A 71,346-nucleotide genomic window follows, 5' to 3' on the forward strand; every position below is an offset into this window, starting at 1 on the left:
AAGTGGTTCCGAGTTGTGCTGCCTAAACGCCTGGCTCCTCATCTGGCAGTGCCATGCAAAGACACAGAGGTCATGTGCAAACACAATATTTAGAGATAATGGCCCAAACTAATTCCAGCAGTTTTATCCAGCAAATACTATGACCTCCTGCTTTTTGGTGATCTCCTTTTTGATCTTGAAGGCTCCAGCAGCGTAAGAGCAATGCTCTGTGCAGAGCGGGAATCGCTGAGGTGATAAGAAGGAGCACTCATCCTTCAGGCAGGTCACGCTAACCTCTTCCTGGTGCTTGGTGCAATTGAGAAGAGGAAGAAATATCCTATCTCCAGCTAAACCAAGGCAGTTCATGGAGGGAAAAAAAAAAAAGGCAGTTTTCCACACTGATATCTGTAAGGAATTGAAACTGCCACCTGATTTGTAGAAATATGATTAGGGGTTCAATTTTGGTTAAAAGCAACAGATCCAGTTTACTGCTGTGTTCAAGGCAATTGCTGCCTTCTGTCCTGGAGTGTATCTAGTCTTATAGCTGAGTTGGTTTCCCTTCCTGCTGCATATATTAGGGCCACCAGTGAGAGTATAAAGGATTTCCCTGAATAAAGAAGTGGAGCAGTCAATGGGCATGAGAGAAGAGGTTGGGGGGGGGGGGGGAGTGATAGGAACAATCTGCCCTATTGTCATGGAAGACAAACATTTCTTAGACTTCTTTCTTCTAGTTTCTGTGACTTCATAATTAACCACAGATGGATATATAGGACAGGCTTTGAGCTAGGAATGGGTCCCAAAGTAAGTGAACCACTCTCCCACTGTTTCTTCCTTTGCATCTCCTGCCCTCTCTGGAGGAAGAGTAATACAGCTGTCCACAGTGGGAGTGATAAGGCTGTTAGCTCAGGGATGAGTCAGTAGGGTGGAGCAGCACAAAGAAGCAGCCAGAACTCTCTTTGTTGTTCTTGCAGAGGTCTGTAAATGCTCCTCCCACTTATCCGCATGTTTATCAGTGATAAACTCATTGGATTCAAGGGAAGAACACTGGGTTAAAGCCAGTATGGGAAGAGAAGCCAAACAAAAGGCCGCTACACCAGCTTTAAATTCATTCCTAAAAGAAGCAAGATCCAGTCTGAACCTTAATCTAAAATCCGAGGTGAATATGAATGTTTTCTGAGTCCCTACAGGGTTTTTCCTAGAGAGTTTGAATCACAATTTGGTACTTTTTCAGGTGTTCTTTACTCAGTGAAGAATAAAATGCTACATTAAATGTACTTGACCTCTTATCACGTGCTCAACACAGCTATGAGCAAATCAATACATACATAAAGCTTGCCGGTTTCTAGAATCCAAATAAAACTGTTCTTCCTGTTGGAGCCAGAAGCCGTGCTAGCAAAACACAGTGGCTTTCAATGGCATTTTCAGCCTGAGTCAGTAGGTTCAAGCAGTATAAATACAATCATAGAATCATAGACAAATTTAGATCAGAAGGCACCTCTGGGGCTCATCTAGTCTGTCTGCTCAAAGAAGGCCCAACTTCGACATTAGATCAGGTTACTCAAGGTCTCATCCAAGGAAGTTCTGAAAATCTCCAGGGATGGATATTCCAAGTTATCTTTTGTCAGCTTGTTCCAATATTTAACTGCTCTCCCAGTAATGGATGTTTTCCATACATCCAGTTGGAGTTATCCTTTTTGCAACCTGTTTCCATTGTGGCTTGTCCTTTTGCTGTGCACCTCTGAAGAGTCTGGTTCTATCTTCACTACAAGACCCTCCAAAAAGTAGAAAATGCAATCAGTTCCTCCCCTCTCTAGCCTTCTGTTCCCCAGGTTAGAAAACCCCAGTTCCTTCAGGCTCTCCTCCTATTTCATGTGCTCTAGACTCTTGTCTGTCTCAGCAGTGTTTCTTGGGACTCTCTATGGGTTGTCAGTATCGCTTTCACATAGGGTGGCACAAAAATAAACTTCAATGTATTTCAGATCAGATTTGATCCAGACCAAATGACATCTAAATTTTGTAAAGTTCACCCATCACTTGCTGCATAAGGAAGTCTGCCAGACTGCCGTCTTCCTTGCCTTATTTTGCCTTATGTTCTTCTGATAATAAAATGTTGAGGAAACCTAAAAAAGCTAGATCCATGTGATTTTTAAGCTACTGATGACCTCTGCACTGATAGCATCACTATCTTGCATATCTCGACTCAGTCTGGATGAGGATGAACCCTGGTGTTGCCCTGAGATAAGCAAGAAGAGTATCAGATCCATAAACTGCATGGGAGACCAGGAAGCTGTTTGGTCCAGGCATTCCTCTTCCCCCCGGGCTACTTCGTTCTGGAGGAAGCCATTGATCTTTGGCAAGCGGACGCAGTTGGGCATTCAGTCAATCTATCAGTGACAGGCTAACATAAAACAGTGGTAAACAGCCTCCAGTGATCTTGGGGAAGGGCTCCCTGGCTGGAGAAGCACAGATTCAGATTCATTCAAACTAGCTTTTGAGGAATTTTTTTATTACAGGAAACAACAATGATAGTAATAATCTGGGGAATCTCTGTCAAGAAAGAGCCTTTGGATAATCTCAAGGCAAAAGCATCCAGGCAGGAAGTCCCTCTTGTTAAATGAACAAAACCAAGATCTTACAGGTCTCCAGAAATATCTCTTCATTTTATTCCAAATGGAATTTATGGTGGAATACACAGCAGTAGACAAATATTATTTAATTCAACTTTGCATAAATTTTAATGAGCATGCCCAGGAGAGCCTGAGTTTCAGAGAAACCTGGAGATGATAGACAGCAGTCTTCCTGGGATCTCTCTCACTGCATCCTCAGAAGCTGAGTCTAGTTTGCTTTTTATACTGTATATTTTTCCAGTGTTTTTTACAGTCTAGTTTTATGTATTTGAAGCAGGGAGGAGATTATTCCTCTGAGTAATATCAGCAAATTCCTCCCGATAGCCATGCTGTTTTGTTAATTTCCTTTCTCTATCCCGTTTTATCTGTCCTTCTGACACCCCAGTGAATTTGTCTGTCCTCCGTGGTACTTGCACACAGGCTTTCAATATCTGTAACTGCCGTGTCTCCACATTTTCCCTGGATCACTTTGTCAAGCTCAGCAGTTCCAACCCCAAGAGAACACTACTACACATCAACATTGCAGCTCCACCAAAGCCACCCCTGAAGGGTTACAAGATGAGTGGCTCTACTAGTTAATGTGTACTGTTTCCTTCGCTTCTTGATTGCTTTTATTGAAGTCCAAGTCCATACTTCGGAGGAAAACATTGTTCAGGTGTATTGTGCTGTTTGTGGCCATACACTGTCCCCTGCTCCCACAGCAGTGAACAGACTGCATGCGAAGAGACAACTATGCTTTTAGGGACTTGCGTCTAAGTCTGGGCTGCCAGGGTGAGGTTATGTCTTGTGCTTCTAGTTGATGGAGCACATGACTCCCATCCCTGGGAAGGGATGTGGGACAGTGGCTTTAAACCACTTTTGTGCCTTCCCAGTCTCAGCCTGCTCCAGGAGCTGGAAAGAACTGTGCTGCAGCTGAGGCCAAAGTTAAGGTAGCCTGGATGAACATCTTTTGGACTAATGTGTAGCTTAAACTCCTTAATGTTGTAGATGGATTTTGCGCACCAGAATATGTGAGTCCCCAACACAAAACCCTCCAGAGCAGATCCTGGGAGGCAGCAGGTGTCCTGGGAATGGTCCCACTTCTGGGAGTTTTGTTGTCCCAGTCACATCACTGTGATCCTTTGTGTAGAGGTTATCACAGGAAGAAAGATCTTGCTCAGAGTTACTCCCAGTTTGGACAGATGCTGGAAAATATCGGTATGGACCGCACTATCCTGTAACCTGGCTAAAAATCATAGAATCATAGAATCATAGAATCAGTGAGGTTGGAAGGGACCTTTAAGATCATCAAGTCCAACCATTAACCTACCCTGATAAAAACACCACCACTCCTAAACCATGTCCCTAAGCACCTCATCTACCCTTTTCTTAAACACCTCCAGGGATGGTGAATCCACCACCTCTCTGGGCAGCTTATTCCAATGTTTAATAACCCTTTCAGTGAAAAAATGCTTCCTAACATCTAATCTAAACCTGCCCTGACATAACTTGAACCCATTTCCTCTTGTCCTATCACTTGTCGCCAGGGAGAAGAGGTCAGCTCCCATCTCTCTAAAACCTCCTTTCAGGTAGTTGTAGAGGGCGATAAGGTCTCCCCTCAGCCTCCTCTTCTCCAGGCTAAACAACCCCAGATCCCTCAGTCGTTCCTCATAAGGTTTGTCCTCCAGACCCTTCACCAGCTTTGTAGCCCTTCTCTGGACACGCTCCAACACCTCAATGTCCTTCTTGTAGTGAGGGGCCCAAAACTATTATTTAACATGATCTCCCATCTTCCCCCATGAGAAGGTTTGCTACTTTATTCCATTAAACTCTCATTAGCTCTTCTGATTAGGAGAAAAACCCATAAGCATTGTAAAGATAGGGTGAGCCAAGGACATCTGAGGAATTATCAGTGCCCAGTACGCGTTGCTAATGTCATCAAACTTATCTGGGAGGTCTCTGTTGCAGGAGCAATGTATTTTGGGGCTTAGCCTGGCTGTATGAGCAAGAACATAACAGAGCTGTGTGTCTGGTAGGACTTTCTGGGCTGGAAAGCGGCTGGGTTCTTGTGAATAGCTGAAGGGACTGTAATACAGCCCATATGGCATGGGATGAGGGAAGCTGTCAGAATTCCAGCATGTTGTATGAGCAGCACCAGCTCTTCCCTCAGCAAGCAAGGGCAGGGGATCAGCAGGATGAAGGCTGAGTGGTGCCCAGGGTTCCCTCAGCCCAGCTCGTTTAATTTGTGAACAGGATAGAGACATTGCTTGTTGAACTGGTGTGTGGAGGGGCCCTTTTTTTTTTTTTTTTTTTTTTCGTTTTTGAGGAATGGACTAAACAGGAGCAAAATTGCTAATAACAAGCAAAGTCCTACATTCATAGACAGTTTCACCTGACGATGCTGGTAGGTGGTCATTTTATGCCTTTGCGTTTTTTCAGCTTTTAACTGATATTGTCACAGTCTGGTCTGTGTATATGGACACACATGTACATGTTGATTATGCAGAGCACGTGCCTGATGACTCTTCCCCATCAGTTCAGAGGTCAGTCAATTGCCTGTGATCTAACATCAGAAAGAAAATGATATCGTGTTCTCAGTGCATATTTGCAGGGGAGAAGCTGGTTACATTACACAGACCTATGGGATCAGACTCCTTGGAACATGAGATGTGTGTGGGTGAACTTGGCCAATGAGGCAGCCAAGAAGACAATTTACTAGCCCACCCCTGAAGAACGTGATGGGACTCCAGAGGATGGAATCGGGGGCCCGTACAAATACTTAGAGAAGTTAATAACTTTTTTGTATTTTGGTGCTAGAATTTTAAGCCCCGTATCAATTATCCTTCAGCAAAGCCTGTTTTACTATGGAAAAACAATTACACACATAGTGGGAGCTCTCCCGACTCTAAATTGAAGCAGCAAGGGTGTTGAAATTTTAATGAAGACCTTCTTTTCATGCAGGGTTTCTCAGGTGTTGAGTTAAATCACTGCTAATAAAAAGCAAACAAAACCAAACACAAAATAAAAATATATGCCAAAACCTAAGTCCAGCCTAATTTCAGTGTGTCTAAAGGTCGGTGTCTTTAGATATCATAAGGCCAGCAGTTCTGAAAGTATCTGTGAAATTCTAAGATGGAAAAGGAGCAACATTTGAAAGGCAGTAGAACAGGGATACCTTTTATTTAACTAGGCAGGTAACAGCCAAGCTCCTACGGATCTGGTTGTCTTAATCCTCACAGTCGATGTAGAGGGAGACTGACAGGGCCAAAGGGCAACCTAAGTCAGGTGAAATAAATCACCTTTACAGCAGCGTAAGCCTCCATCAGCTGCCACCAAGCAGATGCAGGCAGCTTAGGAAAACATGCTTCTACTGGATGCCTCATTTTTAGACATCTAAATTTTGAATCTCAAGCTAAGTGTGGTGTTGGTCTTTCATTCACCAACAGTTAACTTGTATTGGAGCTTTGACTCCATGTGTTTTCAGCAGAGTTTAGGAAATGTTGACTGCCCACATTACCTCAGTACGACTTGGGATCTAGGACTGTAGCACTTGCAAAAACATGCATTAGGTCCTACAGTGTCTAGTGGATTCTTTCAACATCTGGGCTGGTGCTCCCTGCTTGCGTAGTCTTGAAATTCTTATCCAGAATCCATATTTCTGGCGTGCAATCCTGGTCCTCTTGGTGAAAAGAGAAATTTTCCCTTTAGCTCCGGCGAGGTGTGTATGTCATTCTGTACACAGAAACAAAATGAAGAAATATCTTTTTGAGTCAGGAAAACTTTCAGGTCTACTGTGTCCATAATAAATAACAAATATATATATGTATCATATGGGTTTTCTTCCTCAGGTTATTCCTGAACAATGGGCTTCACTGTCATGCTTTAAAGATGTTACCTGCTTCTGATAGAAAATTGGGGTTCCAGGACACAGAAAGCTGGTGCACTTTTATAATGGATTCTCAGGCATCAGATCACTGGAGTGACAAGGGAAAGAGTAGCTGCTTTTTAAAAGGGTAATGAAGAAATAACTCATGGAAATCAGTGCTGAACTCGCATACTTCAGTGGGATTCAGACAGAGCATTTCCCTTTCTCTTTCCCCTCTAATCCTAAATGATGATTCATGTAAAAGAGAGGCTAGGGCTGATGGTGGTATTTGTCAAACAAATCTCTGCGCTCTTCTCCAGCCACTGTGTGCTCAATATTTTTAAGTTTTGCCATATCCAAAGAATATTGGGCCATTAAATCTAATTATGCACCTCTGGGAAATAGTCTATACCTTGAGGCTTTTGAGGAAGGAAAATTCCACAGTTGCACCTGGTCAAATGGTTACACGTGAAGGAAGTGACCCCTTGACCCTTTTAGGTGCTCTGAACATAAAACTTGTTTAACCCTCTCTTACCTGTACAGCTATAAACAGTATTACTGCTCACAAATCTATGCAGCCCGTTAAAACAAAATTAAAAAAAAAAAAAAGACACACCAAAAAAAGACGATATTTGACTGACCTTCAGCAGCGGGGATTCTTCTGGGTGGCATGAGAAAGAGTTACAGAAATTAAAGTTGACTTAATCCTGAAAGTCCTATAGAGTTAGGAACTGCCTACTCTGTGTGTGGGTTCAGACCTTAGTGTAGCAGTGTCCAGGTCCATTTTTGGAGTCTCTGGGTTGAATGCAATGTAAATAGTGCAAAATCAACAATGCTACAGCCATGCTAGTTGTCACGAGGAGAGGGCTGTCTTACTACTTTTTCCTAAATGTTGATGCTTTATTGTCGGGGTATTTTGTCTTTATGTGACTGAAGGCAGCAAATCAAATGATTATTCCATTCTGAATAATTTCATCAACAGTTTATGGCAGGAGTATAACTATTGTACAGCCTTTGTATGAGAAAGTATTGTCTTACTTTGTCTGTTGAGCAGTTTTACAAAGATACATTGGTAAAGAAAGGTCATAGAGGGAGTTTAGATTTGTACGTGTCGCACCTTCCTCCAGGCTCCTGGTAGCACGTGATGTGGGAGTGTGTTGCTCCGGACTCTTCCATTATTACTTCCACTTTGACTCCTTTGTATCACCTCTGAATTTAGCCTGAATTATCTGTGAAGTTAAGAGTAAGAGGGGTATCATTTGTACCTTGCTGTAATTCATCACCTGGGTAGCTCAGAGAAGTAAAAAGTGGTGGGGGGAAGCATGCAAAGAGATGCCAATGAGAGGCAAGTTTTCTAATTGAAATGATGCTTGTTTCTGCCCCAGGTATGTAACTAGCGTGTTTTGCGTATCTGCTTGGGGCCATAGATTGGTAATAAGAAAGCATAAGATGTCCATCTTACACTGCCTTGTACATCAGTCTTTGAATTTGGCCTGCAGGAGAAATGGGAACTCTGATCACTCTCTAGAAAGAAAAAAACTGTAAAGAAAAAAACATATTCTCCCACCCAGCCAAAACATATACCTCAGAATAAACATGAATAATGAGGTATGAAAGCGCAGCAGTCAGGAGAGAAGCTGTGAAGATGTGTCCGCCCGTCACAACCCGTTCGTAAGGCCGGGCACTCGCACGTCAGGGTTACGGGTCTGCAGTTTCCCGTGAGACGCGCCGTGTTCTCATGCTGCACGGGAAGAGCCCGCCGCTCCGGCAGTGTCAGTCCTGCCTCTAGACGAAGGCACTGTCACTCTTTCCATTACTTCTATTTCAGGGTACTTTCTGTCTGCTGAGGTGACTTGTCCAGGCACAGGGGATCTTGAGCCAAAGGCAAAACTTCCTTTCCAGGGGAGTCTTTCGTAGAACGGCTTTTTAAAGAAAGCAGCATCCATTCCCGCTGCATGGTTCTCCCCCTCCAACCCGCGGTGACGCTGGTTGCCGTATCGGAGAAGAGCCCTGGCATACAAAAAGAGCATCAAAACTGATGGGGACCAAAGGGGCCTTTTTTGAATGTGGCACCTGCTGAGAGCCCGAGGCTTTAGCAGGTAATTACCAAATGCCTTTGGTGCTCTCTGCCAGCTGGGTGGGAGCTTGCCGAGTGAAGCTGGAGCTGCCACCATGTTATGGGCACAATGACACAGGCTGCTGCTGAGCACCAGGGGGGCTGTGACCTGGCTGATCCTGACCGAGTAGAGTCTTCTCGATGCTGTAAAGAGGTGTAGCGCTTTTCGTCTTGAATCACCAACGTGAATAAGAGCTACTTTCTTGGATCTTGGATATGTACATAGCTTTCCGTTGCATCAGGACAGTCCAGGCAGAGCACGAGGGAATATGTGGACAGTGCGAACGTAGTAGAGTTTGTTGCATCTGTCAGGTGAGAACCAGCACCTTCACCTTTCCCAGGGCTGAACAGCGTCAAATGGTTTGACGAGATCCTTCTGTGCACATTAAACACTATGTAAGAGAGTCCACAAAGACAACCAGTTAGCCAGGGAAATCAAGAGCTATGCCGTGAAGTGAGTACCTTTATGGAGTGGTAACTTCGTGGGTGCCTTCATGGGTCTCCAGTTAGACCAAAGGCTCCCCTTCGTTACTAGAGGCAGCTGGAGATCGCTGCCAGGACCACTTCAGACACATGCACTAATTATCAGGCAGCAGAGAAACAGTGTGAGCTAAATTGATTGAGGTGCAGTGACAGCGTTGAGAACCCAGGCTCTGCACAGCCCTCGTCTCTACCACATTTCTAAGTCCAATATTGCAGATTTGGAGGGCTTTGGAAAGCTCTGTGAGGTACTTTCCCAAAATTCATTCCTCGCTTGTTGGGAGGGAGGAAGCTTGAACTCCGTCTCCTGTTTGCTATTATTATATGCCTCTTCCCTTTGATACGCAGTTTCATTTTCAGAGATGAGGTAGTATCTTTCTTATTATAGTAAAAAAAGAGCACAAAGAGAGAAACCTGAAGATTGTCATTTTGTGCGTAAGTGAGCCCAGAGTATCTCAGCACTCATGATCCTCTCTCTTAGTGCAAGAAAAGGAAGCAGCAGAATGTTACATCCCTCAAACCCGTGCCGGATTTTGCTGTCATTAAAGCAACATTTAGAAGCGAACCCTCACATTTTCACCAGGAGACGGTCTCTGAAGGAAACAGCCCGGCTTCTTCACAGCCCCAGTTCCAGTATCATCATCTTTTGCTGTCCAGGGATCTTTCCCAGGCTGGATATCAGCCTAGCACACAGCCACACCAGCTGGCTGGACTACCACCGTGAGTAAATACATTTGGAAATGACTGCGCTATTGCGACGCCTTACAAATACATCAAAGTGTGCTACATGCGCAGCTGGGGTTTGTCTCCCTGCCTGCTGCCAGGAGGGTGTAAAGCTTCCAGCTTCTTCCCTGCAGTCTCTTCATCCGTATCTTCTCAGTCCTTCCTCCACCCTTCAAAAACAAGCTAAATGGTGTATTATTAATGATCTTTTAGTTTAATAGCCACGGTATTACAGCAAGTCTGAAAAGAAATCATTCCACATGCCAATAATCTGTCCACCAATTCTTCTCTCTTACTGTCAGATGAACATGCAAAGTATCTTTATTACTATTTCGGTTAAATTTAGTTCTCAGGCAAATAAGAGGCCCTGACTAGAGCTGAGGGATAGCGCTGGCAAGCAAAATGAGAAAGAGCAAGGCATTTCAATGCCAAACTTCATACTTAGCAAGTGATATCACCTTGGGCTGCTGGCTGTGTTAGGATTGGTCCAACAGCCAGGCCTGGGGAGGAGCAGGATAGCCGAGCATCAAGGGATTCTGTTCTGGACCAGGCATGGAAATTTTCAGGTCTCCTGTAAAAAATGTTAATGCTGTGTCGCAGATGACTTCCTGTAATCTTTGTGACACGGTTTGTGCACCAGCCCCTGGAGAATCTTTGTGTCCAAAAAGCTTCCCTTGGTGTATTTCCAATGATGCAGCTGGGAGGCAAAATGGGTCCATCTCATTTGTAGCAAGGATTACTGCAGTCTCTGTTAATTCTTGTTTCCTGTGTTAATGATTTCTTTCCGACAAAGTGCTCCGAGAATTTTTTCTTGCAGCATAAAGGGATAAAAACCACCCCCCACTGCCTTGGATCTGCTTCCCATTTCTGCCGAGCCAGAGTGAAGATGGAAGCAGAAGGTTTTTGTCATTCTGAATTTCTTGGACAGTGGGGTGGGGTTTTTGGTTTTGTTTTGCTTTCCTCCGTATGGTTTTCGGATACCTTTTACCCATTTGGAATTCAAGCCTCCCTATTTCATATGCTGGTGATCCCGCTCCCTCCAGCTGGGATTCTGCAACACAAAGTACTTACAGAATTAAGTGCTGGAACCAGGAGTCTTTAACTGCCTCCAGAAGCATCTTCACCCACTCAGCAGTGTTAGATAAATACCCGAACTATGGAAGCTGGTGCAAACTCTGGATTCGTCTTAGGTGCCCTCGCAGACTTCCTTGACACTCATTGTTGGCTGGTTTCAAAATAACGAGAATCGCTTTCTGCCTTCAGGCACCCCCTCTCGCATCAGCCGTGGAGAATTCTGGCGCAGGTGAGCCCTGGAGCAGAGGAGCATTTCTTAGGAACTAGAGGGGGGAGGCGCCCTCCCCAGCATACACAGCTGTTTTGACACTTATAAGCGGCATTTGCCATCAATGACCAGGGGCCATTCTGGCCCAGATCAGGTTGTCTTATAAGTTGGATTATAACCACAGTCATTAAGAGAAGTGCTCGTAAGTTTCCTATCCTTTTCCTTTGGCGTAGACTGGCATCTATGCAAAAGCCCCAGGGCTTCCAGGTCAGGGCTGCTTTCGGAGCGCTCTGGGAGTCAATAAAGAGATGTCAGCACTGGACGTGCTGCAGGAACTTTGCTGTGGGGTGCTCATAAAGTTCGTATTTCCCAATCATTAGCCTCAGCAGTGCCCATCTGTTAAGCCCTGGTAACAATTGAACTGTTTCATAGCAGATGTTCTCCTCCCTGAACAAGTGCCCGCACAGGGTTTGCTGATTTCCTGGATCACAACTGTTTATCCCAACTAACTCTGCAAATAATTGCCTAAGGTCAGTTCGGAGTGAATGCTCCGTCTTCTGGATTTACAGTGGTATGAGCAGTGCAGAATCGCACCCGCTATGCTTTAGCCCTGTTCTCAGACGCTGGTACAAATCAAGAGGGGAGTCAGCGGAGTGTAAAACAGATGGAAGGGAGATCAAAATAAATCCTTCCACTTTTTCCTTGTAACACTTCAGATCACAGATGGGAGAGCTGGGATGCGGACAAAATGTGACAGGAGGTTACTTGAACATCTGGAGTCCAAACAAATGCTTCTTTATATAAAATAACGTTTAGCAAAGAATGCTTAGGAAATGTGAAAACTGGACCCAATCCTGGTCCCATGGAAGTTGCTGCCAACACTCTTGTTCGCGTCAGCAGTCCTTCTCTGATGACATTACAAATGTCGTGTCTGAGTTACATCCGATGGTAAATGGAATTTCAAAAGCTTTCTCTGAATCTTTCTGGCACAATCGGCTTTGCCAAAAAAAAAAAACGTAGCAAGGATATTTCAGGCAAAACCCAAATGAGCAGTATTTGGATTCACTCTTCAAAGCCACAAATATCTATGAGGTGTCCCACTCCTCATGAGAGGCACTGAGAAACAGGCACTTAATTCTGCTTTGTGCCTTTAGAAATGTCCCATCTGATTTAGATTTTGACATAGCTGTTAAAATGGCGTGGCAATATAAGATAACACTGTTGTCCAACCATTTGTCATTGAACCTCTTTCAGTAAGAAGAGATTATCTCACAGCCATCCAGCTGTGAAACAGACTTAGATGAGCACTCTTCATGTCCTTCGGTGCAATACCAAGCTGCTGCTCAGAGGTGGCATAATTGAATCTGGCTGGCTTTGTGCTGGAGCTGATGAGGAGCATTCACGTGGGCTGTTTTAGCAGTGGAGTAGAAGGCAATTTCACAGAATCGAGCCCACTGAATGTTAAAATCTCTGTAAGTGACTCTGTTGTACTTATCCACATGAGAATGACTACATGGAGCCTCAAACCCAGCTTCCTTGAGAACCTGATCTTCTCAGTTCAGCTGGAAAAAGGTGGAGAAGAGGATGAGAACAGAAGTTAGTTTGTATACATTTTTAGGAAAGGATGTGATATTAAAGAAGGTCTTTGGATTGCAGGGAAGGAATCTGGAATTCTTGCTAGATGATTAGAGTGAATGAGCTCTGCGTATTTGAGTGTGTGTTTATGGTTTATATAACGAAGGACAATAGGCAGTCCAGCCTCTACCCAGTTGGAAATCTGTGTGTGATTAAGGAAGGGAGATGTGCTCCCTTCACTACCATTAAGCGGGGTTCTCCCTTACATCGCTGTCATGGACGAGGATCTGATTTAAACCACGTGCTGCAGCCAGTAACCTCCGATAAATCAATGCTTTGTGCCTTTCTGAGGTATTGTCTGTCATTATAGGACACTTAACAAACTGCCTGTGTGGGAATTGCCTGTTTAATCTAAAGCAGAAATACAACCACCTTGGGGTGGGAAGGCAGAAGCAAGAGCAACTGGACTCGTAACAAATATGTGGAAAGCACTAAAGTGGCTGAGACCCTCCGCTGCAGGTGGCGTTCTGCGTGCGTGTGGAGGAGGGAAGTCCTCTGCACTGAAGGTCAGATATGCAGTGCAGATACACACAGCCAAATAACATCAGCAGAGCCCAGTCCTTCCTGCTGGATAAGAGGCATGGTGACAGAGCTTCCCCTGGTTTTACACCGCTGCGTGGCACCTTGCTGAGCCAGCTGGAAACCAGAGCCCAACCAGAGCTACCCCAGCTGCGATGCTAGTCCCAGTGCTCTTCTGGGAGTCCTGCTATGGTAGTAAGACGTTGCTGATCTTGTAGATCTCTTAGGCTTCGGTGGTTGGTTCATCTTCTGGCAGGATTGTCTGTGGGTTTATATGCTTACAATATGCAGATCTCCTCCTTGTTTAGCTTCAGATTTTAAATGAGGAAATTAGATGAGATACAGATTTTGGGCAGCTCTGGATGGTCAGTATTCCCAGCCGGGATGCTCATTCAAGTCCTGAGGGGGGTAGGTACGGAGAATCAGTTTGGAGAACTTTTTTTTTTTTTTTGCCTGATGTCCCTTCAAATGTAAAATCCTCAGCTGTGATCCAAGGGGAGTTGCTGCTTTATGTTCAGATGCAGCACGGGGGAGACGTGCCTGCCCCTCGGGTAGGTCCTGGGTTGATCGTTCATACGCAGATATAACTGTGTCTGTATTTTGCATTTCAGCTGCTGACTATTTAAAGCAACCAAACTTCAAATGTGCCAAAGCCAAAGGGGGTGTCACTGGAATAGACACGTTATGTACAGTGTGAGCCTGTTGTTAAATGCTGTTAATTGCCTTGGCTGGGCAGCCTGCTGTTCCCTGGTTGGTTTCTGCTGCTATCCCAGCTTTTGTTTCTCTTCTGCAATGGAAACATTTCTCCCTTATTTATTTTTGCGTGAGAAAACATGTTTCCATTCTGAGCCTCTAGATACCACTCGGGTGCCCCCCTGACCTCTCCTCGTGGGCCCGGCCCGCGTAAATGACCAGACCAAGGAATGTGGACGAAGGAAGTGCCATAAAGTAGAAATATTGCTGGCTCGTAAATTCCCTCCGCCACAGCAAGATTTCAAAATAAACAGAGCTACAGTCACATAGGACAGCATAACTCAGCAGCGCAAAATTCATCACCGGCTCTTGCAAAGGAGAGCAGCCTGACATCAAAACGAAACTCCTCCAAGAATCCCATCTGCCTCAAAGCCCTGGCACAGCACCTGCATTACGGTTCCGTACAGACTTCACCTGGCTTTGTTCTCCAGGTTATTCCTCTCTTCATAACCTGTACCAAACTGAATCCAGGGTGGGAAGCTGAACAACAGTTCTTACTCAAGTCACTGGGATTTGGTGGCCCTCGTATCCTCTGGGTGGCTTTTATAAAAATACCCAGCTTTTGATTTAACTGTGCTCCTCCAGGCTGCAGCATGAATGTGTCTGTATCTCCAGTGTCTGGGAGTCCAGCCATGAGTACTGGCAGCTGCTGGATGCCAGCATTGCTTAGGCAGCCTCAAGCACCTTCTTGCTGCTGGGTCTGCTCAGCTGCAGATCGCTCTTGCTTCTGCTCTGGCGACAATTCTGTCTGTTTATAAAGGCTTAAGGCCTCTTATTTCTGAAAGCGGATTATCCAGACACCAGATAATTCCCAAGTGCTCGGAGAAGAGGCAGGCTTGTGCCCCACACAGGCTCTCAGCTTCTGGGTGCAATATTCTGCTGTCAGCCATCCATGAGAAGAGGGAGGTTTCTCCTTGGATTGGGAGCTTTTTGAAGAGAAGGGAACTTTCTCCTAGTATTGCATGTGCCCTCTCTGATAGGTAATGGGCAAATGGCCATTGACCATTTGGCAAAACCCCATACGATGTCAAGAAGTGGGATCAGATTGGGATTCCTTGAAACAGAATTTTAACTCTGGAACACAGGTAAAAACATGTATCTCAACTTCAGACACAGGCCCAGGTCCCCACTCAGAAGCCCATCTTACGACTAAGAGCAATGGAGTCAACAGACTGGCAAGCAGACACCAAATGTTATTTTTCAACACTTTTGGGGGTTGACATTGGAGATTTTCAGAAGTTGAAATTAAGGAACATTTGATGAGCTTGTACAGCTTGTTGAAAAATATTCCATTTTGACACAAAACATACTGCCTTTCCACTGAGACCCAATATCCTCCTGCTCTTCTCCCCTGACTCTGCTGTTCTTATCTAAAAATAATTTGGTTTGTTTACTCAGTGAAAAATTGAATGTTTCCAAGGGCACCGAGCCCTTTTTTCTCTTCATCAAGAGCTCAAATGTCCACTGAAAAAGCTTTGATGAGAAATTTTCAATCGGATCCAATGAAAAAAGAGAAGAGATGGGGGAGGAAACCATGACTCTCTTTTTGTTGAAGCACACAACAGAGTTCGTTAACATCGGTTGTGGGAATGAAGAAGAAAATGTCTGCCTTTGATCTGAAAGGAATCCTACAGTTTTTTTTCTGAATTCTGCCAGCTGCTCCAATTCTGCGCTTCCACTCAGACAAAACCCTACATTATGATTGAGCCTGAAACCAACGTAAACAATCCTGCGCCCTTTTAGCCCTGCCATCGGAAGATGGAGTATCAGTGGAGCTGAGAATTTACTCGATACATCTAAATGAAGTGTAACCTTCCAGAGTTAGATGGCACCAGCTAGATAACCCCATTCAAGTGGAAATAGATGAAGGATGACACTGAAGGTTGCATGATGGGGGCGTAGCTGATAGTCCTGCTTGTCGCTGGACATACAAGCGCCAAAAATTTTGTCATCGCTAAATCTGCAAAAGCTCCCCCAAAAGCCTCGCTAAAAGTTTTGTCTGTAAGTGAGGGAGAAGAGATTTCATTACGCCAGAGACTGTATCGTGCAAGAACAAATTAGGGATAAATGGGTGAAGAATAAACTGAGGCAGCAATTAGGTGAAAATCTTTAACTATTTAGGCAGCCAGGTTTTGGAAGAGTCTGCCAGCAGACTGGATGAAAGAGATGCAGAATCAAAGGGTTATTTGTGTGATAACGGGCTCTGGGTTCAGCCCAGAAGATCCTTCCCTGTACTGTGTAACCTTAGAGTCCACAAACCTTGATGTACTTTTTAACCTCAACAACTTCATAGCTCTTATAAATTACTTGTTTTCTAAGAGAATGTTAAGAGAGGAGCAAGTATTGTCCGAAGGTCATGCAGGGATGCTGAAAGAACTGTCTGATGGGACAGAGACACTCCCACAGAGCAGAGGATGCGGATGGCGAATATTTCTGAGCCCTCCTTCTTGAATGCAGGGCCATCACCTCATGGATGTCTTGGGCAGAACCTGCACCCCTACAAGATGCTATGTGCCTAAGGACAGTGCCAGTGCCTCTAAAGGGCCACGTGAGACCTGCTTTTCTAGTAGGTGCTTCCAATGGAGTGGAGGACATGGGAAGGGCTACAGATGAGAAAAAGGAAAGGCAGAACAGAGGCAAAGTGGGACAAAAAAAGAAAAAAGGAGAGAAAAGGCAGGGGGAAGTAGAGAGCTGGAGGAGCAAAACTAAAAAAAAAAAAAATACAGAAATCAACAAAGTATGAATGTGTGAGGCAGGGTGAGGGGTGGTAAGGGGGATAGAGGGTGACAGAAATAAGCAACGGAGGAGACTGGATGGAAAAGCCAGCTGCTGCCCATGCCCTAAGCAACCTCTGGGCTTGCTGGCAGTAGAAATGAAGGAAGCTGACATGTCTGAGTCAGGTCCCAGTGCAAGTACCAGGTAGCTCTTGTTCACCTGTCTGTGCCCCTGCTACACAGCAGGGTCCTACCTTGCTGCTCTGGGCTGTTTTCCCTGATGAGCTTGAGCGTCCCCCTCTCTCTTCCAGCTTCACAACCCTGGTAGAGTAAATGTTTGGGGAATTCCTGTTCCTCTGGTTTTGTAGCATCTGGAGTTAGGGCTGAATAAAGCCCTTCAGGCTGGGAGGTTTTGGAAGGAAGCCCCACGTTCACTGGGCCCTTTGCCAGCGAGTTAATCCTTTCTGTATTGACCCTTCTGGAGGCAGCAGTCCCAGGCCACCAAGGATCTGATAGCCTTGAACTCTCCATGCCTGGAACTGTGCTTGCTGCTTTTTAGTGCTGATCTCTTCCCAGCAATTTCTTCCTGGGGCCCCAGGTGGCAAAGCAGGGGCAATACAGATCAGCCAAATCATTCCTTAATTTCTCAGTCAATGCTCCGATGCAACTGTCATTGTGTCAGTCAAGACAGAAGACCCTATGCCACGTGCTTGAGCTGCTTTTGTTTATGTTGCCTCTGCCTTGCATATGTACATGCCAGAAATTCTAGGCTTCCCCATAGACACCCAAGATGCTTTCCCAGAGCCCTTGGCTGTAAGCTGCATAGATCATGGCGAAATCCCTTACCCACCTGCCCCAAGCATGGAACTGAAATTGAGTTGGGCTTAGGCAGAGCTGAAGGTACAGAGCGGTTAAACGGTGCTTGCTGTGCTGCATGTGTAATGTGTGTGTTCACGGGGGTTAAAGGCAGCACAGCCACGTCCAGGGCAATTCAGCGCAGGGTGCAAGAACTGGCATGTGCTGTATGGATGTTTGCCCCGTGTCCCATGGGGAGCTTGGGGTCAGTCCCATGACTTGGAGTAGGTAAACGGGAGACAGAGAATATTAATTAGCTCTGGCAACGTCTGCAAGTCCCTCAGCTTTCACAAGGAGCCATTGTAGCTGAGGATCTATAGCTATGGCAGTAAACTGCACCGCTTAAGAGCCCAGGCTTAGCCTTGTCTTTAATACAGACTTTCTGTGTCATCCCAAATTCCATAAATAGCTCTCAGTGCCATCGCGCTCCTTCAGCAGCTGTTTTCCAAAGGCCGGAACATTCACACCAGGCACTGAGGTCAGCTGGAGCTGGTAGCACTCAGCATCTTCTCAAGCAAGGTTTGGCCTCCCAGACACTGCTTCATGCAGAACGAGAGGATGCTCTTGCAGCCATTGCCCAGAATAACACTCCACCTTGGTTCCTCCATCCTTAAAATAGGAATAAAAAGCCAGGGCAGAATCCTTTGGGTGGGGTTTGGGCGCCTAGATATAGGCTTCTAGTGCTGTTTGGAACAGCTTAGATATGCAGCTTGCCTGCCAGGTGATGATAAGAAGCTTATAGACCCGTGTATTTTGGAGATGGCAGCTGGAAGCCAGGCAGGTACCCCACAGACCTACAATGACCAGATGTCTACATTCAGGGAACTGACCCCCCTTTCTTAAGGTCTATGAGGTGCTAAGACATCCCCAGAAAAAACTCCACAGCAATGTCTACATAAAGATATATTTTATGTAGCCAACCCAGCTGATTTCTTCTTCACCTGTGTTGTAGACAACTCTCAAGCAGGTTCACTCTCACTGGCACATGTTAGGAGGAGTGCAGGGAAGCATCTGCCACCTGGGTTTTTCTTCCACAAATAAAAGCTAAGCCCAAGGGGTTTTATGACCTTTTAACAACTTACTCTTGCTCCTGCATCCCAGCTGCAGGCGGTCCACCTGGTCAGGAGGAAAAAGCTACCTTCTGTGGGAGATCTGAAAGGCTTTTGTTTCCACATCAGATCTCCTGTTGGAGGGCACATGCAACACCTCCATGAAATCTAAAAGGGAAAACTATGGCCCCTGTGGAACTGACGAGGCTGTAAATCCAGAGAAAATCTTCCTGTGTCATTTAGGAGCCAGCACATCAGACACTGGCCTCTTGTGCAAAGTGGCGTGGTCCAGGCGCATTCCTTCTGCTCCTTCGCAGTTACGGGAGTGGGGGACATTTGCTGTGGTGTTGTTCTGGGAAAGGGGATTGCGAGAAACGTTTATGTCCTTAGATGGGCAGGCTACAGAAATTCATTTTCTTCTTCCTCACAAGAAAAACTGGTTAGCTATAATCTGCCAGCTGGACACAGGAAGAAACTCCATTATAACCTCCTGGATTTAGCATTCTAGGACCAATCCTGCAAGCCTAAAGCCTCTCTTTACTCTGAATTCCCTGGCTTTCTGGTGCATGCTGTCCTAGCAACTCTACCGTTTTGACTTTTCTCATGAGGTTGTTGGTAGGTATTTTATTACACAGGGATACTGCAGTCAGCTCCTGCGGGAAGCGGAAGGTTCAATATTACTCTTGTTTCCAGGTATTCTTGACTTTATCTTCAGGGCAGACATTTACTATTCTGTAAATTCCATCTGCAGTTTTTCAGATATTGCAGGAGCTGGAAAAACCTGTTTATAATCAGGGGTGGGGTGAGGAATGAAGCTGTTTTTCAGGCAGTGGTGCAAAATTTTTAAAAAGTAGAGTCTATGTCCTACAGTTCTTTATTTCTACTGAAGCTTCTGTTTCCCTGCTAAAATCAAATTGTGTGAGATGTGCTTGGAACTGCTGAAATCAGTGGGAAGTTGGGAGCTCCACATCCTTGTTGGAGCTGAGCCCAGACTCTTGGCCACGTGCCGAGAGGGCATGCTGTAGGAAGTCTCAACCATGCTTGCCCTCCACCCTTGAGCAGCTGCTCTTGACCGTGGATGGAGAGATGGTTCTGGGTTACGTAGACCTTTGATCTGAAACAGTGCGGCCTTTGTGCTGCTCTCATGCATCTTCCTCTGGATTCTTTGGATCTGTAAATGTCATAGTGCCTGTTAGCTGGTTATGCTCTGTCAGTGAAGTCCTCCCCTTCTGTAACACACCAAGCTCAGGTCCAACACCAGTCCTGTCCCTGAACACCACCAAGGGAGCTGCACCAGGGCAGGACGAGATCTAATGCATTGGGTAGACCTGTGTTGGGCACTTCATCGCACGTGGGGAATTTCCAGCTGCAAAGCTCTAACAAACGTCGGCAACTCTGTGCTGTGTTTGCTCTAAGGAGTGGGAGCAGGGCCAAGGATTGGGCCCTCCGCCTGGAATATGCTGTCAGAGCTTCACGTACACGCTAAATTAACACACACCAAAAAAAGCTGTAAGTTAACTGTGCTACAGATGTTGGGGAGTTGATTGTGCGCACGTGTGAAGGGGGTGACTATGCCAAATTCAAACACCTATCTTATTCCTTTGTGGGAGGCTGATGCTCTTAGAGCTTAGCTTAATATATATGTCATGAAACAAGACAACTCTCACATTTCTCATGAGAGAGAAGGTGCAGGGTGTTTACATGCATACAAGCATTTTGAGCTAGGTCTCTTTCCTGAAAACGTGAGCAGTCAGTGTCAATGAGGAGAAATGCAAAACCGTCTGACAAATTTTCTTCGAAATTGCGTTGTTTAGATCTCAGGAATTTTTTTACTGAAAGAAGCAAGTCTTGAGGAACCAATTCCTGCAGTCATATAGTTATGAATATACTAATTTTTCTGACGTCAGTAACTTTTGAGCAACTCCGAAAATTGAGATTACAAGCCCTTCTCTCATGGTCTTGTCAATGTTTACTGTTTGCACATCTGTGTTCCAGTCTGATCAATTAAAATCACGGCTGAACTTCTTGACATGAAGTTCAGTCTGGATGAGTCCCTTGCCTGTAAGCTCTTTGCCAGGTTGAAAATAGCATGCCAAACTGCCTTTGGTGAGCTAACAAAGCCACAAATGCTTAAAAATGTAAACCCACCTGCACATCAGCAAATGTCAGTCCCTATTTGGGAACTGAGATACAAGAAGAGCAACGTTTTTGGGACTCATAACATAGGACAGTGAATTAACATGGGCATTTATCATTTGGTTGTGTGGGTCAACAAGGAAACAGAAACCATCTCCAGAGAGGAATACTGTTAAGTAGTAAATGGGTGTAAGTAGAATTTTTGCACTCCAGAAGGCAGGAGTTAAAAATAGAGACATTAAGAAAAAAATATTTCTGATGGTAAGATGTATTGGACTATAGAAAGGCCTCTTGAGGGAATAAATAGAAGCTGAACCTCTAAAAACTTTTAAGCACAGATTGAACACAATGGCAATAAATCTTCGATCAGAAACGGCCCTGCACTGTGAGAAAAAAGGGCTTAGATGGCTTTACTGTACTTCTGCAGGTCTTGCAACTGAATGACTCTCTGATGCTCTTTGTGGATGGTTGAAGTTTTATAAGCAGCTGGGGATCCATTAGGTTGAAAGACACTGTGAGAGCACCAACTGGTCTCATTCTCTCCGCATTTCAGTACGTATGGTGATAATCTCCTGAAACATATACTTACACCCAAATCCTGAAGTAGGTGTTAGGAAGAGTAGCTACAGCCACAAGACCAGAACTACTCAAAAGAGGAGAAATGAGGAACTGATATTTCTGCTAACATACTGGGAGAGCGGCATGTCATGGGTGTGTACTTCAGGGACTCATTTATGGCCGAATATTTCCCTCCGAGTGAGCACAGTCTTAGAAGCTGGCTTTGAAAACCTTGGTTTACGCAATCAGCTATTGATTATAAGATCCAGTAAGGCGCTGAGTAAAACACAGCTCCAGCAAGTAAGCAAATGATAGGATCTGGCATGTCCCAATCTCCCCTATCCCAGTTAGGGCTGGTCCTGTAAGACACATGTCCTTGTCGTGTGACTGACATGTATGCTAAGTGATGTTAATGATTGTTTATTGCAAACTAAACATTTTTACCATCTGGCAACTTCTGATGACGAATGTCAGAACAGTTCCAGCAAATGAAATGTTTCCATCACCATAAACAAGCTGTTTGCTGGATCTCGCGTCAATGTGAGATGAATACAGCTGCCTGTTGCCCAGAGAACAAATCTGTAAATACAAACTAGGTTTAGTTTCCATTGTCTGCCTCCTCAGCCCTCTATGTGTTCCATGTACATGGTGCCCAGGCACTAATGCCTGGTCTGGGCACATGGCATCCTATCCTTTCCTTCCCCCAGACAAAGCCTCCCACCTGATAGTTTTGGGGATTTTGTGCTCATTTTTATCTTACCTCTTACTCTGGGTTTTTATGTGATCTAACTCTGTGGTTACTCTTTTCTAAAAGGGCTGTATTCATGGTTTTAATTGACATTAGGACTTTTCAAAACATCACTAAAATAATGGAATCCTTAAAGTAAAAAAAACGCATTAAAAAGAAAAATACAATCTTCAGAAACTTCTTGAATATTAACAGAAAGTTAAAAAAGAAAAAGAAAAAAAAAAAAAAAGACTTTTCAAAACCAAAAGCCGAAATACAAAGAAGGTTTGAGGAAAGGCTTTTCATGGTATTTGATTTTTCAGCCGATGCCCAGTCTCCAGTCACTAGAGGGCCCCCCAATACACCGAAACCGGCTGCTGCCTCCACCGGCGCCTCCAGCCCGGGGAGCTGCGGGCGGGTGCCCCGGGTTGCGGGGGGGTTACGGACCTGGCTTTGGTGTCTCTGAGGTTGCAGCTACGTTAGGGTTTTAATCGGATCAGGGATGTGCTTTTGGAGTGGGCTTCTTGAAGCCTTATCCCTATTTACTTTGCATCGCAGAGCTGTCTCTGAATGTGTGAATTAATTAGATTGCTTTGGGATGAAACAAAGTCATAAAATGAGCTCCAGAAAGGCATGTACTCCAGTTGCTAAATAGGAATTCAGTCCTTAGACCAAGAATACAGCTAGACTAAAGGAAAACCCTGAAATGGGATGCTTTGCTCTATAGATCTGTTCTTACTGCACCACGCAGGTCGTTACTATAGACAAAACCATGAGGCCCCTAGACTTTGTGGAGGGAGAAGGCAGCTGGAAAGTTTGTTTCAGAGCCTGTAAATCCCCAAAGTGTATAGATATTTGGGTTATGGTGCTTCATTCATGACTATCTTAAATTAAAAGCAAATAATAAAAAAAAAATCCCAAGAGACATGGGACTCGTATTCAATTAGTCAAAGGTAAGCCTGAAAGAAATGACATGGGTGCTGTAAGGACCTCTGACCATTTTAACCTGGCCGTCAGGTTAGATCTTTTCCCTGCAGACTCAAGTCCGTTCAGTTCTGGTGCTCTGGTCTTCTGTGCCTCAGTTTCCCATGGAGAGAGTACAAAGGCAGAGCTGAGCTCGGCCCTGGCCCAGCCTCCCAGGTGCCTCTTCTTGCTGGGAATACCGAACCTTTGTTGTTGAGGTCTAGATTCCTCGAAGCGGCCTGCAAGCTCAATGAACCTGAACGCTCCAAGCGAAACCGAAGCAAAGATGCACAGTTTTAAACGCTCCTGGAATAAAATCCCCTCCACGGCGTCAGCTTGGTGCTCAGGGGGAGAGGCAGAACACGCCAAACTTGGCTCTGCTTTACCCCAAGCTTTCAGGAAACTCCTCACACTGAGGCCAAGAGCTATGTTCATAACAAAATTTAAACCCAAGCAAAATTTATCACGTTTTGAGTTTCTTCATGAAAGGTTAGACCAACTTGGGATGTGCTCTGCTGGGATAAGAAGAGAGATGGATTCTGCCCTTAAGGGCCAATTTCACATCCATTGAAATCACATGCAAAACTCCCAGGGAAGCAAGCTTAAAATCTTTAAACACTGTTAGGAAAGCAGCTACCACAGTTCTCTGTCAGTCTAGTTAACCATCTATAAACAGTTACTCACTTGACCTCTATTTGATCTCTCCCTCTGCCCTCCAAGGAATCTTTCGGGGCCAACACACATTATGGATATCTCTGTGTACATGAACGTTTGAGGCTATTTTACTCTAACAAGAACAGACCTCTTGCAACTCTGTCTGTAACCTGCTTATTTGGGGAGATTATTTTTTTCCTTCATCAGTCTGTAACCTGCTTATTTGGGGAGATTATTTTTTTCCTTCATCAGAACAGACAAATCCAACAAGTCACTTCTCTGGGTTTATACTGCTTTGTTGCAAATACTTAATACCAAAAGTCCTGTTCACTACACATGTAAAGGACAAGCTTGGAACCCTGTTGTGGCAATAAGGAGGGAAAATAGTCTTAGCACTTGAAACAAGAAGGTCAAAGACAGGAGTCAAGAATGATCTTCAAACTGCTCTAGGGTTGTCCTCCTCTAGCTGCTGCTTGGATGCACAGCAGGACTGCAAAGCCTTCAAGCTTTCACCTGATCAATAGCCTTGGCCAAAAAAAAAAAAAATAATGTAGGAATGTCGCAAGAATAAGACTACTATTAAAAAAGATTTCTTAAACAAAACAAGAATCACAGTAAGGTGGGGGGAGATCTAAGGGCATATAGTCAGTAACTGAAGAAATAAGAAATTTATATAGATGCCTTGATTTATTTTTTTTAATTATCATATATCAGAGAATTTCAGAGTTAAGTTACAAAAGAATACATAAAAATACTGGAGCACTCAAAATCTCTTAAAATCTTTCTTAACTCTGCACCCTTATAAGGATACCATGCAATAGTTAATGTCGATTTTAACATTTTAGCTTCTTTCATTTCCTTCCCATCACAGCATCGTACTGTGTGGAAATAAGCAGTTTAAACATGCTTTAAAAAACTTTGTGCAGTCCAACAGCCTAATATATATAGATTTCTAAATCTAACTGTCCTTAACTCTAGATCACTTAATTTCCTGGTATTAACATGCTTGGTTTGTAATGTATTTTACTTCAGATTGCTGAGATGCACTGTGAATCTTAACTCTATGTCAACATAGATTCTGTGTGAACACTATGGCCATCCAAAAAATGATGCATTGTTACAGATAAGTAGTCCAGGAAATATTAAGGAAGATCACAGTCAAATAGTATTAGTGAGAACAAGATTGAATAGGGGTACTATTTTCCCAAGCTGAGGACATTTAGTTTAATACTTAACTCACAAAAAAAGTTTCTTAATAATAGCGAGTTGTGTTGTACTGGCGAGAAATGGCTTACTTTAGTCATAATCTGTGGGGATTTAAAACAACTTCAGATAATAATGATTTCATTGCTGGGTTATGCCAGTCTAAATTTCTAAGCAACAGAAATGTTGCCATCTCCCCATTTAAGAGGAAATGTTATTTGATACAAACACACTAAAAATTTGGAATATTGTATTATTAAAAAAGGCTGTCTCAAGCTGTGTCGAAATCAACAGTAAGTCTGTTTAAGGTTTCTGAATTCATCCTTTCTTTGTTAGCATTCAGATAAAAGATTAAATGTACTGGCTATTAAGGAGTTCTGGCTGCAGCTGGTTGCCGGGGGAGGGGATCAGCCACCCAGCTCATCGAGGGGTGCAGGCTGGATTTTTTGAGCATTCAGATAAACACTGGTCAATTCTGTGGGAGTTAACATTAAGCTGAAACGAACTTTTCAGGGAATTTAACACTTGCCCAGTCATTCGACTTTCCTTTAGATGTGTAAGTAGTTCAGATTTCCATGAGTTCGTAATTCTAGGTTTGGGGGGGTCAAACCATAAGACCCCCCGTTGAGGGTTTTCTCCGTGTTTTGATTTGCTTTGTTGTTTTGTTGCTGTTTAAATCTTAAGCTTAGAATCGTTGTGTTGGAGGCAGCAATTCGTTCTTCGCGAGGGGGGGGGGAATAAATCTCAGTTCATAAAAATTGCTCGGTGTTCAGATGAAGATATCGTCTTCATCCCAGTAGCGGGAACATGCCAGGGAAATCGGGAAGGCAGCCTCACGGTACAGGGCTGTATGTCGGTCAGGTCTCCCCGCAGTCCCTCTCGGCGCTTGGGTTTGTTCTGACCCGAAACAAAACTCCTCCGTTTGAGGATACCCACTGGGGGAGATTCCGGGCACGGAGCAGGCTGGGCTGGTCCGGTAAAATTGCCCTAGCAAAATCACCCTGTAGCTTGCTTTGATTTCACTGGCTTCTATGCAGTAGAGAACATACCTATGGAGGTGTGCAGGTCGTGTGTGTGCGTGGGGAGGAGGGAAGCGGAACGCAAAACACAAGCGGTTCATCCGGCAGCCGTCGAAGCGAGGCGGTCCAGCACCGCGGGGTCGCCTTTTCCCCCATGCGAAGCTCCCCGGGGACTTTGCCCAGCAGCCAGGCGGTGGTGGCGGTGGCACCCCGCCGCCAGCCGGACCCCGGAACCCCCCCCACCCCAGCGGGCTCCCCCTGCCCGGGCCGGGAGGCAGCTCCGCGCCGCCGCACCGCGCTGCTGTTGGGACTCAGCCGTCCCCGGTGCTCGCTGTTGGGGAGGGTCGGGGAGGCGATAAAGGGAATGCTGCCGGGTGCGGTGTCCCGCGTACTCCTACTCCCGTCTCCGCGGGAGACTCGGGCTCCCACGCAGAAGCGGCTCTGGCAGAGGGGAAGGAGGGGCGAGGCGGACGGGGAGCAGAGGCACCCTCCTGCCGTGAGGAGGAGAGGGGTGCCAGCCCCGTTTGACGCCGGCTGCGCTCAGTTATCCAAAGGTGTAGGGAGAGCCCTTGTATCTGCGTGCTGCATCTCTTCGCGCCAGCTCTGAAGGTCTGTCCAGGCGTTTCCTGGGATCCGACCAGTTTTCCCCTTCAGTTACAACACGTGTGCTTGCCTGAGGATGCCGAGGGGGAGACTGCTACTCAGGTTTAACTCTGATCTCATTCTGCATCCATCCAGTCTCTTTGATTAGATCCTTGGACTGTTTTTCTCGGTGCTTGTAGCAACAGAAAGACACACTATTACTCTTTTATGTGAAGGGCGGTGCAGACATCCCCATGTGCCATCCAGAGCACTCGTAGCAGCGCTCCTAGCAGTGTTTGCAGTGGGATTAAGATTCACTTCTCCCATCCCTGCAGGATGTCACAACTGTCACAGCAGTTGTAGCCGGGCTCACAGCGCTGGTTACAATTATTTGCCCTTTCGGTGCATCGCGTTCCTGTGCTACTGTGCTACTGTGCTAGCTCACCCAAAAGAAAGGGGGGAGAGCAAAATCAGCCTAAACAAATTAGTAAGCAGGGACAAAGAACCACAGATAAGTATATTTAGAGGAGATGGATGTGAGAGTCAACATTGCCTCTGTGTGTCAAGGAGGGAGCCAGTTCGTGGCCCAGTGTTGGTGTGTTTCCCCCACCGTCAGACATGAGCTCCCCTAAGTGAAACAGCCATAGGTGCAGGATTTGGGCCCCTGTTTCCAATCTCATGAGCTGTGGCTGGGAGAGTTTGAAGTGTAAACGGACCGTGCTGTTGTCTTTGGTGGCATCGTGGACCTGTCCTGTAAACACCTCCAGACCAGGATTAGCTTTACCCGCTCGCCCCCCTCTCTGCCCCAGCCTTACCGCGGGCGCCTGTTTTAAATGCAGCCGAGGGGTCCAAATTCAATCAAAGCCTCGATGTTTATTTAAAGTATTGAATGGCAACAAACAGGGCCCCGTGGGCTTGGACGGCAGACAGCGAGGACATGCTTAAGTCAATTACACTTGACAATGCTGTAATAGCTGAGGGTAAGCGGCACCCCTTAGACCTCCCGGCTCTGCAGCGCCATCGGGGCTTTCAGCCGAGGTGCCAGGGAGCCCAGCGGCATCTGCAATACAAAGGAAGCGAAATGTGGCAGCAAATGTACAACTGGGTTCAGCTAATACGGGGGAAAGGTGGTGTTTCGAGCTAAGCCTGCGGAGGCAAAACCGGAAAGCCTCCCTCTCTCGCTTTCCTCCCTCAAAATCCCGCAGATAGACGTCTGGGAAGATGCTTCGTATGAGGCGCTGGATTTGATGCCCAGGGCGCCAGTGTAAATCTACATTCGCGCCCACGGGAGTGAAGGGGCATTTTTCTCCTCTTCCCGGTGGGAATGCTGAGACGCTACTGGACGCGTCCCCGCAGCTGTCCCAGCTCTAGCAGCTCTGGTTCAAGAGCAGTGGGGCCCGGGTGCCCAGAAGGGACCAGGGCTGGCATAGTTTGGTGAGGAAACTTTCTCCTCCCGGTCCGGGCTGGATGGAGTGACCGTGATCCCGGCTCCCCGCTGCAGCCCCGAGCCGCGATGCGGGGGGGACCCCCGGGGGGAGCGCACGGCCGCTGCCGCCCCTAGGGCGGGGGGGGGGCTGGGGTCGCGGGGCTGCTGGGGCAAGCGGTCTGCCTGGGGGAAGGCTGCCGGGCTGACGGAGCGAAGAGAGGAGCCCTCGCTCTTTTGGTTCCTTTCCAAGCATTTTTAACAGAGGAAGGATGTAATAACATGCCACGGGCAATAAATCATAGGCTAGCTACTCCCCCTGGCTCCCCTCCCCCAGCCCCGGCGGTCCCGGCCCCTCTATAGAGGGAGGGGAGGAGGGGACTCCAGCAGAGAGCCGCAGCCACCGGGACGAGCAGTCCAGCGCCTGCCCCGCGCCCCACCAGTCGCCCCAGCATGGACCTCCGAGCCCTGGCTCTCCTCGCCTTCGCCCTGGCCATCATCTCCCTCTCGGAGGGTAAGTGAGCTTTGCCTGCTCGCCGCCGCTCTCCCCGCCTGCTCGCCGCTTGCACCGCTGCTGCTGCGGGCGCCGGGGAGCCCGGCCGGGAGTTACGCTCCCGCGGAAACCCCCGCTCATCCCCCCTTCTCCCCGCAGCTCGCCCGGCTGTGGCTACTGCCGCGGCTCAGATGTGCGCGTCTGGCGAGCCCCGAGCGATAGCTGGGTGAGCTGGCAGCGGGCAGCCTCGCCCCCCCCCCTCCTTCCTTCCCTCCCTCGCTTTTTTTCAAAAGAAGGCTGGTCGAAGCGGTCCTCGTTGCCAAACTTATCCCAGATTGAAATCGGCTGGGGGAAGACTTTCAGCAGCGCTCGGTCTGCAGGGAGGCGGTTTGGTTGCAAAATACGCGTATCGATTTCCCCTTTAAAAAAAAAAAAAAACAACCCTAAAAGTTAGGAGAAATGAGAAACAGGCGGTTGTTCGGTTCCTTTTCTGTCCTCTGTCGTGATCTATCTTCCCTCGATCAGGGCAGAGCCGAGCCAACGTGGTCACTCGGCAGGAATTCACCGCACCCCCGGCGAGGGTGCACGGAGAGGTTTCGGGGGGGCGCGGGGAGGTGCACTGAGGAGAGGACCGGGGAAGCGCGGGCTGGCAGCCGGCGAGCCCCCCAGCCGCGGCATTTGTCGCCAAGGCAGCCACACGGCGGCTGTCCTCCCCGCAGCGCCGCCTCACAGCCCGCCCGCCCCACGCCGGGCACCGCGGTCCCGCGTGTCACCCCCGGTGCCCGGCCGCAGCGGCAGCTGGCCGGCTTGCTCGCCGGCTGTCCGCCGTGGGAGCCGCCGGGTGCGGACAGCCCCGGAGACCGCGGCAACCTGCGCCTCTTGCCCCGCGTCCCGCGGGCGGCGGGGGAGCCCGGTGCCGCGGGGGAGCGGCGACGGCGCGGGGAAAGCCGCATTCCCCACGCGTGGCGGGGCGAGGGTCCTGCCCGCAGCCTCTGGGCATCTCCCGGGAGCTCCTCCTGCGGCTGGCTTCTCGCCTGGCAGGGATTTGTCACCTTTTGTCCCCTCATCGAAAGCTCTCTGGCTAGGTAACGAGCGCCCTTTCAATCCTCCGCTCCCGTCTTATTCTCCCATTCTGGCGACCGAAACTTGGGTGTTCTCCACCCAGGGCGGCAGAGGATGCCCTCCGGTGCCCTCTTTGTTTCGCCTGAGAGAGTTAATTGCTCCCGATAATTTCGCCGGTGCCTTTCCACAGCACTGTTCCAGCAGCAACCCCGGTCCCGGTGAAGGGCACGAAAAGCCCGCACGGGGCGAGCACTGTCCCAGAGGGACTCCAGCAGGGAGACCCGCCCGGGTGGGCTCTGGCCCCCGCCGCGCTGGGGCTGCGGGCTGCGAAGCGAGCGCGCCGGTTGCGAAGGCAAACATAGGGAGTCGCGGGTGGCGGGGCCAGCGCCGGCCCCTCGCCCCTCGCCAGCCCCGCGGAGCGCACAGCGCCCGGGGACCGGACCCGGCCGATGCACGGCTACCCAGAGCGGGCTCCCCTCGCCCTCCAGTGTGGGTCTGGAGCGAGCTGGGGCAGCGCTGCCGGCCCGCACCGGGGCTGCGACCTGGACCAGGAGGAGCGGGAGTCGGGGACCGGGGACTCCCGGGGGCTCCCCGTCTCCTCGCCTTCCTGCCGGCAGCGCTGAGCACAGGGCCGGGGGGGTGGCAGAGCTGCCCGGCTGCACCTCGCTTTGCTCCCTGCCCGGCAGCGCTCCTTAGCAAACGGCAGTGGGTATCTTTATGGCAGGGTAACCGTGTCCAGGACCTGGCTACTTGTGTAAGGAAATGGCTTAAAAGGGTTGGAGACAACCTAGTGTAAGGAGAGAGACTCCACCGGCTTACAGTGAGAAGAGTGAAGTTTTTTGCCTACTTTTTTGCACGTCATGTAGTGCTCTCAGGGCAGGTCAGCTGTGAATTCTTCCGAGCCACCCCTGTAAAGCTGTGTCTGCCTATCACAGCCTCGCTCCCCAAGGAAATTGAGCTGTTCTAGGCTTAAAAGGTTGCTATCCCTCAATGCACCTTTGCACGAACAAGAGTAAAATGCTTCTATCAAACATTTTGTCTGTTCATGACCAGCCTGCTTGCCTGGGTATAGCTTCCCTCGCTATTCAAAAGCGCAGAGCTTCCCAGCCCACACAGCAAGTTACTGATGGTAACTTTGCAGCAGAACTGGCAATTCACTTGTTCCCTTACTGTCCGGTTCCAGTGTGGGTGAGGCAAGGCAGATCCCTGCGGGGTGAAATAGGTACTGTCCAGCCTTGCAAAGTCACCACTCTGTGAGGGAGATTTTTGTGAGCACTTTGTCTCTAGAGAGATTTTGCCAGCAGAAGTGGGTGTTCAGAGCCAGCAAAACTCAGCTTTGAGTTAGAAAACAGTAAAACTACTTATTAAAAAAAAAAAACCAAACAAACAACAAACCCAAAAAACCAACACCCAAACCCAAGAACCCTTCTAGCTGAGACCAAAAGAAACGTTTTCTTTTTCTTTTTGTCTAAAGAAATAAGGCAGAAGGAATGACATTGAGATGTCTGAATAGTGTCTGGCTCTTCTGTAACTTTTGACTATATTCAACCATTTTAACCAAATGTGCCAGACAGATAAGGGTCTCAAAAGCTTTATGTACCATCAGCTTCATGAAAACTGGTGTTTTCATGTAACAGTTCAATTAACAGACCGTACTAATTTGTCCTACTGAGAGAATGGCTTCAGCTTGTGCTCGGTGTTTATTAGACATCAGAGAACCCACAAAGCATTCACTTCTACAGTGCAAACCTGTAGAATAATTGGCTGAATCAGCTGTACTGTGCATGGAACAATTTGTTTCAAATTTTGAAATAAGATAAGGAAGAAGTGTTTGTCAGCCTCGGGGTGAGACCAGCAATCTTCCCTTCCCAGATTATGTCCCATTCCCCCTCCTACTTTAGGATGATAAGGGTTCATGTGTTGGGAAATGCCACACGTACTATTTTTCCCTGGTTTTCAGCCTTGTGGAGAGCAGAGTGAACCCCAGCCAAGCTCTCGGAGTCAGAGCGCTGGAAGGGCAATGACAGGAGATGTTGCTTCCCTGTTAGTGATGCTGAGAGCTCACCCGGTGTCTGTCCTGCCGCTGCCTGGTGCTCAGTGCCTGTTGCAGATCACCAAGCAAGGGGGACAGAAACGCCAAAGGGATTCTTGTGCTGGGAGGGGAGTCGTCATTCCATCTTGCATTGGGGTGACAGAAGAACACTGAATGCTGGGGCTTCCCCTCTTCCTTGCTGTGCTGGATCCCCTTTCTTGGGCAGGAAACAATTTTGGGACTCACAGACATGTTTAGTCATGGTTAAACATTCTCTGCTCCTGATTTCAGGTGGGATGGGATTGAAAGTCCTTCTCCCAGTCTCAGAGAGGACAGGATTGCATTCTCGAATCATAGATCTGAACAGTTCGTCTCTTGCGTGTTGTTTAGGGTAAAGCTTGCTTAAACTTTGGTACAACCTTGCAGAGACACTTCCACCGCAGCTGTGCTGAGTGTTGTTGTATGACGGCATTCAATTTCAGCCTCCCTTTCCAGTACAAACTCACCAATGTGTAGCTGTCAGGCACAGATTTGCAGTGGGAAATCCTTGCACCTTTCTCCTTCCCTTCCACATTAGCACTAGCCAGTCTGGTGTATGTTCACAAGGCTCACCCTGCAGCCCTCCTTCCTCCTCCCCCTGCACATGGGAGTTTCTCCTCCCATTTATTAACTCATAGATGATATCACTGTTTGGACTGGCATAAAACTGATAGAAAGCGTCCTCCAATTTTGTTAACTTACAGTCCAGATCCTGGTGTGAATCCGGAGGAACTCTGCTCTTATGAATTCCTCTCTGCCCATCAGCCTGTGGGATCTGATTCTGGCTCATCTCTTGGTAGAGGCACTTGGCAAAAAGGGTTTTCCCTCCTGAGGACAGGGTAATTTCACCGTGTTGTCTGTGGTTATATGTGCTAGAGACAGGCATTGGTAAATTTGCAATATATGCAGATCAGCTGCACTTTGAAAAGCTGACTCTTTTCTCACCTTCCTAGATGGCAGTTCAGGGATTCCAAGCCTTTCCCTGCTCTTTAGCTCTCCATCTGCCTTTAAGGGAACTGGGTTTGGATGCTGCTAGTGCTCCTGTGTAGCTAAATAAACAGGGCATCAGATTGCCATGTGGCATCTAAAGCCCTGTCAGATACAGATCTGACCATCTACAGCATGAGCCAGACCTTATGGGTTAGGTGTATGAATTTAATTCCTCCCAGAGGGTAGAAACCACTCCACTGGGAAATTGTTTAAAATCTTAAGCAGCTCTTTCTCGACTTCCAGGCGAGGCTTCTGTGTTTGTATTTTATGGTGCACGGGGCTTTGAAGCTTACATTGAGAGTCAGGACCTTATTTATGTGCACTTGGTTGCCTGTAATTAAGTTCTTCCGTGGAGACATCGGGTGGCAGAAGGACTGCACCAGAGGCTGTGGGGAGAGCCAGGCTGCTTTTCTCAGCTCTGCATGCATATTCATTGCTGATTTTTTAGCCTGGGGGGCTAAACTTAATTCTGTCCCTCGCGATGCCAGTGACAAGAGTCTCATCCAGTCTCGTTGTCCCCGATTAGTATATGGGGAGCACACTGATAACTGTCTCCTGGCTTGCCGTTACTTTGCCACAGGCTGGGAGTTGAAAAGATTCCAAATCTCTCCCGCAAAACCGCTGTGATCTCGCGTCTCCGAGTCGCATGTCCTCCTGCGAATATCTCGGCTGGGAGTAAAGGTTGGCTGCAGTGGGAAAGGTCAGCTGCTGGGCCCTGGGAAAGCCCGAAAGACTCGGGGCTTTTCTCTGGCCAGTAAGTCCCCCGTGAAAAGCTTGCACCTGAGCCGAGCCGTTTTGATCTGAACTCTTTGGAATTCATCGCTTTCTTCTGGCTACCTTCTAATTTGGCCCCGGGTCAAAATCATTTGGCAAGAACAACACTGAGGACAAGTGCCTCCTTTTTTGGCCTTTATCTTGTCTAATTACCAGGAGCATCCCTGCACAATGGAGCGGCTCCTTATTCTAATCTCTTCTTCTTTACTTATCTCCATTTTCTCTCCCTCTTCTTTTGTCTTCCAAAATCCCACGCACCGGGATTGAAAGGCTGGGTACTGGGGTAAAAGGATTGTGCCGTGAGCTGTGGGCAAATGCTCTGCCAAAGCTACAGCTTTGCTATTGCTTTTTTTTCGCCTGCATATTTGGAGGGAGTTTCTGTCAGCCCTGCTCCGTGTAGCTGTGCTGCTGACCGGGAGCCAGAGGGAGTAACGTGTCCTTTCTCTCCCTGTGTCCCGCAGAGAAACCCGTCAGCCTGACTTACCGATGCCCCTGTCGATTCTACGAGAGCAACGTGGCAAGAGCCAACATTAAGCACCTCAAAATCCTCTCCACACCCAACTGCTCACTTCAGATTGTGTAAGTCTCTTACTCTTTTCAGCGGGGTACAAATCTCAGGTGTCAAAAAGAAGAGTCACAGAGCTGGTTCGTGCTTTGGTGGCTGCAGTTTGGTCTGTGTTTCATGAGGTGATTTCCAATTCATCTCTTCACCCCATGCGTCAGCTGGACCCTGCCTTACTCCACACAAAGGAGCCCAGCTAGATGTTTCCCAGCTGTGTTCTACCTCTGTGATCTCCCTGTGACTATGTCATCCCATGTCCTGTTCCCCCGTGGGTATGTGAGCAGGAATGTCAGACAGGCTGTCCGTTGCCTTGGATGTGGAGCTTCACACCCTGGGGAAAAGATTTTAAAATGTTCTGAGTCTTCTAATGCTCCACTTCTCCATAGAGAGGAGCCAAACAAGCAAAAGGAATTCCTGGATTTCGTGTAGCCTTCACAGGAGGTACAGATCCTGAACATGTGCTGGCCTGATCTAGGGACACACCAGGCAGTGACTGACTTCAGTAAATCACAGATCACAGCAGGACAGACATGATGGGTTCCCAATGGAAAATAACCCCTTCATTTTTTTTGCTGAAAAAGAAACACCGTTTTTCAGGAAAAATGGGGTTGTAGATTTGTGTGTGTGTGGAGGGGGTTTAGGAAGGTCTTTTTGGTTCATTTGTTCATGGGTGACCCGCTCCCTCCTCTCCCAAAATTCAAAGCCTTCAGAAGAAAAAAAATACCATCCGTCTTCATAGCAAGGGAGCCCTACTACCATCAACATCTGTTGACCTCTGTAATAAGGTCCCAGTGACTAAACAGGGTTTCTGTGCAGTGCTCCCATCAGTAGTTCTGTCTTCCATCCGTGTCAGGCTCTTCCCGTTGCAACTTAAATGCTGTGGAAGTCCATTCTTTGTCATCCAAAACACTTCTGCACTCAGAAAATTGATGTGGTTTCACAAGATTTCTCAGGAACATACAGATATATTGAAGAGTGTGTATCCATTCATGAACTAGGTTTTACTCATATGATTTTTTATTTTTTAAACCGCTCTGGGTAGACCGTACTCATTTCCTCATGTGTGCTTCTGTCTTAGGATTTGGTGCAGGACAGTGAGAAAAATGTAAGATTCAGCTGAGAAATTATTTTCTTTCACAAAAATGGCAAAACCAGCTGTGACTAACTGATCTCTACCTATAAACTATTTTGGAGGCAAGCATCCAAAGTGCAATAGTGTACGGATTTGTGCTCTGGGACTGTCAGTGGATGTCAGAAAGGTCCCAGCATTAAGGCTTTGTGGAGGATTTAGAATTTTCTGGAGTAGTTTCAAGAAAATGACAGGCATTTAAGACAGGATAGAGTATACATCTATCTCTTAATTAACGTGGGATCATAGTCGTTAGAGGGAGATAAGAGCATGAAATGCAGAAATGCAAACAGCTCATGTTCTTGTCCATTCTTGGCCCAAATGTGTTTGTTTGCAACGTGATTTAGTGGTACCCAGAACACATGAACCTATAGTTCCCCATGTTTCTGTTACTTTAAAAAGTAAGGTACTTAAAAAGTTACTTAGGTGTAAGTAACTTAAAAGCTACCATTTTCAGGAATAGAGAATTTCAGTGAAATCATAGTTTCAAGGAAAGATCTTGTTTGTTTTTTTTTTTTTTTTTCAGAAGTACATTCCCCTTCATGGTTGAGGGGAATTGTAGCTGAACAAAAATCCTAAGAGCAGGCTTTTGTCTTTGGTTGTATGGGAAGTAATCTCTCCAAATCCAGAAATCTCCTCTGTCAATGTCTACTTCTACAAAGCCCATCCTAAATTCCCTGCTTTTCAGTACAGGGAAATAGGCATTTTTAGCATGCAAATAATTTCATCCTAAAGTAGACACCCGAACCAGTTCAGATTAAGACTCCATACAATTGCCTGGATCTCTGCTGTGGCTATACAAGGAGTAGGGGCTGACAGGCTCAGAAATAAATGTCTAAAAAAACCAACGTCTTAATATTAGGTGAGAGGAATTGCATTGCATGTGGCTGGAGGATGGGTATGTGTGTTTGTGGTTCTGTACCCTGCGAGGCCAGCTCAAGAGTTCCCAGGCGTTGCTAACATCAGCAAATCCATTCTTATTCTCTGTTGGTATCACTTCCCTGGAAATACTCCAGCTTGGCACCGCTATAAGGAAAATATGAATTAGGCCCATTCATCTCTCTATTGGCGCAGGGCACGCAAGGCTGGATCTTCGATGTGTTTATGTTACAACTATGTTGTTGCATAACATCAGACCGAGGAGCATTTTTTGACCTGTTATTTCTTACGCCATAGTTTTATATCCTGCAGATTTCATTTTATAAAGCAGGGGACACTTTGGCTTCCATCCAGCAAAATGCTTAAACGAGTACTGAACTTATTCCTACGGGCATTTCCATGAAATTGCTGTTCTTGGCACTTTTGCACGGCAGGCAGGCTGTTTAAGGGGAAATTTCCGAGCAGCTGGGGCAGAGGCAGGGGGCTTTGGGGAACCCGGGAGATCACAGCACTCTCAAGAGGCCCTGAGATCCCTGGAGGGTGAGACCTGCTGATGCGGGTGCAAAGTTTTTTATCCTGCTTTTGTATGAAAGACGCAGATAGCCCAAATGCCAAATTCGCAGGGAATTCAGATTAGCTGAACAGTCTGGTTTGAAAAGCACAGCTTGGACATCCAGGAGAAACCCCTCAGGGGGTTTCTACTTTTGTTTCCAGTGCTGAGTGAACACATGAGGGAAAACTTGCCCCTGGCGCTATGGTACTTCCAGTTGTCTCCCTGCACCGACCTGTTTGTTTGGTCTTGTATAAAACAAAAAAAGTGACCGGACCCTTTCAGAGCATCCAAGAGGTATGGTTTGGTGGCTGTCCTCAAAACACATGCAACTTCAGTTTTGCATTGAATCTGAAAGTTGTTCTTAAGTAATTCCTTGCAAAAAATAACCTATATTTAGCAAATTTCCACTTACCAAATTTACCCTTATTTCCAAATGAAAATTAGCTGTTCCCAGCACTGAAGTCATAACAGCCCAGGTATGAGCTGGAAAACTCAGATTTAAATTCTGTATCTGTCCCACCCCCATGTGCGTACAAGTACAGATGACAAGAATTGGCATCAAAGGGCACAAATTGTACCAGTGCTTTGAACCCAGGGATATTTATGATAGCTGCCTTGAGGATGGCAGGGATAACCCATCCTCTTCATGGGTGAACTGAGAGCAGCACTGACACCCAAGGTACCCTCCCTAGTGGAATCGCAAATCTCTGTGCAAAATAAGGCATCTGGGGGTGGGGGTGGGCTGAGGAGCATCGCACACTAGACTCACTCTGACTTTTCTCCTTTGGCAGTGCAAGGCTCAAGAGCAACAGCAAGCAAGTGTGCATTGATCCCAAGTTAAAGTGGATCCAGGAATATCTGGAGAAAGCTTTAAACAAGTAAGGCAAGAGACAAATGGACTTAACAGCTAACATCCCGAGTTATTAAAGGGTAGAACATTAAGGGCTGGCTTTTACCGTGTGGACAAAGTACTCGTGGAATCAGATACTGTTTTGAAGATGGGTTTGGAGTTGACCTAGTCTGTATTAAAGCGACAGCTTCTAGTATATCCTAAATGTTAAACAAAGAGTTTTGCCAGGGTTTGAGGCAAAATCTATCCTAACAAATCTGTTCTGGGGTCCCCAACTCATCCTTTTTTTAAAAAAAGCCGTTCTCCCAAGGAAAATGCTTCCTTTATGCCACCCCTTCCCCAAGTCAAACTACAGTTACTTCAAAATCTGTATTGTTCCAGTTTCTTTAGAGCCCCTTTTCCATGTTACACTGGGGTCTGTTTGCACAGGCAGCTGAGGCTTTAGGAGGTCTTAGTGCTAAAAATTGTTTCTCTGCTGGCCAGTGCGGAGTGCTATTAATATCGGCCAAGGCAAGATGCGCTGCCATGAATAAGGCTCTTCCACAAGGGCGGGGGAAAACCAGCCATACGTGGCAAATTCAGACTTGTGGCAAGTTCAGACTTTTAAAATCTATTTTTATTCCCCTTGAAAGCGGGTGATCATGGCTACCCTGAGGTGGACACAGCGTATCTCAGTTCAATTTTATGGCGAGCAAGAGCAGCACAGAGAATATACCTGTGTAAGGGAGGGCTCCAGCCTTCCTGGGATGGAAGATGAGACGAGTGATGGTACAAAGCCTTTCCTTGCTTGCCCAGGCCTCTGCGATTGATCCAGATTGATCCATGAGTGGCATTTTGGCCAGCAAGCCTACCTGTGCACTCAGTATCCCTCCCACCCTTGCCACCACATTCCCACCCCTCAGTAACTGCGCTGTAACCGTACTGAACCTTGCCCCCCCCTGCATCTGTAGGGTGAAAGCAGGGCTGGAATCCAGTCATTCGCAGAAACAATACATTCTTGGAGAAACGTGGGGAAGGGTATGGCCCCGGGGCAGATGCGAGGCAGTACAGGTAGCTGAATGCCCTCCGCTGTTCCGCTTTGCAAATGCATCTGCCAAACAAGGGCTGGAGTTAAAAAAGAAAAAGTCTTTGTTCCCCTGTATTTTTACAACAAACAAGGGGAGAAATGCTACCAGAGGCAGAGAGATTTCTCCATGTGGCCCTTTTGGGACCACACTGGGGCAAAATTGAGGAGGAGGAGGAGAGAAGGAAGCTAACAAACTGACTGTGATTCCAGCCCTGATACCTCTTCCCATCTCATCCGATGCTCAGTGCCTTCTTTGCTGCCACCACTCAGCCCTCTTGTCCTTTGGGCAAATTCTCTGCAGAGGTAATCCAGGTTAATGCTGCCAGGATGGCTTTGGATTTAGGCACAACTGAACCTAAGAGTGGGATGTGGCCCATGCTGGCTATCCTAGGGCCTTGGGCTACTTTGTTTTCCAACTTGGGAAAATTTTCAAGCCCCTGCCTAAGTTTCTGTTTGTTGTCATCCCCAGTGAAGCCCTCGGTGCTGTTCATAAGACCTGAAACTTGGGAGGCACTTAAAAAATTTGTGGGGTTGGGCAAATGTGATTATGTGCACACATCCTGCCCGCCTGACTTAGGGGAACAACTCAGCTGGAACACGTTCTGCTCTCACTTCCACCGGTGAAGATCCGGGCCCAGCTCTACTGAAACCAGTAAGCTCGTGCCTGATCTCCAGCCAGATTCTGGGTTTTGTTTACCTAACGCTAATCCAGAAGGATTTCTGCTAATTGGGTGGATTTCATCCTGGTTTACGTTGAGTAACAGAAGAGAATTTGGTCCCAGCTCTATGAAATAAGATGACAGAAAGCATGTATCTCCATCACCTAATCCTGTAATCATGGCATTATTTTCATTTTCCAACTAGTAATGCTAGCACCAGTGGCATTTTCATGCTCCACAGACAGTCAGGGCTCTGTCTCTAGCATTTTCACAAGGCATGTTTTTGATATATTTTAGTGCACAGCTTTGACTTCTTCAATGAAATGTACTTTGGAATATATTTATAGCGCATCAAACAATTCATATATTTGAATTGGAGCCATATGAATGTTGGTAGTTTAAAACACCGATATCCCTCTAAACTACTAACAGCTTGTAAAATAAATCTATATAGATCTATAAATGTTAATGTAGCTATCAATTTCAATCAGCCATATATTATATTTTTTCACTTGTACTGAAATTGTATGAAATGTGACATTACCCTATATGCACTAGCAATAAAATGGCTAATTGTTTCATGTTATGAAAACCCAATTGTACATGGGAATTTATTTTTCTGGAATAAAATCAATACGTTTTGTAGAAAGGGCTCTTGTAATTGCTTAAGTAAAATCCAAAGTGTCAAGACATCTTAATCTATACCAGTGCTTCCTGTAAGAGTATCTTCTGTATTATAATCTGCAGCTAAGGGCAAAGAAAAATTCATAGAATATAGGAGTCCAATGCAGTTGATTGTGAAACCAGAGATGGTTTTTAGTAGGGAATTATTTTGCTCGCTAATTCTGCTTAGCCTTTATTATTGCTTTGTATTCATCACATCTCCATGTAATATATACACTTACGAGACATCAGTAAAATACATTCAGGCTGTCAGGAAACCAAATTCCTTAACTGGCTTTAAAAATCATTGTGCAGCTGCTGTGGCCAACATCATGCAACATTCATCCATTTTATAGACAAGGGGCAAATCAGTCCTTTCTTGAAATAGCTAACAAATCCTTTATCACTTCCAGGCAATCCCAGTCATCATTTACAGTACATTGACTGCCTTTCCCTCTCCCTTCACGCAAGGATATGCAAAATCAGTCCCTTGCAGAGTAAGCAGAAAGCAGAGAATGATCCTTGCTTGTCCGTCGTCACGTTAATATAGTCCCACCTCAGAACGTCCCCTCAGCTCGAGGTGCTGGAGTCCATTAGGCTCAGCGGCTACTGCTGGCATAGACGAGAGAGCTGATGGATCTGGAGAAGAGAACAAAGTCAAATAGGAAAAACCTTTCCCTTGAGCCCGCTGGGAGAAAGGAAAGGAAACTCCCAACTTTTAGGGGCTGGCTGTGATATGAGCCAAGCCCTGCTGCCGCCTTTCCTCCATAGTGCTTGTAAACCCCGGTGTGGCAGCTCTTCCGAATTTCTGACCTCATCTGTAAATAAGGGCTGAATTGCAAGATGCCAAAACAACTGGCTCCCGGTACTCCACTGAGTGTGCGCTGGGTGAATATCCCACATGGTGGTGGACAATGTAGGCGAACATCTTCACAACCTCATTTTAAGGCACCGAATGACCACAAATCCCATAGGTCCCTGTTAATGTCAGTGGGAATACTGGGTGGGAAGCCAGAAATCCAGCCGCCCCCCTGCTTTCCTTGTACCTCGGGGGGGCTGTGCAGATGGTGAGGCTCCTGGATGACAAGCTCCGGCGGGCATTTGGGGAGGCTTCGGTGTTTTGGGGAAAAGAGTTGTTAAGGCCTCAGAATTTGCAAATATCCTGTCACCAGGGCACTTTCATTTGCCTAGCGTTCCTCTGAGGCAGAGGGTATATGAAAGGGGATGTTATCATCATTTGCACCCTGCAGGCAAGATGTGAAGGGGCCATAGGATAAATGTGAAAAAGGCCTTTGTATGTGGATAATTTATGGCAGTCTTTTTGTATTTTTCTTTTAATTTAGACCACGTCATCGCACTCATAAAAAAAAGCAACAGAAGAAACGGGGCCCACTCTGCCCTTCCCGTGCAACACCACTAAAGTCTCCAGGGAGAAAGAATGGTAGGAGGCATTAGTTTCTGAGCTGGGATACCTCAGGTTCAAGTCCCTGCTCTTCCACTGACCATCCTATGTGACCTTGGGCAAATATATTAGCCTGTACAGACCTCCATTTTTCCCCATATTTGTTGAGCGTAACATCTGTACCCTCCCTGAAAAGGGGTTTTACATAGATAAAACTCTTAAAACAGGGGAAAAGTTCAGCCACAGCAGAGGTGGGAAATTTTTCCCATTTTACAGATGGGAAAATGGACATCCAAAGAGGCCAAAATAACCCCGAAGCAAAGCCAAAGTCAAAGCAGGGTAAAGATTTGGAAGCCCTATTTCTTTTAGCTGCCCATTTCCCTCCAATACCAAACTGACAGAGTTAAACTATAAATAACAACTGTGAATTTGTCACTGGTGTTTTTTAATGACGAATGCAGCACTGGGTGGTCACAACATGATTTGGTGCATTGGTGACTGGTTGACACCTCTCCTATGGGAGAAGCTAGGCAAGTCCCAGAGAACGGTGTTCCATATGCCAATGCTCTTGATGTCCCAGTTGTTTTTTTCCTATCAGAGCAGTGTGTCCCTTCTTTCTGCACCAAAAGAAGTAGGATTACTGGTGCGGGATACTGGAAAAGACGTCTTCAAAGAGAAGAATTTTGCTCATGGCTTAGTCATCCTCTTTATGCCTGGATGAGCTTGCTGAGGCTACCTTCACTGAGAGTAGCCACAACTGTCCCTGGCTGTGGTCACTCAGTATTAGTTGTCCAGCAGGCACTGAAAGGGATGTTTGTTCTCATCCTGTAGGCTAGACAAGACATGCTGGGACATCAAGGTTTTTGAATACCTGGTGTTTACCTGCTGACACTTGTAACTCAGCCTTAGTGACCTCATCTAGATTGCAAAAGGACGGTCAGCCTGGAGCAGGAGTAGGGCTCACCAGACAGAACGTGGAGGCCACCAGCACAGACTGGCTTCTTGTTCTGAGTGAACCCTGCACACAATGTCCTTGCACTTTGCTGTGGTGCCTAACCCACCGCGCCTCCAGGGTACCATGCTCACATTGAGCACGGGAGACTCGACTCGTCTGTCTCCTACCCTGAGCTCCCTACCTCTGCACTTAACACATTTACCGTGAAGCACGTGGCTGCTCACCCTCCCTGTCACCTCACCTTCACTGGGCAGCTGGTCACCACGAGCTGTAACGTGCTGCCCAGCTGCTCACAGCAGGTTCGGTCCCAGAGCAGGGAAGCCATGGGGATGGTTCCTGGCTGGGCAGCATGCTCGGGGGCCTCTGCTCTCCAGCCACCCCATGGTGAGAGCTGTACACCGACAAGAGCAGAGCATCAGCTGCCCTCTGTGCTCCTCCATCCCCACAGAGACCTGGCACCCTGTGGAGCTGCAGTCCATGATCTCTGTGGGGTAGGGGCAGGTAGAGGAGGCATTCCCAGTGCCACTTGCCCCACTATGGGGGCTGCTCACAAATGATTAATCCCTCCTTTCCCTGCTGTTGTTTTTTTTTGTTTGTTTTGTTTTGTTTTTGCCAAGTCTCTTTGCCCACCAATAATTCTTTTCTCTGGCTTTCAAGTCCAGAATAAGCTTCCTAGCCAACCTTCCTCCTGTGTTAGGTCTGAACACCTTACTAACTGTGATGAGCACAACCTGCCCAAAATAACTCCCATTGCTGGGTTTGCCCTTCTGGGTCCCAGTAGCTCCTTGTGGAGAACTTCCCCCCAAATGTTTGGGAAATACTGGTTGGAGGGGCTGCGAAAGAAATGCCTTTGGGTTAGTCCGGATACACATTTGCTGTTTGACTAGGCCTGATATCAAAGCTTTTGCAACTGAAATAAACCTTAATAGTGTTTCACTCTGTTCTTCATCAACAGGAGGTTCAAGATGTAAGAGGCAAGCATTGTAAGCCGTCTACAGGATTTCTTACTGTAGGAGCCAGAGAGCAGATAACCAGTATTAGGGAATGAATACATTTCACTGTTATCATGCAGCACAAAAGCAACGCTTCATGCATTCCCAAAGGGTTTTTTTTCGGTCGGGGTTTTTTTGTGTTTTGTTTTTGTTTTTGTTTTTTTTTTTCCACAGATTGGCTTGCTTTCACAGTGCTATTTTTATATAATAAGATGTAACTATTTGAGAAAAATATGTTTTTATACAGGTTGGTTTATTACCTAGCACTGAGGCCAGATATGAATTTAAACTAACCCTATGTTATTATAAAATATTTTATTTCCTTTGCTATGTAGAGGTCTTGCTTTATTTAACTTTCTTTTGGTTCATGCAAGTCTCCTGGAGTTTTAAACCTAGAAGGACATGAACTGTACAGTGCAATGATGTTGTGTAAGTAGTGGAGGAACGCCTTGCCTCCAGAAGTCGTTGAGGCCAAGAACATAGGAAGGCTAAAAAGCATCAGACATTGATGAAAGCAAACAGCGTTAGCATGGGTGGCATTTATAGGTATTTTGGGTGAGGGATTAAACTCGGGGCTACAGGGCTAAAGCCCTTCTCTCAAGATCAGAGACCTTGGTGACAGCTATGAGTGGCTGGGTCAATGCACATCTGGTGTTGCAAGGTTCTAGTACTTGGTTTGTAGTAGTTGTTTGTATTAGGAGCCACAACACTGATCTGATGTCACCTGGCATTTCCTATGTTCCTGTGTTTCTGATGACAAATTTTAGCACAAAAACCAATGAGTTATTAAAGGTCTAACTACGTGATCAGGTCGCAAGTTGCTGAAGGAGTCAGACACGCTGCCACGCACCAGGTGTCTCTTCCCACCCATCAACAGGAGGTGGCTTCAGCTCACCTGGCTAGCTTTGCAGGGAAGGAGGAGAAGATGCATTCATGTGACCAACGATGCTGTAGCCTCAGCTACTGAACAGTCACAGGTACCTGAGGGCGGTAACACCTTTGATTGCTTTGGAGGTACCTAGAAAAGGATGTCTGGCCATGTCTTTGGAGAAAAGAGATGCCTGGGGCAAGAGAGGGTCTGTCCAGTTTGTGGAAGGAGTGGTGTTTCTTGGGTGTGGAAATGAAAGCCAACACTCACTGTTCACCAGTGGTCATGGCCCTGTTTGCTGGTGAACAGGATAGCCTCTGGAATTCCCTTTGCAAAGTCCACCCAGAGATGGGTACCACTTCCTGCATCAATCCTCTCTCTCAGCCAGAAATTTCTTTCTCCCGATTCCCACCTGTATACGCAATATCTTTGCTATATAGTATAGAAAGATGCCTAGAGTATTGCGATAACCACGTTATGGTGCGCACTGGGATCCGGGGGGAAGCACGTTTGTGCAGCACAGAGCTTGTGTTTGTATGTATCTGTATGTGTATTGTAAACAAAAACATGTTGTAAGATTGTATTTTTTTTTTTTTTTTGAGCGGGTTGTTTCAAAAGGAATCTTCCCTCTTCCCTGCGGCCTGTGTCGGGAACACCGAGAGGGGTGTTTCAGTAAGCACTCCTTTTTGTGGCAGGCATCTTTCAGTGCCAAAGAGGCACTTTGGCTAGCCAGGGATTACCTTATTTCCGTGTGGATTCAGGTAAAAATCTTTTAAGTATTTTCCTCTCTGCAAAACAATGCTATTACAGAGAGTGCTTCAGCTGGGACCACATCACCTCATTTGCTTTAAAGTAGAAACCAACTGCTGTGCCTAAAATGTATGTGTGTGTGATTTTGACATTCCTTCTATTGTTATTATTACCAACTTGGTGCTTTAAGTATATTGTATTTCCATTTTGAAAGGTCTGGTACCACTGTACTTGATGAGAATTGGAGTGTTGATTTCAATGTGAGTAGGATCGGATCCTCTGTTGTAATGGTAAAGACAGAAAGAACTTTTATGAGAAAACTAGAGTTTCTTGTATCTTCCCCAGCCAGAATTTTATATCCTAGGATCCATCTCCTGTCCCCACACATCTGCAATTGCTAGTGGTTTGTCAGGGGCAGACATGTGAGTGTCAAAGCCAAGAATGACTTCGGGGAAAGTGTGGAAGAATCTTGGTTCTGACACAGACATGGAGCTTGTCCTTCCTGCCCAGGAAGGTGCATTCTTCACACATGCTTCCCATCCAAGGACGGCTTGAGGTCTGATCCGTGCCCATTGGAGTAAATGGAGAATGAAATAATCCTCTGGTTTTGACTCAACAGCATACCATGCTAATGACGATAGGGGCCATGAAGATTTTGTTTCTAGGGGTAACATTGGCTTTCCAGTGAAAAGATGGGGTGGGGAGATGCGACTGTACAGCCTTGCCAGTGCTCTGCTGCAGTCCTCGTTAACAGGGAGTGCATCTGGGGTCAGCACCAGCAGGGAAAGGTCTCTGGGCACAAGCCAGCCTCACGTTGCCGCCCGGGCTTTGACAGAAGCATTGAGATGGGCAGTGCTGGGGTACCCTGGCCAAAGCCCGGGGTCCCAGCCCTGGACAGTATAGCCAGGTAGTGGAGATAATGCAGGAAACAGGGTCACCTGCCAACCTTCCCTTCTGAGGGCAAACCGGGCTAAAGGATGTTGCAGGGGCAGACTGGGCTAAAGGAAGGGCATTTACTTCTAGGAGAAATGCATGAGTAGCAGCAGGAAGGAAGGGGACTCCCTGCAAGGCTGGGGAACATCTACAGCCGGGTGGGGGGTTGTCTGGGCGCCTTGTGGGCCATCTGCCTCTGGCATTTCCCGAGACTCGCACTGTGACACTGCGCTGGTGACGATTCACTACTCGTGTCGCTGAGAGCACTCAGGGCACGGGCTGCTCTCGGGGGCCGGCACCGTGTCCCTCCCTCGCCTGGGCAAGGTTGAGCACAGCGCGAATGCAGACCTGGCCAGGAGCAACAGAAGACTTAAGTGAGAACCTGATAAAAGCTTTCTCTTGCTTTAGACCAAAATTCAACCTTGAGTGGGAAGCATTGCCCTTTGCCTGGCGTTATTTGCATGATGCCTCAGGAAGAGCAGCCGTGCCCTTCGCACTAGAGAAATCAATCGCTCGGCTGCCCCGAGCTCTCTGCGCTGTCCTGTGCATCGCACGCCGTTCCTCCTGCGCACACCACGGTTTTGGTAGGCTGAGAAGCAGCACGAGCAGAAACCCGCTCGGGGAGAGCACTTGGTTTTCCTTTCTGCCTTTAACTGTCGACCAAAGACCGGATCAGGGAAAGGAAGCGTGGGGAGATGGGAGTGATGTAGGGACCACACGTGAAGAGAAGGAGGGAAAAGAGATAACACTGAACTGGTGCTGAAAAAGCAGCTTCCGTAAATGTGAAATCGTCACGTGTGGTATTTTCAATGTGCAGCTGTGGAATCCTAAGGTTGGATTTTCTTTTTTTTTTTTTTTAAGAATAGATGGTATTTATTGCTGTGCCAATTTTTTATTTATGCTAGCTTTATACTTGTACGTATGAATATCTTATCTGAATTCTGCCTGAGGAAGGATGAAGGATGACTTTATGATGTGTTTTTAACTAAGGTGTTTGAGCAAAGGTGACTGTTCATTTTGCAATGAAGGCTGTATTCGAAGTTAAATATACACATTTCGTTGATAATGCAGTTCCTATAGAAGTTTTTGTTGCTATTTTCCCTTTGTTAGCATCTAGAGGGTCCTTCTTTTCTCTGGCAACTTAGAGTGATGTGATTTATAGTAGCCAGGGGTTGCTAAGAACTCATCACCTAAAATCTGAATTTTTTCCTTTGCCAACATCCCACCAAGACAAGCCTTGTCTGCAAGCATGAGACTCTGGTGGCCACAGAGAAGAAAATGCATCATCGTGAAAGGGCTGCATGAACCTCCCATCTTCCACTCCTTACGAACTCAGTATTGTCGAATGTGGTAAATACTGTACTTTATATTTTTATTAAGTAAAATGAACTATCTTCCCAAATAATGTGAAAAGGGTTTTGTATTTGTGTTCCTGTAAGGCAGCTTTTATGGAGGAGTTATATTATGCTTTTGAAATTACTCCTTTCATAGAATATTTTGAAAAGAAACACTTTTATATTGTTGTAATTTCTCCCATAAATGTGTATGCACTTAAAATTTTCTTAATAAAAATGTCTATCTAAATGAAATGATTACTTGCTTCTAATTTATTTTCCTCACATGCAAACAGCTAAAAGCTTCACATCAGAAAAAAAAACAAAAAACATTCAGATGTAGTTTAAGTGTCCAGTTTCAAGAATGCTTCCGTGTAGCCCCATGGGTTCAGACTCTGCAGGGAGGCTGAGGCAAAGTGCCCACAGCGGCGTTTGGCAGGGAACAGCAGCCTAGCAGGTTGAACTGTGCCATCTTCAAAGGAAAAGCTTAATGGTTTGCTCCCTAAACAGAAGCCCAGACTTTTTTTTTTTTTATTGTTTTTCCCCCCTCCAACTTGTCTCCTCCTGCAGCAGGTTGACTTCAGTGGAACTGAAAACTGTGAGCTGTTTTTGCTCCGGCAGCAGGGATGCCATCATCATCTGTGCTGGGGAAGGGATGGGGGTTCCTCTGAAGAGCCTGGGGGCGTCAGGGGATGCCTTTGACAAAAAAGCAGATGTTGTGAACAACACCCTCCTTGGGGCTGGTTTTCCCAGGGCACAGCAGGGTCCGCCTTCGGTTTGGAGGTGGGGAGTGGTTTTAGAGGCTTGCGGGACTGGCCTGAGACCTGGAGGTATAATCCTAAATTCGATGATGCTGTAGGAAGTTTGATGAGTTTTAAAACCGTGAGTTGCAAACTAGCTTTTCTCAGTGCCTTTCCCCATCTCTGAGTCCCCATTGGCAGCGGGAAAGTGTTTCCTCAGGTCACCCTCCGCAGCTGCCCTGCTCCGGCGTGCCGGTCCTCCTCCGTTCATCCACTGCCACAACACAAGTGAATCCCAGCGCCATGCACAGGTCTGGCTGAGGCAAAGATTGGGGATAGTTTAATATAGCAAAGAAACAGTGCTTGAGCCTTACTGAGCTTCTTATTCAATAAATATGTCTTGGCCAAATTGACGCAAGGCAAAAGACATGCAAAAAAGGAAACTCGGTTGACTGATGATCCCTTTGCAAATCCAGCAATGATTTACTAAGAGATTATGAAAAACTGAGCAGGTAATTGTGAGTGCAGATGGTCAGTGAGAGATTCCCAGGCCACTGGGAAAGGCATTGGGAGTAATTAGCTACAAAATTACACATTAATATTAAGGAAAGGCCCCACCTTCTGTGGAGCACTTTGCTGTGCCTTTCATCAGGTCTTTTCTCTTGAATACGAAAGTTTTGGTTCTTACTTCCTCAGCAAAGCATCATGACAACATATCCACGAACTGCCTAGGAATTAGCGGTGAACCCACCTTATTAGCACATCTGGCTCTCTTCATAGGCAGCTTTCCAATATTAGCAAGCTAAAGGAAATCAGCTGCATTCATGGCCTCAATCATCCTGACACTGATTATGGGCTGGATTTATTAGGCCCTGGCATGGTACAGGTCAGAAGGCAGCATGGGAAATGCCCCTGCTTCTTGGGACCAGCTAGGGATGTTACCACTGAGGGCGTTACCCAGGAGCTGCTGTGACGCTGCACGACGAAGGTCAGTTCTAGCTTCTGGTGAGCATCTCCCTGTTTTATAAAGCTACTTGCTCTCAAGTCAGCCCGACAGTCCCTCAGACAAAACAAGTATGTAGCTTTGAGACTAGCAAAGGCAAAATGAAAAGACAAAAAAAAAAAATACCCCAAAACAAGGTCTAGAAGCTGAAGCCAGAGAAATTAAAACTGAAAACAGATTTCTAAGTGTGGAACTGATTAGCCTTTGGAGCATGTTCCCCAAGAGAGGGGGGGAAAGCCCTGATCCTTCCTGTGTCTTCAGATAGGGGCTGAAGGCTGCGGTGTTAGCCCCATACAGCTCGCTGGGCTCTCAGGGGACGCGGGGTGAAGTTCTCTTGCCTCTGTTACCAATAGGGTCAGACAAGATGAGCTAATGATCCCTCTGGCTTCAGAAATCCATATGCAGAAAGCCCTGGTTCCAAGGGAGCAGTCCTCAGCCTGTCTGTGATTAATAACACCAGTACATCATCAGCCATCCCAGCTCCTCTTGGACCAAGGCTGAGTGTGGCTCCTGCTATTACACAGGAGACAGATTTGGGGTAAAAGGCCTCTATTTCTGGTCATGAAGGTTGCCCTCCAGCTGGAGGGGCAGAGGCATGGCAGTGAGAGAAGGCTGCAGCCCTGTCCCTGGTCCATGCACCCCCTTGACTCTGGGAGGGGGGATCTGCTCACACAGGCCTCCTCTGGCCAGGAGTGCTCGCACTGGTGATCTTTTCTTGTACGAACTCCCTGAGTGGCTTCCTTTGTCCCTTTTTGTCCCAGCCCTTATTTGTTCTTCGCTGCCTCCCCTGCCTCTTTGAGGACCTCCTCTTTCCTCTCAACCCCAGTTGCCACAGCTCAAGCGACAAGTCTTGGTGATTTAAAGCTGTCTGTCGCTCTCTGCCAGTCATCAGCGCCTTCCTGCTTCCTCACCCTTGTTGGTGGTTCTGGTTAGGGCCAGGGTTCCATTTCCAGGCTCTGAAAGAGGTGGTAGGACATTTCCTTTCTGTCCTTGCAGCCACTGTATTAGAGCAGAATCCAGGGCCCTTTAGGAGAGGAGCTGCCTGAACGCTGCCGCTGAGCTGGTTGGCTTACGCTCTTGGGCTCATTCCCATCTGTGAAGTCTGATCTGTCTTCCCCTGCCTGCCACAGCACCATCCTTTGGCACACCAGCGTGTCCTCAGCTCACATGCCTTCCAGCGCGTTCCTCTACAGCCATCAGCCGTTCCTCACCGTAGCTGCTGAGGAAAACCGGTGACCTGTCATTGTTTCCTTCGCATTGCCGGCAAGGAGAGAGCAGAACCCTGGCACGCTGGCGTCGTGAGCTGGCAGAACCAAGAGGGTGCTTCAGGCTTTCCACAAACCCAAGCCAGACCACCATGGCTTGAAGGGAGGGTGAAGTCTAGCACGGTCTGTTGAGAAGTGCAAGAACACAACCTAAGAACAGAAGGAGAGAGGTTTAAAATGCTGCTGTAGCTGACTGCAACCTCCAAAACGTGTGTGATTTTTCCACCCCACAGATCTGCAATCACTTCCAGCTGCCTAGCACGCCACGTGATTTATTGCAGTGCCTGGAAGAAGATTTTGGCTGTGGTGAAATGTGTTTGTACGTTGCCTGTAAAAACAGCAAATCTGAAGAAAGTACTCTCTGGAAGTGGTTCAGAGTGTGTAACAAAACCCAAATTGCCGAGTCCTTCCATACACAGTACCACAGCAATACATAAAACCACTATAAGTTTAGTATCTTGCACCCGCTATCTGTTTGCCTCTGAGCACCAGAGAGACACTTAAAATACTTCAGACTACACTGTACAATTCTTATGCAAAAGGAAGACTACTTACATGAGCAAATGCCAAGCCCCATTGCATAGCCTGGCCCACGTTTTCTAAATTAGAGCCTTCCCACAGGGCAGAGCGCTAGTAAAATACTTCTGCACAAAATATTTGGAAAAGGAGGAGGAGAAAGAGAAGAAATACTTCTTTCTTTCAAAATATAAATGCTATGAATGCAAACAGGAATCAAACCCTGTGTGCCAGGTCTACAGCCAGAAATGCAGCTGGATAACTACCATCACGCTAAGTGTCCACATTCAAAATCAAGGTCCTCATAGTAACTTTCAGCGTTTTCCTCAGCCTGGCTGTCCCAGTGTTTCTTCTATCAACTGCTTTATTGCCTGCTAAGCAATCTACCCCAACCCTGTAGTGAGGGATTGGTACCCTCCCCCACCCCTTGGGATCTCCAGAGCAGACATCTGGTCTTCCCAAGAAAGGGGTGAGATTCCAGGGGCATTTCCAGAATGTATCTATGGTACGAGCCTGCACTCCCCTACTCTTGCATCCCATCTCCCAGTCTGATTTTCTCTCTGTCCATCATTATTATCACTGGGACAAGGCCCCACTGTGCAGGGGTTGCACGAACACAGAATGATAAAGACAGTCCCTACCTGATAGATTTCATGGTTGAAGATCTGCTCTGCTGGGCTCTGAATCGAACATACATGTTGCAAGGAATGCAAATCTCTATCTCTTCATTGGGTGTTGGAGAAGCATCACACCAGAGGCGGGATGGCTTGTCAAGCAAGTAAAGAAGTACAGATCGGCTAATTTCACATTCACCTCTTTCGCCATACGCAAGATTCGGTTAACAGAAAGTATTTCAGTTCCTTGGAAGGGTGGAGTAGTGTAAAAAGATAACGGAGAAGTGACGAGGAGAAGCAAGGCTTCCCAGCCATTCGGTTGTAAGAGAGAAAGCCCGGAGAGGGATGCTCTGCGGGCAGGAGATGAGAAGGTCTGAGCTGCGCAGCTCGCTCTGCACAGTTCCCACGTGGCCTCCTCCCATGTGAGTCTTAGCAGCGCTCACCCCGTGTATCACTGTTTTGGGCACCCAGCCATCCTGGCTCCTCCTCTCCCTCCCGTCCCCTTCCCCTCCCTCCGTCCTCACTTTTAACTACTTTAAGCTTTCTCTTTCCTGCTGCCATGTTATTTGTTGCTGACTTTGGGCATTCTTTACTGCCTTTCATCAGGCTTCCCAGTGCGCACACACTGCCTGTTGGTTTGGCCTGCTCTGCCGTTTGTCTGTGCAAAGACAAAAGCTTTATCTGTTGCCCAGAGACCATGGTGACTTCAGGGCTTTCCCAGTGCCAGCACCTAATTGCAAACAAATGGAAGTCCCCAGCTACGTCCCCAGCAATGCCGTGTCCTGGGTGGGAGGGCCTGATTCTGCTCACTCTGTGCTGCAGGGCTGGTGAAATACTCATGATTTACAGCAGTGTATCCCAGAGTGCCATCTGGCCTTCAGCAATCTAGCTGCCTTGGAAGAGAAAGCATAAAAACCACACGATGCTCATGACATGAGTATCTCAAATGTCTCGTTTCCCTTAACGTCAACGAATAAAGGGTAGTGGATTGCAATGAGTAATCTGGACGCTCTTCAGAAAATCCTCACAGAGCACAGAGGCAAATGGCCCAACCTTTCCACTTCTTTTCTGCCTCTCTGAAACCCACAAAGGGATCATCACTCCATGACGAGGACGGCCAGAGGACGGCACAGGGAGCAGGGCATCAGGCTGGAAGTGTGTGGCTCACACGCAGTACAAGGACACTCCCCTGCCGAGCACCCAGAGCTGCTTGAAAATTAGAATTTCATCCAGGAGAAAGAGAAAGAGAGATTCCCAATACTCTGACATTTGTTTTTATTCCAAAGCAGGACAGAAAAAGTCTGAATATAATGTTTTCTAATGGAATGGACAGTCTGGAAAGGATTCAATCAGGAAATGACAAAATCATTCGTTCTGCTCAAATTGACAGAGAGTTGGATCTGCCTACGTGTCATACTGACTCATAGGAGTTGTAGTTCCAGCAGTCCGCCCCTTCCTGGGTTTTCCAGGCTAGTCCACATCTCCTGTGCTGCATCACTGTTGTGGCCCAGCTATGACTTATTGGAACATGTCAGCCAAAGGTGTTTCATGAGGTTTATAGTTTCTCCACAGCACCTACCTCATAAAAGATACTGAGAGAATGAAAGAAGAGTTAGGGAGCTCAGACAGGCACTGAGCAGGTCAATTTCATCTGAAATCTTTACATTATTACTTTTATGCCCAGCAGATAGTACAAAAAATTCTGCAAACTTCCCCTGAAAAACTTGAGTTTCATGAAAGCTATTTTTAATTGCATAAATACTCTGGCAGAAATTTCTCAATCACCTCCCAATTTTCTGACAAGTTATCACTTAACTGCTGTTCATTATTTTATTTGCCACTCTTCAGCTTATTCGACTTCACTGGGGAATCACTCTCAGATATTGATCAGCAGATAAACCATCCCAAGTCCTGCCAGCATTATTTCTTCCTCTGTTGCTCTCAAGTGCCTCCTTCCCCTTGGAGGGCTTCCCAACTTTCCTGTGAAGTGCACACTCCACGTGAAGAAATCACTCCCGGGGTCCGTCCCACTCCCCCACCTCTGCCCCACGGCACCTGCATGTGCTTATTCTGGGGGTATGCACAGGCTCATCCCAAACAGCAATCCCACCATCCGTGTGAGGGCAGGTAGCAGAAAGAGGAGAGGCAGGATCATTCTTTCCCTCTCTCTAGTGAGCAGATCTGGATAAATTTGGGTTTTTACGTCAGACTGATTTGCTTGGAATCCAAACATTCAGTGGGAACATGGCCATGCTGGTTAAACTTTAGTGGGAAAGTCCAAATGCTCTGAGGTGACTTTTTCATTCTCTCTCAATAGTGCTGAATTGTTTCATTTTCAGCGTATTGAAACCTGTAGTCCTGATAAGGTAAAAGGGCTTGTTTTGACTTCACGATTTCAAATATGATCTAATAATATAACAAAACAGAGCAACATCAAAAGTAGATGGTTTTATATTTTGAAATTAAATATATTCCCAAATCAAATAATTTTTGTGGAAATGGTCTTCCTGCAAGAAGATACGATATTCTGACTTCCCCTGAGCCAATTGCAATGGAAACAAATGGCAAAACATCAGCAGTTCTCAGGAAAAAGATTTCTTTCTTTTTTTTTTTTTTTTTTTGACCACTTCTAACAGCCTCTCAAGACCATGGTTTGGGAGAGAGGAGCTTAAGAGGAACAGAAGAATGATTTTTCTGCCCAGCCATACCGAAGCACCGAGGGCGAGTCCCTGCCGCGCTGCTGGGCTCTGTCCCTAGCAGCAGGGAGCCTCAGCGGTTAGGAGGTGAAGGTATGAGGGTGCCCCCAACACTGATGCTCTGGCAACGTCAGTGCCTGAAAACCATGGAAAGCAGTAAGTGCAGCAGTCAGCCTGGATGCGTCTTTTATGTACATTTCCCTTTGGGGGCTGTTCTGCAATGGATTTTGAATTAGGCTCAAGATATGAATCTATAAATGTGGTATTTTTGGTCGTGCTGCCTGTTTCATATTAAACCTCTGCAGCTTGCTTCTTTCTCTCTTTTTTTTTTTTTTTTTTTTTTTAATTTTTCATTTTAGCAGCTGTGCAGGGTGCAGAGCACTGCCTCAACATCATCAGAAAAAAAAGGTGGGGGAGTCAGGGGAAAGGTGCGGTGTTCTTCTACCAGCACAATATTTGGGGCCTCAGCGGCGGGTGAACTGAAGGAGTGGAGAGATGTTAATCAGAGGAAAAAGGGCAAATTCTCAGATTCCGAGTCTTGTCCATGGTAGAAATAATGAAGAGCATCTACAGGCAAAAAATAACAGAGATGATTTCTGATTTTCTGTGGGTCTGGGGAAGGAGTCCATTTTCAGATGTGCACAGTACACCCATGACCTCGAGTCCTTCTTGGTCTGTAAAGTCAGGACCCAGACCACCAGAGAAGCAAGTACTGTGCAAGACGGGCATGCTAGCGTCTGGTAGGTGCATTGGGTTTTTTCCCCCATCTCCGGCACAAAATTTCACCACAACCAAAGGTGAAGAAACAGTTTGTAATGCAATTCCATTCCAAACTAAGAAAAAAAAAAAAATCTATTCTTTTATCTTACCTGTCTCCCAAATCTGATATATCTGTGAGAATGCTCTGAAAGCATCATATCTATATAAGAAATGGGTCTAATTCTTGATTTTTTTTTACCACAGAGGGCTTGTCTCTATCACAACAGCACGCTTTTGCTCATCATATACACGAGTCTCTGTAAAAGCAGAATCAGGTCCAAATGACTGCAAGTTATTTTGTCCCTCTAGAAGAAAGCTTAAAAAAAAGGGGGCTAAACAGTTTCAGATATGTGGATTTAATGCCATTGAGAACAAAGTCTGTGGACTTATTTTGGATTTATAGCGTATAACCAATACTAGGACTTAGCCAAGTATACTCCCCCTGGAGTTTTCATTGCTTTGTTTTACTAGTTACTTAGGACCTGTGGATCCTAACTCTTTGAACGTTTGCCTTCAGAGGAATTAAATTAGATTATTGGTAGCTTTCATCCTGCAGTCCCAGTTGCTCAGACTTTGGCAAATGTCCTACAGAGGAGCAACATCCGGGACCCGCAGAGTAAAATGCAAAGGCGGCTGAGGCAAAACCCACGCTAATGCACCATAACAGGTAACAAACCAAACCATTAGAGCTGGAAGGCTTGCTGTTTCCCAAACACGGAGATGTGCCTGGTGTCCCTGGGTCAGAGAGGTGCTGCCAAGCTCCACCATTAGGACCAGTGCTCAGTCCTGAAACTCCCTCAGGAGATCGTGCAGCAAAATATCCCAATGCGTGGAGGATTGTGAAAGGGGGAGGTTGTGGCTTTTGGTGGTGGTGGTTTGTTGTTTCCCTTTTTTTAAAAAAAAAAAAAAAAAAAGTTTTGGTATAGAAAGGAGGAATTTCTAGGCAAGTGCTGGTGGACTGGCGTTAGGGAAGACTCGCTTCTGGGGGGAGAGGATTTGCTTAGGTGGATAGCACAAGCCATCGGGATGTACAAGAGCACTTTGCTCTCACCCCGTTTCTCTCAGGGGCTGCATCTTCAGCAAAATGGTGAGTTCGGTGCTAAACGTCTCTCTGCATTGCCTCATCCCTTCTAATTACCCTTACTTGCTCTGCTCACAAGGGTTTCTAGAGAAGATGGGAGCTGTTTCTCTAATGTGTTGTCCAAACTTGCATGAGCAAATCACTTTAAAGAATTGTTTAAGGGAGCCATTTAGGAAAATTCCTATAGAAATGAAGTGCTGCGTGACCCCTTCAGTGACCAGCGCTCCCCAGTGCTGCAGGACAGCGGAAGCCTGTGCTCCCCTCAGATATGTCTTCTGGAAGCTGGCCCAGAACCGGGTAGGAGCAGCCAGGGCCTTTTGGCAAGGTTTCTGCAGATCCTTCACAGCTCTGCAGAGATAAATCACCAAAACTGCCTTTGGTAGAGTCCAAACCACTCTGTTTCAGAGGGGCCAGTTTGCAGCTATGATCCAAGTGATGTCTCCCACAGCAGGCTCACCCATCAGCTCTTTCTGGACTATTCCCCGCCACCGGGAGGTGATGCTTGCAAATCTGTGATGCTGCAGGAGCGGCAGTCGGTTCAGCTAGCTGGCAGGGACACGGGAGCTGATCAGACTCCTTTCTTTGCCGAGTCGCCACACAGTTATGAAGCTCTTAAAAGTCTCCTTTAGTTGCTTCCAGTGGGCTGAAACAACACCTTTCTTTCGCTTTAAAAAACTACCCAAATGCTTATATGAAGTGGCTGTTGAGTTTGAAACAAGGACCTGACACACTCAGCACAGCCCATCAGCTGGGGACAGTCCATTTCCTGCTCCATGAAAGCCAGCAAATATTTACAACTTTTTTTTTTCCCCAAGCAGCAAAAAAAAAAAAAAAAAAAAAAAAAAGAGAACAACTTTACAACAGTGTGCTTGGTTGTTCTTCTGCTAAAATTTATTTGTAATGTCACCTGCTTGCAGGTGCTGGCATACCAGAAGGGGCCCAGAATCAGACCATTCAGCAAATAAAAGGCACAGGATTGGTCCTGGGAAGAAAAATGGAAGCCAACCCTTCTCTTTCCTTTCATAAGTGCAAACATCCATTCGGGGAGCCTGAACTGAGCACTGCAGAGCAAAGGACACAGCAGCCCAAGAAGAGCAGCATCTTAGATATGCAGAAAAAAAAAAAAAAAAATCCCAAAGGTGAGGAATTCCCAGAGCTTGGGCTTTCGTAAGAAGAACAAGGAGCGATGAAAGTGGAGAAACCTCCCAGTGCAATGGGTGGAGGCCTGGGGCCTCTGGAGGTCCCCTTCCATGGCACTGTCTGCAGGGAGCAACAGCTGCAAGAGTTGCATCTGGCTTCCAGGTGCTGGTGATTGCTCCCGCTTACGTTCAAGTTCCTACACAGATTTCAACACAGGCACAGGTGCCTCTGTTTCTTGCAACAAGCATCTCCCTCCAAGACCCGACCTGGGATGAGGAGCCACCCAAATCTCCCCTTCCATCTCCCCCCCACATGCATAGCCACAAGCCATGCAGCAGTCAGACTGTGACAGCTCTACCAGTGCGGGGGGGGGGGGGGGGGTTACCAGTTGGCAGGTGCTGCACCATGAGTGGGAGATGATGCGAAAGAAGTGGGAGAGCAAAGAGCTGAGCGGGTGGCAGATAGCACGTGAACTGAACTTGCCTGCCTTTTCATTCGGCTCTTTGGTGTACCAGTCGCCCTGTAGCTTCGGTTCAGCTTATTCTTGATTCAGCCAGCTGGCGTGCTGTGAATGTTAAGAAAACAAACCGAAAGGATAAGCAGGTCTGAGTTTATTGCTCTGAAATTCCCACGTATGTATGTAAATTTAGGCAAGGCCACTGCATGCTTCAACACTTGCTGCCCGCTCAGTTGTAAAGAAACAGGAAGGCATAATTATGCCAAACATTTTTCCTAAGTAAGATGTGGGTGTAGGAGTCATATGTGTATCCATCCATCCATCCATCTGCCTGTATACATATATTTGCATGTGTATCTAGTCATACATATAATCCATTTTACATGTGGATAAAAGGTGTGCGTAAGAGGCAGCCAGCAACCTAACAGGCCAATAAAATCGCACCCCGGGTGCTCCAGCTACAAAGCACAGAGAGTTTTATTAAATCTGCTATTGAGCTTGGCATGTAAATCCACCCTTACCTAGTGCTACCCATAATATTAATCAAGAAATGGCACTGCAGAGAAATTTGAGTGTTCAGTCCTTGGAAGGGACACATGAGATATATATATTAGCCCTTCCAGTGGGAGACTGTAAATGCCCAGGCAGAGCTGTGCCAGAGATCTGCTGGAAATTAATGCTTTTTCTCATTGGGAAATGGAGTTGTGCAAAAGATCGAAGACTTTTGAGGAAACAGATTGATTTTGGCAGCATATTCCCTTTGGGAAAAGTGAAATGAAATGGCTTGTTTGGAACTGGCAGTTGTATCTCATCCATGCCAGTCATTTGGTGCCTTTTCTTTCTTGAGGGACATTGCACCGAGGCTGTGCCGGGGGGATTACGCTGCAGACCGGGAGGGGGAGGCCAGCTGAGACGGAATTCAGTACGAGCAGGGCTGGGGGACTGCAAATCATCACCGGGGCTTGCTGCAGAAAAGGCAGAGAGCATCATGTCAGCCAACAGCAAATAGCTCCCCATTGCCGAAAAAGGCTCTCCAGTTGATCTCTCATCATTGCTTTTCTTCACAGTTCGGGATGAAACAGTGTAGAAAATACCAGAATTGCCTGAGGGAGATTGCATTTCTCAGTTAGGCTCTCGCTGATAAGGCATTTGGAAAATTGTTATCCATGGAAGAATATTTCTGGGGAAAGACTCACTTAGTTTAGAAGTAAACAGATGCTATAGGAGGCCGTTGCTTTACAAACCTGCATGCACTGAATGGCTAGCAAATGGACTAATCGGGCCCTGAGATAGTTTGTGTATAAGGAGCAAGCACCATCTACTAGCAGGACCCTGTGTGAGCAGTGAACTGAATTATTGCAATATTGTGGCTAAGCTGCACTCAGCTGTTGTTTCTCAGGTTAGCCAGATCTTCCTGATGAAGTTGACACCAGCAGAACCAGATTCAGGTACAATCTCAGTATGGCCAGACCAAAGAGGTGCTCAGCAGACTGTATTCTACTTCCAGCTCCGGTCTGCCTCACTTGTGTGCTAAGTCGCGTTGCTTCCCATCTCTTTCTACCCATCTTGTATCCTTCCTCCATTACAGCATCACCCCAAATGCTTTGAAGGCCCTTCATCTCCCCGACACTCTCCTCCCATTTTGGACTGTAGACTGCTCTGCAGAGAAAGGAGGAGAGAAGGAGCTGGAGACAGAGCTATAGCATATAACACACACTTATAAACCTGCTCTCATCTAGATGCTGCCAAGTGGGCTGGGACATGACGTGTAACAGCCAGGGCTCTGCTATGTCACCCCCAGTCACTGTTGGTGATTTCTTCTCCTCTGGGGTGACTACATGTTGGCAACAGCCACTCCACATCTGTCCCTCAGTGCTGCAGGGTGACAGTGTTTTTTTTTTTTTTTTTTTTTAAATGAACACTACCAAAGCACAGGGGGATTGAAATTAGCCACACGCTTGGCTGAATCCAGTCAACAGTTTCAGATGAAAAAAAAAAAATGAAGCAAGCTTCAAAAGTACTTCATCATTTCAGTTTGCCATTTTAAAATTAAAATGCTTTGATTTTTTCCTTTTAAAGGAACCTTTCTTATCTAAAAGTTAATTGAATCAGTAAGATAATTCAAGACAAAACAAATGGTTGTGTTGATAATCCCTTTTTTTTTTCTGTTCCATTAAAGAAGTTCAGCTCAGTCCAAATCAATTATCTCATTCATTCCCTAAGTTTCCTAACTCAGCTACCAAAAAGTCGTTCTCTTTCCAGCTCCTCTTTATCCATGCTCTCACTCTCAGTCATCCATACTCTCAGCCTCTTCCTGGTCTCACCGTTTACTGTTTATCCAGGCTGAATGACTGGACCACTTCATTCCCCCCTTGATGGATGTGTCCCTTCACAACCAACCTCCTTGCTTTTCTCTAGTGATTGTTTCTAAGACTCAAGTCCTTTTAGTATCCCTGGTCCAGTTTAGACATCAAGCGTGTCTAAGTGCTCATGATAGGGCAGAGTGTGTCTTCAGGTCATTCACAGAAGGTCCTTTACTTGTGAGTATGATAATGACCAGGTCCTCAACTGCTATAAACTGGAACACCCCCAATACCTACATGGGTCTGAGGTGTTCTACACTCCTCTGAAGAGATGGTTCATCCAGAAAGACCACAAGATACTTTACAGGGGAAGAGCTAAGGGTCACTTTGCTGACGTTTAGCCAGTTTCATTCTGTCATGTCTATCACTTTTATCAGACTTGCTTTCCTTACAGGCAAACCTCTTGCAAGCCTCCTATTTGGCTAAATTGCTCTTCATCACCTGGTGTATTTCAATCCACATATTTACATGATTGGGGCTATGAGAGAAATAAGATCCACATCACCCCACATCTGTACTCCCACTCTGGAAAATATTTCACTGCTGTGCTGTCAGGAATCATTATAAACCTGAGGAGCCAATACCCTCATATGAATGCCTTCAACTAGCCTCCAGGACCAGAGATGATGTATGAGCTGTGTTAGGCTTTCTGCTTTCCCCTGTGCTCAGAAACACAACTCCTCTCTGGGAAGGAGGATGCTTATTGCTGCAGAAGTCTAAACACATCTGCACTCAAGGAGCAGAGAACGATAAAGCCCTGAGCCTCCCATCACTGAAGTTCTCCACCAGCTGTGCAACCCAAAGCACACCAACAGAGGTATAACCATGCAAAAGATACTCCCAGTCAGGGATGGAATACACACCAGTGAGATATAACAGTAAGTCGTGACTCTGTCCCAGCTTGACAAATGGCATCTCACCTGTGGTGTGGTCCTACAGGCTGGGAAGGACCGTGTTCATCCTCCTGCTGGCAGCGGATGAGTTTATACGGTAAGTTGTGATGGTGTCACCCGCTGGTGCTGACAAGTGTCCGGCACTCACTCACTCCACAGCTACTGGTACCCGTTGGGATGCCTCCCAGGGCCTTTCTGCAGGCCTTCTCTTTACATCCTGGGTAAAACAGGGATGACAGCATGTCCTCACCTCACAAAAGTATTAGGAGGATAAATGTCTTAATGTAAGAATGCTAAAGCCCATGTGAATACTTCAAAGAGATGCCACTTCTGCTGAGACCCAGTTAAGCAAGGCACGAAAACTCTGTGGGTGCCTTGTAAAAGCACAAAAACAGTTTTTAAATTTTTGCTTTTGTTTTTCCTGTTCATTTTGATGGGTAAAATCCACACCAACAATTTTTTCTTCTGATAATTGTGTTTAAAAAAGAAAGAGGTGGAAAAGGGTACATAGCAGCGAGAAGAGACAGAATATTTCCCTGCTTGGTTAGTCCTCAGTCTCCCTTTCTTCACCAGGAAGAAACTGTAGAGAGGAATTTCAAAGCAAATAGTATTTTCAGTAGAAATTGGATAATTATTTTCTTGTCAGAAGGGGGGGGGGGGGGGGGGGGGGGAATCCATAAAAGAAAAAAAAAAAAAAATCCATAAAAATGCTTTATCAGAACATGAGCACTGGCCACACTGGCCACTCTTCGGGGATCCCTGCTCTCGGTAGCCCAGGGCTGCAGTGTCTGCAGGCTCTCCCTCAGCCTCGGTGGCCTTGCAGCTCCCTGGCAGGCACCGTGGTGGGACGCCTTCGGCTGGGCGGCTGCACGTGCCCCCTCGGCAGCGAGGGGGTCCAAGCAAGGGCTCTTCCCCACCGAGCTTCTCCGGAGCCCCTGCAGCCAGCAGCACACCTCCACCAGACCCGCACCTCCTCCTTCTCATCGCGCTCCACTTCGAGGGGTGAAAGAAAAAAGGGGCTCAGGAGTGACTGGAAAGGGGTTCAGATATGGTGACCCTCAGTTTCCTATCAGCGCATGAAATCCAAGCCCTCTTTTCTCTGTTTACTGCCCATTAAAAAGGGTTTCCCTGTTTTATGTCAGCTCACGGATGACACAATGTCACATTCAGAATTAACGAGGTCAGTGAGGCCGGGAGAATGTCATTAGACTAAATGCAAATGCAGCGCTCAGAACCAGCCCAGACCTTTGCCCCAACGCCAAATGAATTCAAGGCTAAATCTTGGATGCAAATAGCCCAAGGCATGACCCAATTCTGGGTCAGACTAAATCCAGACGTTGAACTTGAGAAAACTTTGTCAGTTTTTTTACTTTTAATTTTCATGCACTACTTAGTTTTCTGTCTGTATGCCAGATATGAAAGAAGAAATGCAGAAATACTGCAAAGGAGGTCATTCTTCAGCTCCCACCAGTCAGACCTGAAGGGGAAGCAGCTAAAAAGTCTAGATGTGTTTGAAAGATTTCCAGCATTCATTTGCAGACTCCCCAAATCTGGATCAATTCCCAGTGATCATCCAATCTGCTAAGTCTTTCATGCAAATTGATCTCAGCAAGGTCTGCTCCATCACATAAAAAGACAACCTATCTTTTCTGTTTGAATGATGTCTCCTAGGGCTAAAACAAAAAGGAATGGAGAAAAATATTCTTAGGGAACCTGTGTGTGTGGGGGGGGTGGTGGTGGTGGTACCTGATGTACTGCCTCTGAAATGAGCTCAAAGTGGCCATACCCTCCAGCCAGTCCACAACTTCTTTTATGGCATAGGTGGGAAGAAGCCAGATTTTCCAGGTTACACATAATTTACCTTTTTTTTTTTTCTCCATTCTGAAATGGAACAAAATCCAAAATAAACAAGCAGATGAAAAAAAAAAACCCACAAACCCGAAAAGCAAAGATGAAAGGGAAAGACAGTCCAATGCAGTTTTTCTAGACATAAAAATTCCTGATGATTCATTTTGGCTAAAGGTTTCACTTTCAAAAACACCAGTTTCCAAAAAGGAAAAATAACTGCCATGCATCTTCTGTGACCTTTTATTTAGCATAAAATTATGAGGGTTAAACTTACTTTTTCCTTTCAGCTGCTGATTTCAGTTAGCGTCTTTCTTTTCCTCTTCTTAGGCAGCCTGAGTACTTTCTATGTTGAAGCGCTTGTCTTTGCCTTTCCAATGTAATTTCTGTCCTTCCCCACACAGAGACCTCATTGCTCATTACATGCTCATTGAGATGAGCATATGATCCCCATATTGCCAGAGCATCCACCGTTCCTACTGACCTCAGTGTCTTCACTGAAACTAAACTGCAAAATTCAGAATTAAAAGGAGGTTCAGATTTCAGCTATACTGTTTGGAAGCTGGGCTGGCTTTTAAAAGGGCACGGGGCGAGGGATGGGGCACGGGGCGAGGGATGGGGCACGGGGCGAGGGATGGGGCACGGGGCGAGGGATGGGGCACGGGGCGAGGGATGGGGCACGGGGCGAGGGATGGGGCACGGGGCGAGGGATGGGGCACGGGGCGAGGGATGGGGCACGGGGCGAGGGATGGGGCACGGGGCGAGGGATGGGGCACGGGGCGAGGGATGGGGCACGGGGCTCTCAGCTGCTAGACACCAGGCTGTTCTAGCTTTACCTAGCACTGCCCTCCATAAAGAAATCCTCTATCCCGGGCCCTGTTAAATGACTAACTCACTGCACAAGCAAGCAGGTTCTCTCTGAAAGCTCTGCATAAAGCTTGCGTCTCTACACATTCTTCTTTTTCTTGGGTCTGCTTTTATTCCTGATGGCTTCTTGCCAGAGCGGGGTTTACTAGTGAAATTCACATGGGAGTAGTTTTGAAAGCCTAAAAATCAATCATGGCTTTAAGCTGTTTTCCCCCCTTTTCTGTAGGAATAGCACCCCTCCGTCACCCTCCCTTCTCCCCAATTTGCATTGCTCTGCTAAGTTATTTATCAATAAAAATTCCACAGCCAACACATAATTGGATTTCTATAAAAGCTTTCAAAACCGAGCTGCACTGAGTTGCAAGAGGCTGACAATTAACTTGACAGAGGAGTTAGCACTTCCAGCTTTGCATCTGTTTTCACTACCTGCTTCTTTCAGAACAATCATTTTCTCATTTTATTCTGATTGTGGAAGGAGCAGGTGAAAACAAGCCGCAGTTTTTTTAGCGGCCAGCTCTGGTGGTTGGCTGATACTCATTGGAGTGCCAGGGAAATAATGCACAGGGAACTGCTACTGGCAATGGCTTTCAAACTGCTGCTTAATGGGAAAGGGTCTGGGGTAAGAGAAGGACATAGAACAGTGTGCTCACCAGCTTTAAGGATTCTCTGTTTAAGGATACACCTTACCTGGATAATCCAGAATCACAGGTGAGATGGGCCATGGAAGCTGGGAGACAGAAGTGGTTTGGGTTTTACTCCCAGTGGTAACACTGATTTGGATGAGAGCGTCTTCCCTCTGATGAATGGTGCAAAGCACAACTGCAGAGGACTGCATCCTCGCATCTGCCACCACAGATGTTCCTACAGCACAGGACAGATGTCCAAACCACTCAAGCCAACTAGCCAGGGAAACCAGCTCAAGCAGCAGCAAATACCTTTGCAGGTTGCTTTCTCCTCCTTTCCTTCACTCCACCTTTTCAAGCCTTTGTATTAGAGGGGCGGAGGAGGCATCGCTCTTCCCTGAGGCAGATAAGTGGTGCAGATGCAGATGGATGGCACCTGGGAGTCTGACTGCTCTCCCCTCCCTCGCTGTCCCTTCCCACACCATTGTCATGCCTCCAAAGGGGCTGTGCATAGCCCGAGGGCAGAGGTTCCCAAGCAGGGGGATTTCTAAGGTACACAGGCGATCCAGACTGGTGCATGGCGAGGGAAAGGCAGGCTATCACCAGTGTCACTGGCAGCGCTTGTCATCGGCATCACAGCGGGCAGTGTAACCAGACCTTAATGTCACAACCCCACAGTGCCCGGCAAAAGAGGATGGGGGTTCTGACCTGCTAAGCTGTACAACGACCTTACAGACTTCATTACGTGCTTGCAAGAGAGCAGAAGCAAAGCTGGGAGTTACTTAGTGCCTCTGGGTAAATCCCTCTCAGCTCGCAGGGTGAGCTCTGCCTCTCCTCCCAAGTGCAGCTCTCCCATGGGACGTGGGTCCTTGTCCCACTGGAGCTGGGCTGGGCTCCCTTGCAAGGAAGGACCAGCAGCGTCTCCTTTGCTTTGCAGCTGGTTCCACCGCTTCCCCACGGTGGCTGTCAGCTGCTCTCCTCTCCATCACCTGTTCCAATAGCTTTTCTTTCTTTATCCGGGAATGAAGGCGACAGAGCTCTTCCTGTTACCAAGGGCCCTTCCCACATCCTCCAGGCGTTCGCTCCGCTCTGCCTGTCAGCCTCCATGATCCCAGACCCTTCTCTTTTTCATGTTTCACATAGCAAGGCCATTCATCATCCCTGAAGGCCTGACAAGGGCTGGGTCTGAGTTTGATTTCCTAGCTGGCACCAGAAAGGAGTGGACTGCCTTGGGGCTGCAGGGACGCGCAGGCATTTCTGATGAAGCAGAGGGAGGTTCCAAATTAGATTCAGGTCTAAACCAAACTTTCAACTCCAAACAGTTCTGAAATGAAGATCAGGGCTGAATATGGGCTTGAAGCTTAGTTTGGTTCCTATTGTGAAAAGGAGGCAGAGCTACGCACCATGAGCACTTTGGAGCTGGGCTGTTTTGAACCCCCTAAATGAAACACACAGGGTATTCCTTAGCCTGTCTGTCTGAGGGCTGAGAGCTGCAGGCCAGAGCAGAGAAGAGGAGCGCCTCAGCAGAGCTGGACGTGGAGGGTCTTCTTAGAGCCTTGGCCTGGGCCACCCACCTCCGTGTCCTTCTGCTTGCGGTGGCCAAAAGGAAGACCGGTTCTGTTGCGGGAAATGTAATTGCTTTGCAACTTGCTTCCTGTTTGAACAAAACCAGAAGACCAAATTACCAAACCATTTTAAAGGCAAAGAATTTCAGGGGAATCGAATTAGGAGTATGGAAACAGCATTTTTTTGAGGCATACTCAACAAAGATTGAAAAAACAACAGCGAAATTGGTGAGAGCAGCTTTTTCCATCTCGAATGAATGTTTTGAAACAAAATAACTTTGTTTTGCTCCAAAGCTCAAGTGGAGGCAAGTTTTCTTTTTGCTTCATTTCATCTCCCTGGAATATTGAAAAACATCTGTCCTGATGGCCGTGTCCCTCTTGCCGCGCCGCAAATATTGCTCTCACTTGAAACCACATTTTCTGATAGAAAAAACTTTTTGGGAAAAAAAAAACCCTACTTCAGCTTTTGTGAGAATGGACATAGAGCTGTCTGGGAACAAGCTGTAACTCAATGCAACATCTCCATTCACGGAGAACTTCTCCGGCCACTTGGTTCCCCCCCAGTACACGGGCTTGTAAATAAAACATAAAGGCCCCCTGCTCCCTGCAGCCCCAGCAGATGGAAATAATTTGCGGTGGTTTCGTATCATTTTACACCCTGGGGAAATCAAGCAGGTGGTGACACAGTTACCTTTACCCGGGACTTTAAAGCAGTTGCAGTCCCCACGGTGCCCAAGGGCAGCCTTCCCCCCCCGGCCGGCAGAGTCAGGCGAAGGGAACGGAGGGAATGGGTGGCTGATACACACATTTTCTGCAACCCCCTTCTCTCACCTGGCGTGTTGACTCTGTACCCCACCGGCTGTGGCTGCCTGTGCGGGGATGTCTGCTCGCTGGGCCACCTGAAAGGAGCCAGTTGCCCACCGGCGGGGAGCCCCTGCCCTCTGCGTGTGCTTCACCTGCCTTCCAGCCGGATGGGAACAGCCTTTGGAGGGGTTTCACCATCCACAGCAAAAGCTGCAGCCAAGGCTAGAGCGCAAATGCTGCTTCCAGCCTCTGACCTAATCTTTTTTTTTGCCTGATTCCAGCAGGCCAGTTCCCAGTCTAGAAGTGCTATTTTTCCTTACTGCAAAATTCTGCTTGGGTTTAAGATGATTCCTTCTTCCCTTGCAAATGATGTTATTTTACTTATTCATGTATTTCTGGCAGGTCACCCCAGAAGGCAAGGGGTAAGGTGTGCAGTGATTTGTAAGGGCGACCACTCAGCTTTGGCAGGGTCTGTGCTCCCCACCCTGCTCCCCGTGCTGGATGAGTTCAGGTCAGCGATAACTTGGGCAAAGACAACGTAGGGATGAGGCAATCTGGGACCTGCTCATTCCTTTGCTGAATGACTAGAAAAGATTTGAGAGCTCCCCCATCTCTGCCCCGCCTGTTGTCTTTGAAATATGCCATGGGATCTAGAGGGAAAACTCAATTATGTTTCATAAAAAATATCAGCTGGTTTTGTAAAAATAATTTGCAGTCTTCTTCCCCTCTTCTGTTTTTCAAGAAGATTCATGAAAAGAGGACAGAAAAAGTGAATGTGCTTTTTAAGAAGTTTAAATAAAAATAACTTTAATAAAAACTTTAATAAATGTTCCAGGTTTTCTATTTCGGTTAAAAAAAAAAAAAAAAACAAAACCCAAGCCTAGAGCAGTAAAATAAACCAGAAAGAAATATAGGAGAAGGAGGATTCAAGGGAGAAGGAAAGTCACATACATCTCTGTCCAAAGTCAAAACCTAGTTTAAACAGCAAGCATCATGTGACCAGTCCCTCTGCCCATCATTCCCTTCCCAAACACAGGCACAAACCAAACCTTTATTAGCACAGGATTTGTCTACACGTACCTGTGGTGCTTTAAGAGAACATGGAAGTAGTACACATCTCACACAATTGCTGCATGTGGTTTTTCTTGTTGAAATGCACTTTCTAGCTGGATCGTTCATTCCAGTAGACAGCTGGGGATATGCTGGGCCAAAGTAAGGTGTCTTTATTTCGATATAATCTCATTCACACCGATGGTCGCACATCTCATCCACAGGCAGAAAAACTGCATTCCTGACCAAAGCTGTTGTGGGGATACAGAGCTGGCCTTAAAACAATTTCCCTTTGCTACAAAAAAGTAGTAGTCTCTGAGGTCTCCTCCAAGCCTTTTAAACAATTTCTGAACGCAGCAAGACTACCAAAGGGGAAAGCAGACTTTTATTTCATAATTTTATCCGTGCCAGGCATTTTGCTACTCTGGCTTCACGCTCCTGTCTCACACAGTTACAGCAGAAAAGCTTTAGGCCAAAGCGTATTTCTCATGGTGAAAGGAAAGCTATCAGGCAGATAGTACCAAAGCAGTGCCAAGGAAGGGCTGCTTGATTTGCACAGCCTGTTGGATTGCTCCTTTCAGCACTGCTGATAGGAGAATAATCCAGTCAATGGCATAATGCTATGGCTTGTGTCAGTGGGGACCCTATCCCAGAAGGAAGCTCTGGAATCACAAGGGTGATTAGCAGCAGGAAGAGAGATTACAGCCTAGGAAAACATGTTGTGCAAGAAGATACTGAATATAGTGGGACTCACTTTACAGTGGAGATAAAAACCTGGAGATGTTATGGAAGTAGACAGGACTATCAGGGCTGTATAGAAGCCAGATCACCACAGAGCTTCTGTTGCTGTGTCTCCGAATGCAGGAATATCCTGGATGTGCACAGATACTCCGTAAAGTTGAGTCATAACATTTGAATGTAACCAGAGGAACGGCTTCTCCACACGCTGCAAATAAATACGAGGCTTTTGATGCCTGGAGATTAGAGAGGTTCAGAGTAAAATAGGACATTCCTCAAAGCCATGGGAATATTCACAATGATATTAATACAGTTTCAAAAACAAGAGTTTGGGGAAAGTTATAAAACATATTGGCAGACAACTGCTAATAAAGTAAATTAGTAAGCAACTTCCCCAGCGGGTAGTTTCTCTCTTCCTTAGGAGCACCTGGTTTTGAATATAACTGGAGTCGGGATATTGGCCCAGATGTCTCAGGCAATTTGGCAAGCCTGAGGTTCTTCCCTTCTGAGTTTACTCCTAGAAGTCAGCTAAGGTTCAAAATGCTCAGTTTTCTGTCTTCCCTCCTCTGCATTTTCTCAATATCTATCGCTGCTTCCCGTATTCACACAAACGAGGATAGTCTTAGCACACCGGGCTCCTCTACCCAACATCCGCGCTCCTGCAAACTGTGGAGTCTGAGTTTTGTAGCAAGATGAAGAAGATTTTTATACGGATTTTTGGTTTTAGCCAAGACTGGGTTCCTCTTGTGGCGTTTCCAGACCAATCGCAAACCTCTGGAGGAAGTCGGGGCTCAAGAGATTTGCAGCTTCATTTTGCTCACTGTAGAAGTTGGAATAACTTGGATAAACATTGGTTAATCAGTACAACTCCTCACGCTTATCTGCAACAAACCCAGACTGCCTACTCCGTACTATTCCCTCGGCACTAGTTTTCGCCAGACATAATCACAAACATTCCCGTTTCCCGATAACACAGAGAGAAGCAAAGTTGATTCAGAAAAATGTTCTTATGTGTGAGGGTGCAGGCAGCTGGGGCTGCTGCTCGCGCCCGGGGGGCTGATGCTTGAAGGCGCTCGCCAGAGCCAGCCTGACTTCCAGCCCCGCTGGGGAGATTGGGAGCTGAGGAAGCGTGACTTCTGAAGAGCATAGATAGCCTGGGGTAATCACCTCTTGTAAGCCACTGAAGTGGGTCTCTTGAATTTCACTGCCCCATAGCACCGCGAGGTGAGCCTGTGAGACGGTGACACTTAGGAGAGAAAGGAAGAAACGACTGGAGGAGTTAGCTTCTGAATGGATGCTGGAGTGTCACGGATTTTTTGGTGAGCCTGGTAAAATTCAGCAAATGTTATGTTTATAGAGGGAACTAGTTCAGGAGTTTTCTTCAGCTGAGGGAAAGTTTCCAATTAAAAAAACGCACGGAAAATTTTGAAAATGTGGCAACATCCCTTGTTCACTTTCCCAAAAGGATTTTTACTAGGAAATGTTTTGTTTTAACACTTATCAAATGGGGCATTTTTGGTTCGGATTGAATATGAGATTTAGGATGGAGTATTCCCATTAATTTTGTCTTTTTACCTAGCTAGAAAAAAGTACGTATTTGAGCTTCCCTATATTTTTGGTCTTGATTCCAAACAGAAAACCCCAAGTTCATACTGTGAACTAAGGCAACAGTCACCACTCAAGAAATCACACAGCTTTTCTGGACTGCTGTTTAGAAATCACCCTGGGCTAAGGTACAGCTCCGAGCTCAGCCCAGGCTTCCCGAGGGAAAACTCAGAAGGCAAGCAGGCATAAACATCTGAAGAAGATTGATTTCCCTGGCCAAGGGGAAGGAATGGAGTACTTACCCAGCAGTTTGTTTCAGAATAATAGTCTGAAATATTATTCAGATTATTCGGAATATTATTCAGATTTTTCAGAATATTATTCAGAATAAAAACCCAGAAATCTGAAATTTCATGTGGCTGTGTTCATGCCCAGCTACCTGGCAGCAAGGGAGGCAGGAAAGTACTTGGTCAATGCAGGGTCTGCCCTCTCCAAACACACGCTTTTGGAGAGGACAGGGAAAGGAAGAGGGCTAACGGGATTAGCTCTGATACACAGCTCGCTGCTAAAACTCTCACGGCAGATGTTCTGATGTGCTGGGCCAACAAGTGGCACTTCGGCGCTCCCACTCCCTGGTCTCTGGTGGGCTTTCCCCACGCCATCCTTAGGGCCAGACCTCTGTTGGCATGGCCACCCAGCCCACCCCAGGGCCTGGGACTGCAGATCCAGCAGCCAGACCTCCCCTGTCTCCACGTTGAATTGCTTCGTGGTGCTGTCAGCTCATCCCTATTCCTATGGCTGGGGGGTGGGGGGGGGGGTGGGGTTGGGCTCTTGTAGACACAAATTAGAGCCCCTGGATTTGCAAAGGGCAAGGTGGGCATCCCGGGGCACTGCTAGGGCTGGCTTGGTGGCACCAGGCATCCACTGAGGTTTGGACAACAGACCTGCCTGTTTCAGATCACATTGTTACCCTTGGACACTGGAGTGTAAATCCTGGACTGCCGGAGATGAGATTACATCTTCACACACGTTAATTTACATCCATGTCTATAGTTCTCCTAGCTTTTTTGAGGTCATTTCTATTTCTTTATTTTCTCATGTTACCAGTGACATTAATAGCTCAGCAGCAGCTGCTGCCAAAAGAATGATCCAGTTTATAGGCCCAGTGAAGAACGACCTTTTACATTATTTGCGATAAATAAATCTTAATTCCCCAAACAGGCAAAATTATTTCATTTAGTAAGGTAACTCAGCAAAGAAATGTTTTCCCTCCGAAGGGTTCAAGAAGCGCTAGTAATACAGAATGCAATCACCACAACAGATTTATTTATCCATTTTCCCTCCATCACTTGTCATATACTTTTAAAACCAAGCTGACTCCCAAAGGGACCGATTCACAAGACATTTACAGTAAAAGTTATGTCCAACCAAACCAGATGGAATGCAGATAGTGCAGGATACGACAAGGGAGCAGATGTTTTCTAATCATTCCCGCATCATTCCTGGTCACTAGCCAGTTGTATTGGGATTACCCAGTCCCCACGCAAGAGCAGCATGGCTTTGCACTCTGCAGAGACACATGCTAATCCAGATGCCTGCTTGGAAGAAAAATTAGGAGACTCGGCACTGGTATTTTTATGATGCCTTGCTGTTGCACCTCATTTAATTTTTGTGCTGATGGTAAACAAAGGGAATGAGTATCAGAACTTAAATCACACTTTTGACAGCAATCTCCAGGACCGGCATGGCTGCTCTGGAGCCCTCTCCATCTCAGGAGAGGTGCAGCAGCCCTGCGAGGCTGTGAGCACCTCCTCTCTGGCTTCCAGCCATTGTCCCTCAACCTTGGCATGGGACAAAATCATTCATTTTTGCATGCTCACTATCATCTCTAAGTCACCCTTTGAATTCTATTAAATGTCACAGGTTTTTCTCCCCTCTAAGGACTGAATACCTCTT

At 46.7% G+C, this 71,346-nt stretch overlaps 1 protein-coding gene across 1 annotated transcript; it reads left to right on the forward strand.

Annotated features, from left to right (window-relative positions):
- The first annotated feature begins 28,244 nt into the window (after positions 1-28,244).
- CXCL12 (C-X-C motif chemokine ligand 12) lies at positions 28,245-43,506 on the forward strand. Its single transcript, XM_082486622.1, has 5 exons — positions 28,245-28,355; positions 33,693-33,810; positions 37,146-37,232; positions 40,936-41,033; positions 42,905-43,506. The coding sequence occupies exons 1-5, from the start codon at positions 28,295-28,297 to the stop codon at positions 42,934-42,936; spliced, it is 396 nt and encodes a 131-aa protein (XP_082342748.1). The 5' UTR covers positions 28,245-28,294; the 3' UTR covers positions 42,937-43,506.
- The last annotated feature ends 27,840 nt before the right edge of the window (positions 43,507-71,346 follow it).

This window comes from Vanellus vanellus (assembly GCF_965231255.1).
Source record: "Vanellus vanellus genome assembly, chromosome: 7".
Lineage (NCBI taxonomy): Eukaryota > Metazoa > Chordata > Aves > Charadriiformes > Charadriidae > Vanellus > Vanellus vanellus.

Coding starts and splice junctions, on each gene's coding strand:
- CXCL12 (XM_082486622.1), top strand. CDS start 28,295: ATGGACCTCCGAGCCCTGGCTCTCCTCGCCTTCGCCCTGGCCATCATC. Junction 33,811..37,145: donor AACTGCTCACTTCAGATTGT/GTAAGTCTCTTA, acceptor CTCCTTTGGCAG/TGCAAGGCTCAAGAGCAACA. Junction 41,034..42,904: donor GTCTCCAGGGAGAAAGAATG/GTAGGAGGCATT, acceptor CTTCATCAACAG/GAGGTTCAAGATGTAAGAGG.